The 60,948-nt window shown below is 46.7% G+C and overlaps 1 protein-coding gene across 1 annotated transcript; it reads right to left on the bottom strand.

The window, feature by feature from the left end:
* Window positions 1–4,208: 4,208 nt before the first annotated feature.
* On the bottom strand, window positions 4,209–52,099 carry PPAT (phosphoribosyl pyrophosphate amidotransferase). The gene is made up of 11 exons (XM_063920872.1): window positions 51,649–52,099; window positions 44,205–44,271; window positions 43,072–43,278; window positions 23,582–23,694; window positions 21,661–21,803; window positions 13,353–13,425; window positions 7,102–7,256; window positions 6,421–6,548; window positions 6,113–6,334; window positions 5,332–5,452; window positions 4,209–5,199 (listed from the first exon to the last, which is right to left on the bottom strand). Exons 1-11 carry the CDS (start codon window positions 51,774–51,776, stop codon window positions 5,024–5,026), a joined length of 1,533 nt encoding a protein of 510 aa, XP_063776942.1. The 5' UTR covers window positions 51,777–52,099; the 3' UTR covers window positions 4,209–5,023.
* Between the last annotated feature and the right edge of the window lie 8,849 nt (window positions 52,100–60,948).

The following is a 60,948-nucleotide window of genomic DNA, read 5'->3' as shown; positions in this document are numbered from 1 at the left end:
TTGCCATTGCCATTGAACCGCTAGCTAGTTGCATACGTATGTCCCCGGACATTGTAGGCATTAAGGTTGGGAGCCATGTTGTTACTATCGCACTATATGCTGACGACATGCTTTTATTTCTTAATGATTCTGAGAATTCGTTACTCACTATGTTGCAGTTAGTTAATCATTTTGGAACTTATTCTGGTTTACAGATAAATTGGAACAAGTCCAATATCTACCCCATATCTGGTGTTCTCCCTGATGTGACGGACTCCTCTTGCCCGCTGCAGTGGACCCTCCAGTTTAAATATTTGGGGATTTGGATCTCTCCTTGTCCGCAGGACTATGTTGCGTTAAATGTGGAGCCTGTGACACGTAATTTTAAAAAGAAGGCTCACCTGTGGAAGAAGCTTCCTCTCACTGTGATGGGCCGTATTAATTTATTTAAAATGTCTATCCAACCCAGGTATCTGTATGTGCTGCAACATTCTCCTGTGTACATACCTAAAAAAGTTTTTTCCTCTATTGACGGCGTATTGAACTCTTTTGTTTGGGGAGGCGGGGCGCCTAGGGTGGCTATGAAGGCCCTGGTTAAGTCCAAATTAGATGGAGGTCTTGGCCTCTCTAATTTGAGACTATACTACTTGGCCTCTCAGCTGGTTTACCTTTCTTGTTGGCTCCTGGATGCAGGTGGGGACACATTGTTGGGGTTCTATGCCGAGTGGGTGGAGTCTCCTCTCTCTCTACTTCATTTTTTGCTATCTGGCTCTACTCTCTCTGGTCTTCCCCCTATTCTTAGACAGGCTCTTCTGGTCTGGCGATTGGCGCACATCTTTTTTGACTGGCAAGACATTGATACTGATACACCAGTGTGGTTTAATGCCTCTTATAGGGAGCTACTGCCCCTATCCTCGGATACTTTATGGCGGCGGATGGGAGTTACAACATTTGCTCAGCTTTATGATAATGGTATTCTTAAATCATTTGAGCGGCTACGTGGCGACTATGCTGTTGCTAATACTGCTTTTTTTCACTACCTCCAGCTGCGTCATGCACTGCAGGCGCAGCTGGGTACGGCCCCCTTAACTATATCGGTGTCTCCAGTCGAGAAATTGCTCCTTTCGTTGGGGTCCAGGGGAAAATTCTCTTGTGAATCTGCCACCTTTTGTCAGGCGACTCCCAAGCCTTTTCACAAAGCGCATTCATTTCATGAGAGGGGGGAAACTTCACCTCAGGCCTTTTCCCTTTAAATAAGCAAACCCCTGTGTCAGGAACAGCAGGTTCCTCAGAGATATGTAAAACATCTTTGATAGCTACAATCATGTACTGAATACTCCTAACAACCCTCGGATGTAAGGAAGCCTCATTGAAATCGACATCAGAATCAGAGTCCGTGACGGTATCTGTATCTGCCATCTGGGTAAATGAACACTTTTGTGATCCTGAGGTGGTCTGTACCTGAGATAAAGCGTCCTCCATGGATTTTCTCCATGTTTGTGTCTGAGAATCAGATTTATCCAGCCTCAATAAAGCCACATTTGCATTCAGTGTACTCAGCATATTTACCCAATCAGCAGTCGGCTGTGCCGACAGTCCTTCCCAAATCCCTCTGCGCCCCCAGTAACAACCTCCAGGGAGGAACACTCAACCTCAGACATGTCGACACGTAGTACCGACACACCCACACCAGCCAAAAACAAGGGGACAGACCCACAGCTCACACCCCAGCGACCATATACTACCATAAAATATATGTGTCTAGCGCTGCAATATATTATAAAAAGCACCAAAATTCATGTTTTGCTCCCCTGTTACTTGAAGGAGCTTGGAGGTCTGGGCAAGCATCTCTGCAGCGGCTGTGGAGAGAAAATGGCGGTGGTGAGCTGTGCGGCTAAGCCCCGCCCCTTCCCGGCACGCTGTAGTCCCGCTCAATTTTAAATTTTTTATACTGGCTGGGGTATGGGATTCTACGTTCTGCCAGTCCAGTGAGCCTCAGTAACTGCTGCCCAGGGCACACTCTCCTCCACTCTCCTCCCCCCCCCCCCCCCCCCAGCGCCCTGTGAGTGCCGTTGGTAAAGTGTGTGGGAGCATGGGGCGCAGCATGACCACTGCGCTGTACCGTTACTGAAGTATTCTGCCGTCTGAAGTCTTCGGTTCTTCTAATACTCACCTGGCTTCGGTCTTCTGTGAGGGGGGTGACGGCGCGGCTCTGGGAACAAGCAGCTAGGCGAACCAAGTGATCGAACCCTCTGGAGCTAATGGTGCCCAGTAGCCTAAGAAGCAGAGCCTTTAACTAAGAAGAAGTAGGTCTCACTTCTCTCCCCTCAGTCCCACGATGCAGGGAGCCTGTAACCAGCAGGTCTCCCTGAAAATTAAAAAACCTAACAAAAGTCTTTCTAGAGAAACTCAGTAGAGCTCCCCTAGTGTGTGTCCAGTCACTCCTGGGCCCAAAGTCTAACTGAGGTCTGGGGGAGGGGCATAGAGGGAGGAGCCAGTTCACACCCAGTAAAAGTATTTTTAGTGTGCCCATGTCTCCTGCGGATCCGTCTATACCCCATGGTCCTTTTGGAGTCCCCAGCATCCTCTAGGACAGGCTTTTTCAACCAGTGTGCCGCGACCAGTTGCAAGGTGTGCCGCGGAGCCAGAGTAGCTTCCTGCACCTTCAGAGTGAACTGTTGGCCCAGGCTCTTCTTAGAGGATCAGTCGTGCTCTGGCTGTGACGTATGCCTTGAAGACGCGGCGGTATAATATCATAGGTCACGGCAGCCACGTCTCACCACCCAGCCAACCCACCCGCATACACATCTTCCAGTTCCTGCCTGCATACACCGCTTTCCTTGCCCACCCACATCCACACCTGCCCACCCGTTGCTCAGTATTCGCAGCGCTCCACTATCAACCCCTGCCACTGAGGGCCAGGAAGGAGGACAGCTAACCGGTAGGGGAACAATAGGATTTATGTAGGGAGAATAAAGATTTATGGGGGGAACAATGTGAATAATTCATGTGGGGAGTAATAGGATTTATGTGGGGAGCAATGTGATTGTTTTTAATGTGTAGGCCAATGTATGTGTGGATTTTTTTTTACTATGAAGGCCAATGTGTGTTTTTTGTTTTTTTCTGTGGGGAACCGATGGTGCGCCTTGGCAATTTGAAAATATTGTTCAGTGTGCCGCGAGTAAAAAAAAAAAAAAAAAAAAAAAAAAAAAGGAGGTTGAAAATCACTGCTCTAGTACGTAAAAGAAATATAATTTTCCGTCTGGACAAAGGGCAGGTACTGTAGCTGCCGTAAAGCTTCTGGGAGGAGGGGTTGGCTAATCATTTAGCACAAATTTTCACACTTTTCATTTATTTGGGCTACAGCTGAAGAAATTAAGAAAGCAACCCATACATGCAGGATGCGTTTAGGATGGCAGTGGTCATGTGACTGACACCAGAATCCCAACACCAGGGATTAGGCCTGGGATAATTTGCCCTCAAGGCACCCAAACAGTCCAGGTTTTAGGTATATCCATGGCTCAGCACAGATAGCTAAATCAAATTGACTGAGGTGATAACTAAGTCACCTGTGGCCAAGAGTGGGTAAAGTTAAATCTGGACTGTTGGGGTGCCTGGTGGACCGCCTTTGAGAACCTCTAGGTTATGCCCATGTTTGGATTAAGGGGGGTGGGGTGAATTACGCCAAGCACCACTCTCAAGGGGCCACCAACACCTTTAATCAATGCTCTCAGTGCAAGCCAAGCCAGGCCTAGATGGCTGTGCACTGCTAGCCGTGTTGGAACTTAACAAACCCCCCCCCCCCCCCATAAAAATAAAGGGTATGCTTAGTTTACCACAGGCTCCTGCTGTATCGCTTACAGCATCTACAGAATCCCCATTGCAATATGGGACCAGCAGCAGCCTTTCTGCCTCATTCAATGCTTGGGTCTAACTGTCCCTGCCACTGCCAGGTCATATCAACTATTCAAATCCCATTTTATCTAAGTATATGTATTTGTGCCATAATTCCTAAAGTTTGATCCCTAGAAGTGTTTGCTGACCACCTGCTCTAGTTATACCTTCTATTTAGGCTGTGTGACTTAGTGAAAGCAGTCAGATGCACGCAGAGACAAGAGGGTGTATATAGGAAAGCCTTTGTATGACGTATTACAGGAGCAATATTGGTCCATAACGGCATGTGCGCACAGGTGATATTTGTAAGAAAAGCAAATGCAGTCGAGCACGAGTGGTGTTTACATGTTTATAAAATGCTCTATTTTACAGTTGTATTTTACAGAATAATCATTTGCAGCAATAACACACCCTCCATGGGCCTTGCCTACAGGTAATGCACCCGATAAAATGAAGGAACGGTCAGACCCTGATTTTGCCATGTCACCCACCAATACATCTTCATCAAGTAGCTTTGTTTTTCTAATAAACTAATATAACTAACCTACAAAACAAATGCTCTGTCAGGACCCTCACCTCACTTCCGTTGAGAAGAGCAGCTGCAGCAAGACATGAGCAAAAGCTCAAGACATCGTTGTGTGAATAAATGAGAGCACTACAAAAATATAAAGGGAACCGGTTTTCTTGTCATACCAGAAAGTTCTGATTTACAAACCTATTGTGAGCACTTAAACAGTCTTGTCAGGCAACAGAATAAAAACCATTATAAGACATTAAATGCACTACATTAAAAAAAAAAAAAAAAAATATAGATCCAAAGACCAAAAAAAAAAAAAAAAAAAGAATGAAGTGGTTTGTCACCAGATCTGACTTCAAACTAAACTAATCTAAAATGGTAGAACAGACACGCTGTGGAGACAACATACTGTACAAGTGATTTGTTTTTACAGTCTAGTAAAGATAAATCATAATCTCAAATGTTCTCTTGGTAACCATTTTCTGTTCACGTATCAGCTCGGATTGGTGTTTGAGTAAGCAATGCTTTTGGTAGCAGCTGTCCATCAGTTAAAACCAATAAATAATAAAAACAAAACAAAACACCACAGTCCTGTTGGAGCAGCAGGAGCCGTATCACACAAAAAGGTAGGAGTCACCACTCCAGGTCCACTGGGTACTCTCCCGTGAGGCACGCGGTACAGTGGCCATGGGAAGAGCTGTGCGTCGTTTTGCCATTTATCCCATTTGGCTGTTCTTTCAAGGATTTAATGCCCTCCCGAACTGCAGACGTCAGTCCTTCCACGGAGAGGTAGACCACACTGTCTGCACCTGCCATGCATAAAGGAAATAAACTAGAATCAGATACTTCTTACGACACAATTACTTGTAAAAAAACAAATTCTCATGAGACAGAACATTATATGCAACACAATTAGACTGTTATGAGCAAGGCTTACTCACCGATGTGACCTGCCAGGTCACTGAATTCTGGACGGTTTGCAATCAGCTCTTCTTTTGTAGGAATATTAATCCCCATGTAACAGGGATATTTTATTGGTGGGGAAGCCACACGTATGTGAACCTAAAAAAATATAGCCAATTAATAGAATATAGAGACCATGGAAAAAATAAATAAAAAAAAATACATAGAAGAAATGCCACAATTTACAAACAGACAAGAGACAAGTTTGGGTCCAGAGTGTGCAAGTAGTTTTCTAAAAGTATATTTGTAATGGAAGTATTTGCTAATCAGTTTACTTCAGGTAAGACTTTAGTTGGTATCTTCAGAACTACAAATACATAAATCCATCTTCATACATTTCAGTGTTCGTTGGAACATGTCACGAGGACTGGTTTAGTGGTTACACAAATGTAATCATTCTGATGGATTCTGAGGCTGCATTTTACAGTGACATCCAAAGTTCTAATTTAGCTGTACACCCCATTGGTCACTGAAGAGCCACATAGAGTAAGCCAATGAGCTCAAACATAAGACTTTATGGAAAACAGCAAACTAAACCTTACCCACAATCACACATTCATGTGCTGCTCATGGATTATATGTCACATACAGTATCTCAAACAATACTGCATTATAGCAGCCCACACTCATGAACATGTGCAGGACTAATGTTTCTCATGTAGATGTACTTAGGTCTATATATCAGGTCTGACACTTCCAGAAACAGATAATTGTTAGTATAATTATTTTGTCTTCCATAGAGTTCCAGCAAGCTCTCACCTCTTTTGCGCCAGAATCCCTCAGCAGTTTAATGATGGGAGAGATGGTGTTTCCCCTCACAATGGAATCGTCTATTAACACGACTCTTTTCCCCACAAAGTTATCGGAGAGGACTCCAAATTTTTTCGCTACGCCAAGCTGCCGTAACCTCATATTTGGCTGAATAAAGGTACGTCCTACGTAACGATTTTTGCAAAGTACTTCTACATATTTAATGCCACACTATGAATGAAACCAAATGATTCAGTCAGTCGATTACATAGAGAAAAAAACAAACAAAAAAAAAACCTTGAGGCGACCTAGATTACCTTCTCGGCATAGCCAAGAGCTGCAGGCGTGGCAGATTCGGGTACAGTGCTAACCAGGTCAGCCTCAACTGGGGCTTCAATAGCCAGCTGCTGACCACACCTCCGTCGGACTGAATACACCATTTGTCCTGCGAGAGAATGCAGATTAAGTTTCAACAGTATATCATCGCTACAGAGAAGAAACTTAAAATCAATACGAATGCTCTAATTTTATACTCGCAGAATATATGACCCGCTTTTCCAGCTGTTTCGCGGCAGAGCTCATAAATTAGGTTTGCGAAGTCTACAACATACAAAGCGAGGCATCCACATAGACCAGAGGTTTAAAGAACCAAATCAAGCCAAGAAGATACCTTATGGATTCTCAGGTTGAGAGGCTTTATAATCTGTTAGTCAAAACCAATTAAATCAGGGAGCTATGGCGATGTTAAAAACCATAATGTTCTTTTGAAGAATGCATTCCTGTATGAATAATGTACAATTATAGCTATTGATATTAAGCTATAACAAATTATAAACAGAAGCGAAGGTTACTTTGCACAAGTATTCATCAGACCACATAGATCCAGTTCATCAGAAAACATACACATTATGACACTTTTTTGCCAATGAGCCATATAATATAATATGTTAAGGACCCCTGTTCTAGTGGGAAAAAAAGGAGGGGGGAGAGAATCCTACCTTCAAATAGAGAGTCTGGCCGTGCAAAATATACATATTCAAAAATACAGAATGCAGATGGGTCTCTCTCTCTAGGTCTGGGTACAATGTCTAGAGTCTGCACTCCATCCCGAGCAATCTTCACTATTTCTCCCGGCAGGACTTCCCGGTAATACCTACAGGTGTGCAAGGAGAGGTGAATAAGTACTTTTCCACACAACTGGCACAAATTACAGAGGAATTTGGTAATCTACTATCATTAGCCTCCTTGTTTTTTTTAGCAACACAAAAAATAAGATTTTACTCACGGTAAATCTATTTCTCGTAGTCCGTAGTGGATGCTGGGTACTCCGTAAGGACCATGGGGAATAGACGGGCTCCGCAGGAGACTGGGCACTCTTTAAAGAAAGATTAGGTACTACATCTGGTGTGCACCGACTCCTCCCTCTATGCCCCTCCTCCAGACCTCAGTTAGGGAAACTGTGCCCGGAAGAGCTGACATTACTAGGAAAGGATTTGGAATCCAGGGTAAGACTCATACCAGCCACACCGTACAACTCGTGATAACTATACCCAGTTAACAGTATGAACAACAATTGAGCCTCATTAAACAGATGGCTCAGAACAAAAAACCCTATAGTTAAGCAATAACTATATACAAGTATTGCAGAAGTCCGCACTTGGGACAGGCTCCCAGCATCCACTACGGACTACGAGAAATAGATTTACCGGTGAGTAAAATCTTATTTTCTCTGACGTCCTAGTGGATGCTGGGTACTCCGTAAGGACCATGGGGATTATACCAAAGCTCCCAAACGGGCGGGAGAGTGCGGATGACTCTGCAGCACCGAATGAGCAAACTCAAGGTCCTCCTCAGCCAGTGTATCAAACTTGTAGAATTTTGCAAACGTGTTTGATCCCGACCAGGTAGCAGTTCGGCAAAGTTGTAAAGCCGAGACCCCTCGGGTAGCCGCCCAAGAAGAGCCCACCTTCCTCGTGGAATGGGCTTTGACTGATTTAGGATGCGGCAGTCCAGCCGCAGAATGTGCAAGTTGAATGGTGCTACAGATCCAGCGAGCAATAGTCTGCTTAGAAGCAGGAGCACCCAGCTTGTTGGGTGCATGCAGGATAAACAGCGAGTCAGTTTTTCTGACTCTAGCCGTCCTGGAAACATAGATTTTCAGGGCCCGGACTACATCCAGCAACTTGGAAGCCTCCAAGTCCAGAGTAGCCGCAGGCACCACAATAGGTTGGTTCAAATGAAACGCTGATACCACCTTAGGGAGAAATTGGGGACGAGTCCTCAATTCTGCCCTGTCCATATGGAAGATCAGGTAGGGGCTTTTACATGACAAAGTCGCCAATTCTGACACACGCCTAGCCGAAGCCAAGGCCAAAAGCATGACCACATTCCACGTGAGATATTTCAACTCCACGGTCTGAAGTGGCTCAAACCAATGTGATTTTAGGAAATCCAACACAACGTTGAGATCCCAAGGTGCCACTGGAGGCACAAAAGGGGGCTGAATATGCAGCACTCCCTTAACAAACGTCTGAACTTCACGCAGTGAAGCCAGTTCTTTTTGAAAGAAAATAGACAGGGCCGAAATCTGGACTTTAATGGATCCCAATTTTAGGCCCATAGTCACTCCTGACTGTAGGAAGTGCAGAAATCGACCCAGCTGAAATTCTTCTGTTGGGGCCTTCATAGCCTCACACCAAGCAACATATTTTCGCCATATGCGGTGATAATGTTTTGCTGTCACATCCTTCCTAGCTTTTATCAGCGTAGGAATGACTTCAACCGGAATGCCCTTTTCCATCAGGATCCGGCGTTCAACCGCCATGCCGTCAAACGCAGCCGCGGTAAGTCTTGGAACAGACAGGGACCCTGCTGTAGCAGGTCCTGTCGGAGCGGCAGAGGCCAAGGGTCCTCTGAGATCATTTCTTGTAGTTCCGGGTACCAAGTTCTTCTTGGCCAATCCGGAACGATGAGTATAGTTCTTACTCCTCTCTTTTTTATTATTCTCAGTACCTTTGGTATGAGAGGAAGAGGAGGGAACACATAAACCGACTGGTACACCCACGGTGTCACTAGAGCGTCCACAGCTATCGCCTGAGGGTCCCTTGACCTGGCGCAATATCTTTTTAGCTTTTTGTTGAGGCGGGACGCCATCATGTCCACCTGAGGCCTTTCCCAACGATTTACAATCAGCTGGAAGACTTCTGGAGTCTCCACTCTCCCGGGTGGAGGTCGTGCCTGCTGAGGAAGTCTGCTTCCCAGTTGTCCACTCCCGGAATGAACACTGCTGACAGTGCTATCACGTGATTTTCCGCCCATCGGAGAATCCTTGTGGCTTCTGCCATCGCCATCCTGCTTCTTGTGCTGCCCTGTCGGTTTACATGGGCGACCGCCGTGATGTTGTCTGACTGAATCAGCACCGGCTGGTTTTGAAGCAGGGGTTTTGCCTGACTTAGGGCATTGTAAATGGCCCTTAGTTCCAGAATATTTATGTGTAGGGAAGCCTCCTGACTCGAACATTGTCCTTGGAAGTTTCTTCCCTGAGTGACTGCCCCCCAACCTCGGGAGGCTTGCATCCATGGTCACCAGGACCCAGTCCTGTATGCAGAATCTGCGGCCCTCGAGAAGATGAGCACTCTGCAGCCACCACAGCAGAGACACCCTGGCCCTCGGAGACAGGGTGATCAGCCGATGCATCTGAAGATGCGATCCGTACCACTTGTCTAACAGATCCCACTGAAAGATCCTTGCATGGAACCTGCCGAAGGGAATTGCTTCGGAAGAAGCTACCATCTTTCCCAGGACTCGCGTGCAGTGATGCACCGACACCTGTTTTGGTTTCAGGAGGTCTCTGACCAGAGAGGACAACTCCTTGGCCTTCTCCTCCGGGAGAAACACCTTCTTCTGTTCTGTGTCCAGAATCATACCCAGGAACAGCAGACGCGTCGTAGGAACCAGCTGCGACTTTGGGATATTCAGAATCCAGCCGTGCTGTTGTAGCACTTCCTGAGATAGTGCTACTCCGACCAACAACTGCTCCATGGACCTCGCCTTTATAAGGAGATCGTCCAAGTACGGGATAATTATAACTCCCTTCTTTCGAAGGAGTATCATCATTTCGGCCATTACTTTGGTAAATACCCTCGGTGCCGTGGACAGACCAAACGGCAACGTCTGGAATTGGTAATGGCAGTCCTGTACCACAAAACGGAGGTACACCTGGTGAGGTGGGTAAATGGGGACATGTAGGTAAGCATCCTTGATGTCCAGTGATACCATATAATCCCCCTCTTCCAGGCTTGCAATAACCGCCCTGAGCGATTCCATTTTGAACTTGAACTTCCTTATGTAAGTGTTCAAGGATTTCAAATTTAGAATGGGTCTCACCGAACCGTCTGGTTTCGGTACCACAAACATTGTGGAATAGTAACCCCGTCCCTGTTGAAGGAGGGGAACTTTGATTATCACCTGCTGGAGGTACAGCTTGTGAATTGCCGCCAGTACTACCTCCCTGTCCTGGGGAGTAGCTGGCAAGGCTGATTTGAGGTAACGGCGAGGGGGAGACGTCTCGAACTCCAGCTTGTATCCCTGAGATACCACTTGTAGAACCCAGAGATCCACCTGTGAGCGAACCCACCGGTCGCTGAAGTTCCGGAGACGGGCCCCCACCGCACCTGGCTCCACATGTGGAGCCCCAGCGTCATGCGGTGGACTTAGTGGAAGCAGGGGAGGATTTTTGTTCCTGGGAACTGGCTGTATGGTGCAGCTTTTTCCCTCTACCCCTGCCTCTGGGCAGAAAGGACGCGCCTCTAACCCGCTTGCCTTTCTGAGGCCAAAAGGACTGTACTTGATAATACGGTGCTTTCTTAGGCTGTGAGGGAACCTGAGGTGAAAAAGTCAACTTCCCTGCTGTTGCTGTGGATACGAGGTTCAAGAGACCTTCCCCAAACAATTCCTCACCCTTATAAGGCAAAATTTCCATGTGCCTTTTAGAATCGGCATCACCTGTCCACTGCCGAGTCCATAATACTCTCCTGGCAGAAATGGACATTGCATTAATTCTAGATGCCAGCTGGCAAATGTCCCTCTGTGCATCTCTCATATATAAGACTACGTCTTTAATATGCTCTATGGTTAGCAATATAGTGTCCCTGTCAAGGGAATCAATGTTATCAGACAGGGAATCAGACCACGCTGTTGCAGCACTACACATCCATGCTGAAGCAATAGCAGGTCTCAGTATAGTACCTGAGTGTGTATACACAGACTTCAGGATAGCCTCCTGCTTTCTATCTGCAGGCTCCTTTAAGGCGGCCGTATCCTGAGAAGGCAGTGCCACCTTTTTTGATAAGCGTGTGAGCGCCTTGTCCACCTTAGGGGATGTCTCCCAGCGTAACCTATCTGTTGGCGGGAAAGGGTACGCCATTAGTAACCGCTTAGAAATTACTAGTTTCTTATCTGGGGAACCCCACGCTTCTTCACACAATTCATTTAACTCATCAGATGGGGGAAAAGTCACTGGCTGCTTTTTCTCCCCAAACATAATACCCTTTTTTGTGGTAACCGGGTTAATGTCAGAAATGTGCAACACATTCTTCATTGCCGTAATCATGCATCGGATGGCCCTGGTGGATTGTACATTTGTCTCATCCTCGTCGACACTGGAGTCAGACTCCGTGTCGACATCTGTGTCTGCCATCTGAGGTAGCGGGCGTTTTTGAGCCCCTGATGGCCTCTGAGATGCCTGGGCAGGCGCGGGCTGAGATGCCGGCTGTCCCAAAGCTGCGTCATCGAACCTTTTATGCAAGGAGTTGACACTGTCGGTTAATACCTTCCACATATCCATCCACTCAGGTGTCGGCCCCGCAGGGGGTGACATCACACTTATCGGCACCTGCTCCGCCTCCACGTAAGCGTCCTCATCAAACATGTCGACACAGCCGTACCGACACACCGCACACACACACACAGGGAATGCTCTGACTGAGGACAGGACCCCACAAAGTCCTTTGGGGAGACAGAGAGAGAGTATGCCAGCACACACCAGAGCGCTATATAACAGAGGGATATACACTATACACAAAGTGAATTTTCCCCCTATAGCTGCTTATATCACAATTTTGCGCCTAAATTTATGTGCCCACCCTCTCTTTTTTACCCTTTCTGTAGTGTATACTGCAGGGGAGAGCCTGGGGAGCGTCCTTCCAGCGGAGCTGTGAAGAAAAAATGGCGCTGGCTGTGCTGAGGAAGATAGCCCCGCCCCTTCAGCGGTGGGCTTCTCCCGCTTTTTTAATGAAAATTATGGCGGGGGATTAGGCACATATACAGTTTAAAACTGTATTATGTGCAGTTTGCCATTAAGGTATACTAATTGCAGCCCAGGGCGCCCCCCCCCCAGCGCCCTGCACCCACCAGTGACCGGAGCATGTGGTGTGCTGTGGGAGCAATGGCACACAGCTGCAGTGCTGTGCGCTACCTTATTGAAGACCGGAGTCTTCAGCCGCCGATTTTCTCCGGTTTCTTCCGTCTTCCGGCTCTGCAAGGGGGACGGCGGCGCAGCTCCGGGAACGGACGATCGAGGTCGGGCCCTGTGTTCGATCCCTCTGGAGCTAATGGTGTCCAGTAGCCTTAGAAGCACAAGCTAGCTGCAAGCAGGTAGGTTTGCTTCTCTCCCCTAAGTCCCACGTAGCAGTGAGTCTGTTGCCGGCAGATCTCACTGAAAATAAAAAAACCTAACAAATACTTTCTTTATAGTGAACTCAGGAGAGCCCACTAAGTGCATCCAGCTCAGGCCGGGCACAGATTCTAACTGAGGTCTGGAGGAGAGGCATAGAGGGAGGAGCCAGTGCACACCAGATGTAGTACCTAATCTTTCTTTAAAGAGTGCCCAGTCTCCTGCGGAGCCTGTCTATTCCCCATGGTCCTTACGGAGTACCCAGCATCCACTAGGAAGTCAGAGAAATTAGAGTTAACGAATAAACAAGGGGAGGTCTTGTGCGGAATTTTCTCAACCCTGCCTTTCTCTCCAAATCCAGAGGACACAGTTGTATAATATCACAAGTTAGGTCTGTACAGCAAACTTGCATAAGTGGAGAGAATGCATCTTGTGTAAGCAGTTGTAAAACTGTGCTGATTAGGTTTAAGCGAAAGCCGCAGAGAGACTTCTAAGACCTCATTCAAGTCTTGTCTACAGTTTTGCACTTTTTAGCAAATAAGCCACATATACATATGGGGATACATCAATACTTACTCTGCACCAATTGACAAATAACTGCAAGACTCCGAGGAGACCACCCAGCCCTCTGTCTCCGATCGTTTCTTTTCTAGAAATAAAACACAAATACATTTTATTTTTGTAGTTGTAGTAGTAGATCCTCGTCTCTCATCCACACTCATTACTCGCTCCCGTGCACGATTGCAGGACTTTCTTCGGGCTGCACCCACTCTGCGGAATGCCATACCACGCACAATAAGACTATCCCCTAGTCTCCAAACCTTGAAGCATTCCCTGAAAAAACTCACGTCTTCGGACAAGATTATCACATTCCAGAACCGCTCACTCAACCTTCATAAGCTTTCCTATCCAATTATATCCCCACTGTACAGTCCGCACATATTCACCACATATTCCCTCTTTCTTCCCTTTCCCTTCTTTCTGACCAGGGTTCATCACTGCTGTGATATCATGAAACCCACATAGAACCTTCGCAATCCGGTGGACAAATATGCAATAGATAGCACCTATCCTTGTGTATCCATGTCTATTTTCCTATAGATTGTAAGCTTGCGAGCAGGGCCTTCCTACCGCTATGACTATGTTTATTACCCAGTTTTGTTTTATCATTGTGTCCAATGATAAAGCGAAACGGAATTTGCTGCGCTATATAAGAAACTGTTAATAAATAAAAATATATAAATGGCTATTGTTCGGACAGACTAGAAGCACTGTGACAAAGGTGAAAGTCCTGGCACAGTAGGCACTGAAGCCTGTGTGTTAATCTCACTAGTGACCAAAGCACAGACAGTTTTAGACACGACAACTTGCAGTTTGTAGAAATGCTACACAGTATAAAAATAAAATGTTTAAAATGAGCCAAGCACTACTTCATGTAGCAGACCTGGGACTTAAAAATAATAAGAATTTACTTACCGATAATTCTATTTCTCGGAGTCCGTAGTGGATGCTGGGGTTCCTGAAAGGACCATGGGGAATAGCGGCTCCGCAGGAGACAGGGCACAAAAAGTAAAGCTTTAGGATCAGGTGGTGTGCACTGGCTCCTCCCCCTATGACCCTCCTCCAAGCCTCAGTTAGGTACTGTGCCCGGACGAGCGTACACAATAAGGAAGGATTTATGAATCCCGGGTAAGACTCATACCAGCCACACCAATCACACTGTACAACCTGTGATCTGAACCCAGTTAACAGTATGATAACAGCGGAGCCTCTGAAAAGATGGCTCACAACAATAATAACCCGATTTTTGTAACTATGTACAAGTAATGCAGATAATCCGCACTTGGGATGGGCGCCCAGCATCCACTACGGACTCCGAGAAATAGAATTATCGGTAAGTAAATTCTTATTTTCTCTATCGTCCTAGTGGATGCTGGGGTTCCTGAAAGGACCATGGGGATAATACCAAAGCTCCCAAACGGGCGGGAGAGTGCGGATGACTCTGCAGCACCGAATGAGAGAACTCCAGGTCCTCCTTAGCCAGGGTATCAAATTTGTAGGATTTTACAAACGTGTTTGCCCCTGACTAAATAGCCGCTCGGCAAAGTTGTAAAGCCGAGACCCCTCGGGCAGCCGCCCAAGATGAGCCCACCTTCCTTGTGGAATGGGCATTTACATATTTTGGCTGTGGCAGGCCTGCCACAGAATGTGCAAGCTGAATTGTATTACACATCCAACTAGCAATAGTCTGCTTAGAAGCAAGAGCACCCAGTTTTTCGGGTGCATACAGGATAACAGCAAGTCAGTTTTCCTGACTCCAGCCGTCCTGGAAACATATTTTCAGGGCCCTGACAACATCTAGCAACTTGGAGTCCTCCAAGTCCCTAGTAGGTGCAAGGCACCACAATAAGCTGGTTCAGGTGAAACACTGACACCACCTTAGGGAGAGAACTGGGGACGAGTCCGCAGCTCTGCCCTGTCCGAATGGACAAACAGATATGGCTTTTTTGAGAAAAAACCACCAATTTGACACTCGCCTGGTCCAGGCCAGGGCCAAGAGCATGGTCACTTTTCATGTGAGATGCTTCAAATCCACAGATTTGACTGGTTTTAAACCAATGTGTTTTGAGGAATCCCAGAACTACGTTGAGATCCCACAGTGCCACTGGAGGCACAAAAGGGGGTTGTATATGCAATACTCCCTTGACAAACTTCTGGACTTCAGGAACTGAAGCCAATTCTTTCTGGAAGAAAAATCGACAGGGCCGAAATTTGAACCTTAATGGACCCCAATTTGAGGCCCATAGACACTCCTGTTTGCAAGAAATGCAGGAATCGACCGAGTTGAAATTTCTTCGTGGGGCCTTCCTGGCCTCACACCACGCAACATATTTTCGCCACATGTGGTGATAATGTTGTGCGGTCACCTCCTTTCTGGCTTTGACCAGGGTAGGAATGACCTCTTCCTGAATGCCTTTTCCCTTAGGATCCGGCGTTCCACCGCCATGCCGTCAAACGCAGCTGCGGTAAGTCTTGGAACAGACATGGTACTTGCTGAAACAAGTCCCTTCTTAGCGGCAGAGACCATAAGTCCTCTGTGAGCATCTCTTGAAGTTCCGGGTACCAAGTCCTTCTTGGCCAATCCGGAGCCATGAGTATAGTTCTTACTCCTCTACGTCTTATAATTCTCAGTACCTTAGGTATGAAAAGCAGAGGATGGAACACATACACCGACTGGTACACCCACGGTGTTACCAGAACGTCCACAGCTATTGCCTGAGGGTCTCTTAACCTGGCGCAATACCTGTCCCGTTTTTTGTTCAGACGGGACGCCATCATGTCCACCTTTGGTAATTCCCAACGGTTTACAATTATGTGGAAAACTTCCCCATGAAGTTCCCACTCTGCCGGGTGGAGGTCGTGCCTACTGAGGAAGTCTGCTTCCCAGTTTCCATTCCCGGAATGAAACACTGCTGACAGTGCTATCACATGATTTTCCGCCCAGCGAAAAGTCCTTGCAGTTTTTGCCACTGCCCTCCTGCTTCTTGTGCCGCCCTGTCTATTTACGTGGGCGACTGCCGTGATGTTTTATCCCACTGGATCAATACCGGCTGACCTTGAAGCAGAGGTCTTGCTAAGCTTAGAGCATTATAAATTTACCCTTAGCTATATTTATGTGGAGAAAAATCTCCAGACTTGATCACACTCCCTGGAAATTTTTTCCTTGTGCGACTGCTCCCCAGCCTCTCGGGCTGGCCTCCGTGGTCACCAACATCCAAAACTGAATGCCGAATCTGCGGCCCTCTAGAAGATGAGCACTCTGTAACCACCACAGGAGAGACACCCTTGTCCTTGGATATAGGGTTACCCGCTGATGCATCTGAAGATGCGATCCGGACCATTTGTCCAGCAGATCCCACTGAAAAGTTCTTGCATGAAATCTGCCGACTGGAATTGCTTCGAAGGAAGTCACCATTTTTTTACCATGGCCCTTGTGCAATGATGCACTGATTTTAGGAGGTTCCTGACTAGCTCGGATAACTCCCTGGCTTTCTCTTCCGGGAGAAACACCTTTTTCTGGACTGTGTCCAGAATCATCCCTAAGCACAGGAGACTTGTTGTCGGGATCAGCTGCGATTTTGGAATATTTAGAATCCACCCCTGCTGTTGTAACAGTATCCGAGATAGTGCTACTCCGACCTCCAACTGTTTCCTGGACTTTGCCCTTATCAGGAGATCGTCCAAGTAAGGGATAATTAAGACGCCTTTTCTTCGAAGAAGAACCATCATTTCGGCCATTACCTTGGTAAAGACCCGGGGTGCCGTAGACAATCCAAACGGCAGCGTCAGAAACTGATAGTGACAGTTCTGTATCACGAACCTGAGGTACCCTTAGTGATAAGGGCAAATTTGGGACATGGAGGTAAGCATCCCTGATGTCTCGGGACACCAGATAGTCCCCTTCTTCCCGGTTCGTTATCACTGCTCTGAGTGACTCCATCTTGATTTGAACCTTTGTAAGTGTTCAAAATTTTTTTAGATTTAGAATAGGTCTCACCTAGCCTTCTGGCTTCAGTACCACAATATAGTGTGGAATAATACCCCTTTTCTTGTTGTAGGAGGGGTAATTTAATTATCACCTGCTGGGAATACAGCTCGTGAATTTTTTCCCATACTGCCTCCTTGTCGGAGGGAGACCTTGGTAAAGCAGACTTCAGGAGCCTGCACAGGGGAAACGTCTCGACATTCCAAACTGTACCCCTGGGATACTACTTGTAGGATCCAGGGGTCCTGTACGGTCTCAGCGTCATGCTGAGAGCTTGTCAGAAGCGGTGGAACGCTTCTGTTCCTGGGAATGGGCTGCCTGCTGCAGTCTTCTTCCCTTTCCTCTATCCCTGGGCAGATATGACTCTTATAGGGACGAAAGGACTGAGGCTGAAAAGACGGTGTCTTTTTCTGCAGAGATGTGACTTAGGGTAAAAACGGTGGATTTTCCAGCAGTTGCCCTGGCCACCAGGTCCGATGGACCGACCCCAAATAACTCCTCTTCCTTTATACGGCAATACACCTTTGTGCCGTTTGGAATCTGCATCACCTGACCACTGTCGTGTCCATAAACATCTTCTGGCAGATATGGACATCGCACTTACTCTTGATGCCAGAGTGCAAATATCCCTCTGTGCATCTCGCATATATAGAAATACATCCTTTAAATGCTCTATAGTCAATAAAATACTGTCCCTGTCAAGGGTATCAATATTTTTAGTCAGGGAATCCGACCAAGCCACCCCAGCTCTGCACATCCAGGCTGAGGCGATCGCTGGTCGCAGTATAACACCAGTATGTGTGTATATACTTTTTATGATATTTTTCCAGCCTCCTGTCAGCTGGCTCCTTGAGGACGGCCCTATCTATAGACGGTACCGCCACTTGTTCTGATAAGCGTGTGAGCGCCTTATCCACCCTAAGGGGCGTTTCCCAACGCGCCCTAACTTCTGGCGGGAAAGGGTATACCGCCCATATTTTCTATCGGGGGGAACCCACGCATCATCACACACTTCATTTAATTTATCTGATTCAGGAAAAACTACGGTAGTTTTTTCACATCCCACATAATACCCTCTTTTGTGGTACTTGTAGTATCAGAAATATGTAACACCTCCTTCATTGCCCTTAACGTGTGGCCCTAATAAGGAATACGTTTGTTTATTCACCGTCGACACTGGATTCAGTGTCTGTGTCTGTGTCGACCGACTAAAGTAAACGGGCGTTTTAAAACCCCTGACGGTGTTTCTGAGACGTCTGGACCGGTACTAATTGTTTGTCGGCCGTCTCATGTCGTCAACCGACCTTGCAGCGTGTTGACATTATCACGTAATTCCCTAAATAAGCCATCCATTCCGGTGTCGACTCCCTAGAGAGTGACATCACCATTACAGGCAATTGCTCCGCCTCCTCACCAACATCGTCCTCATACATGTCGACACACACGTACCGACACACAGCACACACACAGGGAATGCTCTGATAGAGGACAGGACCCACTAGCCCTTTGGAGAGACAGAGGGAGAGTTTGCCAGCACACACCAAAAACGCTATAATTATATAGGGACAACCTTATATAAGTGTTTTCCCTTATAGCATCTTTTATATATTTCTAACGCCAAATTAGTGCCCCCCCTCTCTGTTTTAACCCTGTTTCTGTAGTGCAGTGCAGGGGAGAGCCTGGGAGCCTTCCCTCCAGCCTTTCTGTGAGGGAAAATGGCGCTGTGTGCTGAGGAGATAGGCCCCGCCCCTTTTTCGGCGGCCTCGTCTCCCGCTCTTAACGGATTCTGGCAGGGGTTAAATATCTCCACATAGCCCCCGGAGGCTATATGTGAGGTATTTTTAGCCAAAAAAGGTTTTCATTTGCCTCCCAGGGCGCCCCCCTCCCAGCGCCCTGCACCCTCAGTGACTGCCGTGTGAAGTGTGCTGAGAGGAAAATGGCGCACAGCTGCAGTGCTGTGCGCTACCTTAAGAAGACTGAGGAGTCTTCTGCCGCCGATTCTGGACCTCTTCTCGTTTCAGCATCTGCAAGGGGGCCGGCGGCGAGGCTCCGGTGACCATCCAGGCTGTACCTGTGATCGTCCCTCTGGAGCTAATGTCCAGTAGCCAAGAAGCCAATCCATCCTGCACGCAGGTGAGTTCACTTCTTCTCCCCTAAGTCCCTCGTTGCAGTGATCCTGTTGCCAGCAGGACTCACTGTAAAATAAAAAAACTAAGCTAAACTTTTCTAAGCAGCTCTTTAGGAGAGCCACCTAGATTGCACCCTTCTCGGCCGGGCACAAAAATCTAACTGAGGCTTGGAGGAGGGTCATAGGGGGAGGAGCCAGTGCACACCACCTGATCCTAAAGCTTTACTTTTTGTGCCCTGTCTCCTGCGGAGCCGCTATTCCCCATGGTCCTTTCAGGAACCCCAGCATCCACTAGGACGATAGAGAAAAATGTATACAATCACTCTCCGAGGGTTGTTTGCACCAAACAGCGTTACGTAGGCAATAACAACTCCATACCCTAGCCAGAGACTGATTGAGGTAGTTAGAATGGTCGTCCAGCAAACTTCCCCCAGCTACATCACCAGCATGGGGTTGGTGGTCCCCAACACCTTAGTGTTACGGTCCCACCAGATGAGGTCACCTGGTTGCCGTGGTGGGCCTATATTTTTGCCCCAACATTATCCTAAGCACCTAATTTTTTCTCTAAGATAGGAATAATAATAAACTCTGCAATCTATTAGCAGTGCTTAGTACTATAGTGTGCATCTGCATTTTCTCTTTTTTTTTCTACTGTGTAGAACTACATGTCTCAGCATGGTAGTACAGCTTATATTTAGAATTACGGTGTGCATTCCAAAAAAGCCTCCCCCCTCCATATGGACTGTGGCATATGTAAACCGAGATTTCTTTGTGGCATAATGGGAACTGGGGCACTACAGCGTGTTTAATACATCTATGGTGCTGGGAGTATTTACACAGTATACTTTTTAATTACAGTGCCAGAATATCTTTTGGTTTACATTTTTATTGGTAGGGGCCCCATAAACTTTAATTCGGCCCTGCCCTTAGCTGCATTGGCTACACCCTGTGGGATCAAAATCAGGAAACTCCCAGGGTGACAAATTTGGACAGGATCAATTGCGAATTAATAAACATGTGCAACAGGTAGTAGGCTGTATAACTGGTAGACAGTAATTGAGAAGTAACAGAATTGGGAGATTATGGGGACTGGTGCAGAGATGCTTTGTGGACAGATCTGGCGTATTTTTGCAAAGTGGTGCTATGTAACAGAGCACACACTCGTGGCAGACTTGTGTGCGCAACTAGGCAGTAGCAGGTGGTTTGCATCTAGGCTAATTTAAATGAGGACATGCCAAAGGAAATACATGCTGTGCAGAGCTGTGTATATGCTCTCAGAGGGATCTCTTGCAGCAAGAACAGGCCAGGTGTAAGTGTGCACTGATCATGACAACGGCCATCACACAATCTAAGCGTATGGATAGGAGCGGTCACGTAGAAGCAATACCACTCTGCATATAAACAAATATCTGCATCTTCTTACACACACACACACACACACACACACACACACACACACACACACACACACACACCAACTCTGCCTCAACCTATGTTTGAATACATCTATATTTGTCTTCAGGAAAGTTGGTGCATTGTGCAGCTGTCCAGTAGTCTTCCCACTGAAACTGAATATGTAGATGGCACTATCCTGCTGAGAGAATGGGCAGCCTATACATACATGGACAATAAGACGTGTTCAGAGCAGACTAGGCAGCTTTTCAAGGTTACAATCGCAATTTCACACAAACAAGCCTGGAGCAGTGGACTTTGTTATTGGTACATGGAGGTTTAGTTTACAGACATGTCTTCACAAGATGCGCGTGTTGTTGGCAGGAGATTAGATTATACTGTGGGAATGGAGGGCACTAAATGGTGGTTTAGAAAAAGAACAGTTTGCTTATATGACAGTTTTACACCATTAACTCTCCAACAAATATACCAGGCACTCATTTCACTGTAACAATTGGGAGTCCCTAATAAGAGGGGAGCATGGCTTCATGCAGGGCTGCCGAGAGCATTCTTGCAGTGCTCCAGGGGTGGATCCAGGGATGGAGGAGATGCTGCAGCAGCAGCCCCCGAGCCTGGACCTTCTGCAGCCCAGCACACAAACCTCTGCTGGGCCAGGGAGAGAAGCTGCGACCACTGAGTAGCAGCAGCACTCTCTCCCCCAACCCGGCCCCTCTATAAAACCTTGGCAGACGGCAAGTTTGTACAACACCGTTTCTATTGTAGGTATAAATGACAACACTCCATTTTGTAAAAAGTACCTTTTTCTTCACAATTCACAGGGATAAGGCGCCCGATGCAGAGAGGCCGATTTCCATAGGGATCGCGCACCGCATAGATGACATCATTGTGCATGATGACCAGGGAGTATGATGTTGGAGTCTCATTCATCAAATTCTTAATTCTGGAACAGTAGTAAAAATAGCATTGTAGAAGGGTTCTAAAATCACACCACTTACAATGGAGGATACGGATGTATGCATGTTAAAGTAACCACTCAAAATTAAACAAGCACATTCACTGATGGACAGTGTATACCATTTAATGCTGTAAAGGAAAAGGACATGTTATAATATACTATATGCTGTACATTGTTCAACTGTAGAAGTATTTTATTTTTTATTCCAATAGGATCACTAGAGACTTCTGCACAAGTACACATCATTCCACAGGCCAGAACAACTTTGTAGACACTTTGTAAAAGGACCAAAGATCAGCCGGTGGGGGAACAGAGAAAGACTCCAATTCTGAAAAGGCAATGGTCATTCTGCTACGACTAAATTCCAAGCCGCACATCACGCTGATGTTCCGGTGTCTGAAGCAACATGGGCCACATAGTACATTACCCTGCGGATCTTATGAGTCACATGACACAATGGGGGGGGGATTCAATTATCTGAAAAGTCAGTTGGGTGTCTGTTTTTTCCAAACAATTAAATATCCCCCAATAAGACTACCCACTTTTACATAGGCGAGTACATACAAAAGTCACTTTCTAGTTGAAATAATAAAAAAATAAAATAAATAAATCACAGTCTCTATAGCAGACTAAAGCTAGCTTCTGACTAAAGGGTCTGCTGCCATTATTTTAATGTGGAAAATTGATCCAGGAAAAAATAAATAAATATATATATATATATGAAAACCTTGCCTTATCTTATACAGGACATACACACTGTACCCTAAATATGTGTCACCGATTGAGTACAGCACTCCATTTCACACGCAACATCCATGGTGGGCTGTATCACATCCCATCCCTATCGCAAGCATACTGGTGCATTATGAATGAATAATTCTGCAAGGCTTCCAATAATAGCCGTCCCTTGCTAAGAGGTCTTCTCTGTTTATAACCCAGGAGTCCATTTACATGTGTGGCTGATGGCCAGCACGTGTGCAAGCCACGTTGTGAATTAAAATATCATTTGGATACCTCTCCTAGGAGTACTACTGTAAGAAGCCTATAGCCTTCTACAGATGAAATGGTCTCTCAGAAACAAACTCAGGAAAGCTTCACATTCTGGAGCTTTGTGCATAACACATAGCAGCCCTCTACAAGTCTATCAGGATTGCAGTGGCAGCAGGACACAGATAACATATATACATTGTGGACCACTTTAATAAATATGGGATAACAGTAAGCCCCCAGAAAACTGCAGGTTTCGTAGAGTTGACCACATTTTGGTGCTCGTAAATCCTGCCTCAATGACCAAATTCTTAGTGATAACAGAACTTCCATTTAATAAACCTGAAATAAGATTAAAAAAACAAAACAAAACTCAATTTATGAAGTTTGGATACTAGGGATTAAAGGTCCTAAATATAGCAGCGATATATGGAAGTACAAACTACACACAGGAAGTTCTCTGGTCAGAATTAACCCCATGGACCCAATCATACCAGCAATGTTTGCCATTGTGCAAGTAAACATGCATGTCTTTGTGACAAAACAAATTTGAACACAATATGACACACACCATAAGAAGCAGGCATGGGAATCATAAGCAAATTTGATCAGAAAAAAAAAAAATCCAGGTGGTCATGTAAATAAATGGCAAAATACAGGTGAATATGCTTGCGACAACATATTAAAATCAAAATTAATACGAAGCCCTTCTCAGTTTTTTGTTGCAGACTAGACTTATGGCGTGCAAAGGAAAAAAATATATAATAATGTCTTACCGTGCTATCCAATCGGGAGTGTGATCTTGCTCAAGAGGAGGAGTGAAAGCTAGAAGTTGTGTGATCAGCTCACTATCAGAACTCGTGGATAAACCAATACCATGACGCATCAACTGTATAAATACACAAAGCATTACTTATTTACTTCACATCATTCCACAAAACACACCAACTTTCGAACAGAGTTCCCTACTCTCACAAGCAAAACAATTTAAAAAAAAGACTAAAGTGTGTTAAAAAAAAAAAAAAAAAAAGGAAGAAGACAGTAGCAGCTTTAAGAATGTGTGTGTAATAAATCATTTGTTCACACAATTGATACACTGTATTTAGACAAAATGACGCTAACATATTTAATGCACAGTTTTAAAAACTGTAATAAAAGGTCTACTTGAGCAGGTATAAAATAGGAATTTAGTTACCTACCGGTAATTCCTTCTCTTGTAGTCCAGAGTGGATAATGGGGAATCCTAGTACTGTGGGTATAGAGCAGTCCGCAGGAGCATCTGGCACATGTAAAACGCTGTTGTGTGCCGACTCCTCCCTCTATGCCCCTCCCCATGACCCTAGGAGACGGAACATACTTCGAAGAAGGCATACATCATAACAGGTGTGGTAATATAGCAACACAACACCACATAACCAACAGGTAATGATATCAACAAAACTATTCAAGAAAATGTTGATGTAAACCGGTAACTTAGCCACTGAAAACGAGAGACTGCAACAAGCAGCCCTACCAACATACAAACCGGTAAGCAGGAACGAAAACCGCCTGATCAAACTGAAGGTCATCCTCCGCCAGGGTATCGAACTTATAAAACTGAACAAAAAGGTGTTCGAACCAGACCAAGTAGCTGCTCGGCACAATTGTAAGACAGAGGCCCCCTGGGCAGCCGCCCAGGATGAACCCACTGATTTTGTCGAGTGGGCATGAACTGACTTTGGAACCGGCAAAGGCCCCAGAATAAAAGGCCTGTTGAATAGTCAACCGAAGCCAACTAGCAATGGACTGTTTAGAAGCAGGTCGACCAATCTTGGTCGCATCATACAAAACAAACAGCGAGTCTGTTGTCCTGTGACAAGCAATCCTATGAACATAAATTTTGAGCACCCTGGCCACATCCAAACAACGGGAGGCAGCAGGTGTCACCTAACACAGGAACCACTATTGGCTGATTGACGTGAAAAGCTGACCCCACCTTAGGCAAAAACTGCGGGCGAGTCCCAAACTCCGCCCTGTTCTCATGAAATACCAAATAAGGGCTCCTACAAGATACAGCCCCCCAACTCCGAGACACATCTAGCCGAAGCCAACAACGTGACTGTCTTCCATGTAAGGTATTTCAACTACACCTTTTGTAAAAGGTTCAAACCAATCAGATTGGAGAAAGGACAACACCACGTTCAGATCCCACGGAGCCGTGGGAACAACAAATGGTGTTTGTATACGCAGAACTCCCTGTAAAAAGGTCTGCACCTCAGGCAACAACGCCAGTTGTTTCTGAAAGAAAATCGAGAGAGCAGAGATTTGAACCTTGATGGAACCCAAACGGAGACACAGGTCTACTCCTGCTTGCAGGAAGAGGAGAAAAATACTAAGGCTGAACTCCACTGGAGTATAACCCTTATTTTCGCACCACTCCACATACTTTTTCTAAAGACGGTGGTAGTGCTTTGACGTTACCCCTTTTCGGGCTTGAAGCAAGGTAGCAATCACCGGGGGAATCAAACCCCTTCTTCCTCCTCAATATTGCCCTCTCAACTTCCACGCCGTCAAACGCAGCCGCTGTAAGTCTGGATAAACGAAAGGACCTTGCTGTAGCAGATCCCTGTTTAGAGGGAGCAGCCACGGATCCTCCAGAGACAGGTCTAGGAGGTCCGCATACCAGGCCCTTCTGGGCCAATCCGGAGCAATTAGAATTGCTTGAACTCTCTCCTTTTTTTAGTCTTAAGTACTCTTGGAATGAGAGGTAACAGGGGGGGTACGGATATGCGAACTTGTACGGCCACGGAGCCGTGAGAGCGTCCACTGCCGCAGCTTGCGTCTCCCTTGTTCTGGAGCAATACCGGCTGAGCTTCCCGTTGAGGCGTGACACCACCAGGTCTATCTGTGGACTGACCCACTTATGAATTACTTGCCAAAACACCTGAGGGTGAAGACCCCACTCTCCTGGGTGAAGGTAGTGTCTGCTTAGGAAGTCCGCTTCCCAATTGTCCACGCCCGGAATGAAAATTGCCGAGATTGCTCTTGCATGAAGCTCCGCCCAACGGAGAATCCTTGACACTTCCCGCATGGCAGGTCTGTTTCTTGTTCCTCCTTGTCGGTTTATGTAGGCCACTGCTGTGGCGTTGTCCGACTGTACTTGAATTGTGCGGTTTTGAAGCAATGGAAAGTCCTGAACGAGAGCATTGTACATCATTCTGAGTTCTAGGATGTTGATCGGGAGATTCGCCTCTTGAAGAGACCACTTCCCTTGGAACTGGGCCCCCTGGGTCACAGACCCCCAGCCCCGGAGGCTGGCATCCGTCGTGAGCAAAGTCCAGGGATGGACTCTGAAACTCTGGCCCTCCAGTAAGTGTGGCATCTGAAGCCACCACAGCAAAGCAATTTTTGCTCTCAGAGATAAATGTTATCCGCTGATGCATCCTCAGATGCGATCCTGACCACTTGTCCAGCTGAAACGGCCCGGCATGAAACTTACCGTATTGAATCGCCTCGTATGAGGCCACCATCTTGCCCAGCAACTTGATGCACAGGTGGATGGTCACTTTCCTTGGTCTCAGGAGTGAGCGGACCATACTCTGGATGGCCAATGCCTTGTCCCTCGGAAGGAATACCTTTTGTTGTACCGTGTCCAGAATCATTCCCAGAAACAGGATTCTCTGAAACAGGATCAGATAATATTTCTGGAGATTCAGAATCCATCCGTGACTCGCAAGCAATTGTCCCGTTATCTCTATGCTGTGTAACAACCTTTATCAGCAGGTCGTCCAGATAAGGTACAATGTTGACTCCCTTCAGGCGCAGCTGAAGCATCATTTTTGCCATGACCTTCGTGAACACCCTCTGTGCCGTTGAAAGGCCAAATGGCAGGGCCTTGTTCAGCACTGCAAAGAGCAAAAACACCTGATGAGGTGGCCAAATTGGGATATGCAGGTGATATCCTCCAGATTGGATATCACCGACCTGAGGAATTCCATCTTGAACTTGAATACCCTTAAAAAAGGATTCAGATTTTTTTAAATTTAGAATGGGTTACACCGAATCGTCCGGTTTGGGCACCACAAACAGGCTTGAGTAAAACCCCTGCATTTGTAGGGGGTACCGGTAAAATTACTTCTGATGACAGAAGTCGTTGAATGGCTTCTTGCAAGGTACTTCTTGCAGCAGGTAAAGCTGGAAAGCCTGACCTGAAGAAACTGCAAGGAAGAAGTTCTTTAAATTCCAGGCGATACCCGTGTGAGACAAGATCCCTCACCCAAGGATCTACAGACGTCCGAGCCCACACTTGAGCGAAGCGGAGCAACCGGGCACCCACCTGGATTTCGTCCCCCAAAGGAGGCCGCCAGTCATGCGGTGGTAAAGCTTGCAGGCTGTGCTGCACTGGCAGCTGCTGCTGTTTTTCTGAACCTTCCACGATTTCCTCTGGTTGCCGTGGAAGCCCCTCTGCCTTTACCTCTGTATTTGGTACGAAAGGACTGCAGAGCAGGCCCCGAATAGGTAAGTCTATTAGTAGTAAGGGACAACGAAGGCAAAATAAGTGGACCTTCCCGCGGTGGCCTGAGAAATCCACTTATTAAGCTCCTCCCCAAATAAGGCCTCCCTAGTGAAAGGGAGGTTCTCCACTCCCTTCTTAGAATCCGCATCTGCCGACCACTGTCTCAGCCATAAAGCTCTACGAGCCGAGACCGCCAAGGCAATCGTACGAACGTGAAGGAGACCGAGCTCTTTAACAGCCTCACACAAATTGCGCTGCATCCTGAATTGCAGTGCATTAGCATAAGGATATCTTCCTGAGGAAGAGTCAAAACTATTGATGGCAGAGTGCGACCATTTTACAATTGCTCTCGCTATAAATCCACAGACCACCATGGGGCGTTGCGCAATGCCACCTGCAGAATACAAAGATTTGAGGGTAGTTGATTCTTTTAAAGAAATGGCCCCAGGTACAGGGAGTACAAATTTTCTGGATAGTCTGGAGACAGACGTATCTACCAAAGGCGGATTCTCCCACACCGTCCTATTCTCTGCTGGGAAAGGAAAGGTATTTAACACCCTCTTGGATATGAGGAGTTTTTTTTATTAGTGTTAACCCATGTCTGTTTAGCTAGGGTTTCCAATTCTTTTGACTCTGGGAATGTGGCGGAGGTTTAAGGCAACACATTAAAAATAAGAATTTACTCACCGGTAATTCTATTTCTCATAGTCCGTAGTGGATGCTGGGGACTCCGTAAGGACCATGGGGATTAGCGGCTCCGCAGGAGACTGGGCACAACTATAAAGAAAGCTTTTAGACTACTGGTGTGCACTGGCTCCTCCCACTAAGACCCTCCTCCAGACTTCAGTTAGGATACTGTGCCCGGAAGAGCTGACACAATAAGGAAGGATTTTGAATCCCGGGTAAGACTCCTACCAGCCACACCGTATAACTCGTGATACAATACCCAGTTAACAGTATGATAACAACTGAGCCTCTCAACAGATGGCTCAACAATAACCCTTTAGTTAAACAATAACTATATACAAGTATTGCAGACAATCCGCACTTGGGATGGGCGCCCAGCATCCACTACGGACTATGAGAAATAGAATTACCGGTGAGTAAATTCTTATTTTCTCTAACGTCCTAAGTGGATGCTGGGGACTCCGTAAGGACCATGGGGATTATACCAAAGCTCCCAAACGGGCGGGAGAGTGCGGATGACTCTGCAGCACCGAATGAGCAAACTCAAGGTCCTCCTCAGCCAGGGTGTCAAACTTGTAGAATTTAGCAAACGTGTTTGACCCCGACCAAGTAGCTGCTCGGCAAAGTTGAAGAGCCGAGACCCCTCGGGCAGCCGCCCAAGAAGAGCCCACCTTCCTCGTGGAATGGGCTTTTACTGATTTAGGATGCGGCAGTCCAGCCGCAGAATGTGCAAGCTGAACCGTACTACAGATCCAGCGAGCAATAGTCTGCTTTGAAGCAGGTGCACCCAACTTGTTGGGCGCATACAGGATAAAGAGCGAGTCAGTCTTTCTGACTCCAGCTGTCCTGGAAACATAGATTTTTAGGGCCCTGACTACATCCAACAACTTGGAAGCCTCCAAGTCATTTGTAGCCGCAGGCACCACGATAGGTTGGTTCAGATGAAAAGCTGATACCACTTTAGGGAGAAACTGGGGACGAGTCCTCAATTCTGCCCTATCCATATGGAAAATCAGATAAGGGCTTTTACATGACAAAGCCGCCAATTCTGATACACGCCTGGCCGAAGCCAATGCCAACAACATGACCACTTTCCACGTGAGATATTTCAAATCCACGGTTTTCAGTGGCTCAAACCAATGTGACTTTAGGAAATCCAACACCACGTTGAGATCCCAAGGTGCCACTGGAGGCACAAAAGGGGGCTGAATATGCAGCACTCCCTTAACAAAAGTCTGAACTTCAGGTAGTGAAGCCAGTTCTCTATGGAAGAAAATCGAGAGCCGAAATCTGGACCTTAATGGAACCCAATTTAAGGCCCATAGTCACCCCTGACTGTAGGAAGTGCAGGAAACGGCCCAGCTGAAATTCCTCCGTTGGGGCCTTCCTGGCCTCACACCACGCAACATATTTTCGCCATATGCGGTGATAATGGTTTGCGGTTACTTCTTTCCTAGCTTTAATCAGCGTAGGAATGACTTCCTCCGGAATGCCCTTTTCCTTCAGGATCCGGTGTTCAACCGCCATGCCGTCAAACGCAGCCGCGGTAAGTCTTGGAACAGACAGGGCCCCTGCTGCAGCAGGTCTTGTCTGAGCGGTAGAGGCCATGGGTCCTCTGAGATCATTTCTTGAAGTTCCGGGTACCAAGCTCTTCTTGGCCAATCCGGAACAATGAGTATAGTTCTTACTCCTCTTCTCCTTATTATCCTCAGTACCTTTGGTATGAGAGGAAGAGGAGGGAACACAAACCGATCGGTACACCCACGGTGTCACTAGAGCGTCCACAGCTATCGCCTGCGGGTCTCTCGACCTGGCGCAATATTTTTCTAGCTTTTTGTTTAGGCGGGACGCCATCATGTCCACCTGTGGCTTTTTCCACCGGTTTACAATCATTTGAAAGACTTCTGGATGAAGTCCCCACTCTCCCGGGTGGAGGTCGTGCCTGCCGAGGAAGTCTGCTTCCCAGTTGTCCACTCCGGGAATGAACACTGCTGACAGTGCTAACACGTGATTTTCCGCCCATCGGAGAATCCTTGTGGCTTCTGCCATTGCCGTCCTGCTTCTCGTGCCGCCCTGTCGATTTACATGGGCGACCGCCGTGATGTTGTCTGACTGGATCAGTACCGGCTGGTTTTGAAGCAGGGGTTTTGCCTGACTTAGGGCATTGTAAATGGCCCTCAGTTCCAGAATATTTATGTGCAGGGAAGTCTCCTGACTTGACCATAGTCCTTGGAAGTTTCTTCCCTGTGTGACTGCTCCCCAGCCTCGAAGGCTGGCATCCGTGGTCACCAGGACCCAGTCCTGTATGCCGAATCTGCGGCCCTCTTGAAGATGAGCACTCTGCAGCCACCACAGCAGAGACACCCTTGTCCTTGGAGACAGGGTTATCAGACAATGCATCTGAAGATGCGATCCGGACCACTTGTCCAACAGGTCCCACTGAAAGGTTCTTGCATGAAACCTGCCGAATGGAATCGCTTCGTAGGAAGCTACCATTTTTCCCAGGATCCGCGTGCAGTGATGCACCGACACCTGTTTTGGCTTTAGGTGGCCTCTGACTAGAGAGGACAGCTCCTTGGCCTTCTCCTCCGGGAGAAACACTTTTCTCTGTTCTGTGTCCAGAACCATCCCTAGGAACAGCAGACGTGTCGTAGGGACCAGCTGTGACTTTGGAATGTTTAGAATCCAGCCGTGCTGTTATAGCACTTCCCGAGATAGTGCTACCCCTACCAACAACTGCTCTCTGGACCTCGCCTTTATCAGGAGATCGTCCAAGTACGGGATAATTAAAACTCCCTTCTTTCGAAGGAGTATCATCATTTCGGCCATTACCTTGGTAAAGACCCTCGGAGCCGTGGATAGACCGAACGGCAACGTCTGGAATTGGTAATGACAATCTTGTACCACAAATCTGAGGTACTCCTGGTGAGGATGGTAAATGGGGACATGTAGGTAAGCATCCTTGATGTCCAGTGATACCATGTAATCCCCCTCGTCCAGGCTTGCAATAACCGCCCTGAGCGATTCCATCTTGAACTTGAATTTTTTTATATATGTGTTCAAGGATTTCAAATTTAAAATGGGTCTCACCGAACCGTCCGGTTTCGGTACCACAAACATTGTGGAATAGTAACCCCTTCCTTGTTGAAGTAGGGGCACCTTCACTATCACTTGTTGTGAATACAGCTTGTGAATTGCCTGTAACACTGCCTCCCTGCCTGAAGGAGTGGTTGGCAAGGCAGATTTGAGGAAACGGCGGGGAGGGGGGGGGAAGACGTCTCGTATTCCAGCTTGTACCCCCGAGATACTACTTGAAGGATCCAGGGATCCACCCGTGAGCGAGCCCACTGATTGCTGAAGTTTTTGAGACGGGCCCCCACCGTACCTGGCTCCGCCTGTGAAGCCCCAGCGTCATGCTGTGGACTTAGAGGAAGCGGGGGAGGACTTTTGCTCCTGGGAACTGGCTGTATGCTGCAGCTTCTTTCCCCTACCTCTGCCTCTGGGCAGAAAGGACGCGCCTTTAACCCGCTTGCCCCTATTGGGCCGAAAGGACTGTACCTGATAATACGGTGCTTTCTTTGGTTGTGAGGGAACATGGGGTAAAAATGTAGACTTCCCAGCTGTTGCTGTGGAAACGAGGTCCGAGAGACCATCCCCGAACAACTCCTCACCCTTATAAGGCAGAACTTCCATGTGTCTTTTGGAATCTGCATCTCCTGTCCACTGCCGAGTCCATAACCCTCTCCTGGCAGAAATGGACATTGCACTAATTTTGGATGCCAGCCGGCAAATATCCCTCTGTGCATCCCTCATGTATAAAAGTGCGTCTTTTATATGCTCTACGTTTAGCAATATAGTGTCCCTGTCTAGGGTATCTATATTTTCTGACAGGGAATCTGACCACGCAGCAGCAGCACTGCACATCCAGGCTGAAGCAATAGCCGGTCTCAGTATAACACCTGTGTGTGTATATATAGATTTCAGGATAGCCTCCTGCTTTCTATCAGCAGATTCCTTCAGGGCGGCCGTATCCGGAGACGGTAGTGCCACCTTCTTTGACAAGCGTGTGAGCGCTTTATCCACCCTAGGGGATGTTTCCCAGCGTGACCTATCCTCTGGCGGGAAAGGGTACGCCATTAGTAACCTCTTAGAAATTACCAGCTTTTTATCAGGGGAAGCCCACGCTTCTTCACACACTTCATTTAACTCTTCAGACGGAGGAAAAGCTACTGGTAGTTTTTTCTCTCCAAACATTATACCCTTTTTTGTGGTACCGGGGGTAACATCAGAAATGTGCAACACATTTTTCATTGCCTCAATCATGTAACGTGTGGCCCTACTGGAAGTTACATTAGTCTCATCGTCGTCGACACTGGAGTCAGTATCAGTGTCGACATCTGTGTCAGCCATCTGAGGTAGCGGGCGTTTTAGAGCCCCTGATGGCTTTTGAGACGCCTGGGCAGGCACAGGCTGAGAAGCCGGCTGTCCCACAATAGGTATGTCGTCAAACCTTTTATGCAAGGAGTCGACACTGTCGCGTAAGTCCTTCCACAGCACCATCCACTCAGGTGTCGACCCCGCAGGGGGTGACATCACATTTACAGGCATTTGCTCCGCCTCCACATAAGCCTCCTCATCAAACATGTCGACACAGCCGTACCGACACACCGCAAACACACAGGGAATGCTCTGACAGAGGACAGGACCCCACAAAGCCCTTTGGGGAGACATAGAGAGAGTATGCCAGCACACACCAGAGCGCTATATAACACAGGGATCCCACTATCAATGAGTGTTTTCCCTTATAGCTGCGTGTATATATATATATATATATATATATATATATATATATATATATATATATATATATTTTATCTATACTGCGCCTAAATTTAGTGCCCCCCCTCTCTTTTTTACTCTTCTGTAGTGTTCAGACTGCAGGGGAGAGCCAGGGAGCTTCCTTCCAGCGGAACTGTGAGGGAAAAATGGCGCCAGTGTGCTGAGGGAGAAGCCCCGCCCCCTTTTCGGCAGACTTTCTCCCGCTTTTTCTGGAATACTGGCAGGGGTAACTTTACATCTATATAGCCTCTAGGACTATATAAGATGTATATTTGCCAGCCAAGGTGTCATATATTGCCCTCAGGGCGCCCCCCCCCAGCGCCCTGCACCCATCAGTGACCGGAGTGTGAGGTGTACATGAGGAGCAATGGCGCACAGCTGCAGTGCTGTGCGCTACCTTGGTGAAGACCGAAGTCTTCTGCCGCCGATTTTCCGGACCTCTTCGTTGCTTCTGGCTCTGTAAGGGGGCCGGCGGCGCGGCTCCGGGAACGAACACCAAGGTCGGGTCCTGCGGTCGATCCCTCTGGAGCTAATGGTGTCCAGTAGCCTAAGAAGCCCAAACTACCACCTGTTAGGTAGGTTCGCTTCTTCTCCCCTTAGTCCCTCGATGCAGTGAGTCTGTTGCCAGCAGATCTCACTGTAAAATAAAAAACCTAAATATACTTTCTTTCTAGGTGCTCAGGAGAGCCCCTAGTGTGCATCCAGCTCAGCCGGGCACAAGAATCTAACTGAAGTCTGGAGGAGGGTCTTAGTGGGAGGAGCCAGTGCACACCAGTAGTCTAAAAGCTTTCTTTATAGTTGTGCCCAGTCTTCTGCGGAGCCGCTAATCCCCATGGTCCTTACGGAGTCCCCAGCATCCACTTAGGACGTTAGAGAAATGCAATTCCTCCTGAGTGTCTGTTTCCTTATCCGGCCTGTTAAGCATGTCACGTATAGCGTAAATAAGGGCCTCAACCCCTGGAATTAGGGAACCTTTCTGTTCCATTTCCACCTCTCCCTCCTCCCATTCCTGGGACTCTGAATCAGAGTCAGATTGCACAAGAGGAAGAGTACGCTTGTGGGGGATCCTCAGAGGAGCCTGAGTGGGCTGTCTGAGATCGCTAGGAGCAGACCTTCCAACGCCAAAAGACTGTCTAAGGGCTTGACGTTCCTGCCTTGCAGTGGCTAATTCAGTCTTAATATCAAATATTGCTTTAAAAGACTCCACCCAATCAGGCCCACTATTTATACGCTGTGAGGGCATTGAACACTGGGTACACCACAGAGAATCTGGTGATGATGGTAGCACGTTGCATACATTACACAGAGGCTTGCTGACAGACATGTTGCTAAGTACCACACTTTAAACAATCAAAATACAATTACAGTATTCACGAATATATATATATATATATATATATATATATATATATATATATATATATATATATATATATATATAAAAATAAAAAAAAGTTTATTATTTTCAAAAAAGACACTAAAAAAAAAACAAAAAAAAAAAACACATAGCTCATTTGGTATATAGGACTTGTTCCCAGAGAGGTGTGTGTGGATGGCAGTGGCAACGGGGTGATCTGTGCTTGGATGCAGGAGTCTTTGACGGTCACTAGATGACCGAGGTCGACAACGGATAAGTTTTGACTTTCTATCATATACTTCTAAAGTGCTGCATTGATGTTGAAAATCTCTTGGATTGGAGAGAAGCATTTGCTCTTTTGGCTTAAAAATTTATGGATATATAAGCATTTTTCCTTCACCATTGCCATTTGTTATGGTTTTTTTAAAAAGTGTCTTTTTTGGAAATAATAAGAATTTACTTACCGATAATTCTATTTCTCGGAGACCGTAGTGGATGCTGGGGTTCCTGAAAGGACCATGGGGAATAGAGGCTCCGCAGGAGACAGGGCACAAAAGTAAAGCTTTCCGATCAGGTGGTGTGCACTGGCTCCTCCCCCTATGACCCTCCTCCAAGCCAGTTAGGTACTGTGCCCGGACGAGCGTACACAATAAGGGAGGAATTTTGAATCCCGGGTAAGACTCATACCAGCCACACCAATCACACCGTACAACTTGTGATCTAAACCCAGTTAACAGTATGATAACAGCGGAGCCTCTGAAAAGATGGCTCACAACAATAATAACCCGATTTTTGTAACTATGTACAAGTATTGCAGATAATCCGCACTTGGGATGGGCGCCCAGCATCCACTACGGACTCCGAGAAATAGAATTATCGGTAAGTAAATTCTTATTTTCTCTATCGTCCTAGTGGATGCTGGGGTTCCTGAAAGGACCATGGGGATTATACCAAAGCTCCCAAACGGGCGGGAGAGTGCGGATGACTCTGCAGCACCGAATGAGAGAACTCCAGGTCCTCCTTAGCCAGGGTATCAAATTTGTAGAATTTAGCAAACGTGTTTGCCCCTGACCAAGTAGCTGCTCGGCAAAGTTGTAAAGCCGAGACCCCTCGGGCAGCCGCCCAAGATGAGCCCACCTTCCTTGTGGAATGGGCATTTACATATTTTGGCTGTGGCAGGCCTGCCACAGAATGTGCAAGCTGAATTGTATTACACATCCAACTAGCAATAGTCTGCTTAGAAGCAAGAGCACCCAGTTTGTTGGGTGCATACAGGATAACAGCAAGTCAGTTTTCCTGACTCCAGCCGTCCTGGAACATATTTTCAGGGCCCTGACAACATCTAGCAACTTGGAGTCCTCCAAGTCCCTAGTAGGTGCAAGGCACCACAATAAGCTGGTTCAGGTGAAACACTGACACCACCTTAGGGAGAGAACTGGGGACGAGTCCGCAGCTCTGCCCTGTCCGAATGGACAAACAGATATGGGCTTTTTTTGAGAAAAAACCACCAATTTGACACTCGCCTGGTCCAGGCCAGGGCCAAGAGCATGGTCACTTTTCATGTGAGATGCTTCAAATCCACAGATTTGACTGGTTTTAAACCAATGTGATTTGAGGAATCCCAGAACTACGTTGAGATCCCACAGTGCCACTGGAGGCACAAAAGGGGGTTGTATATGCAATACTCCCTTGACAAACTTCTGGACTTCAGGAACTGAAGCCAATTCTTTCTGGAAGAAAATCGACAGGGCCGAAATTTGAACCTTAATGGACCCCAATTTGAGGCCCATAGACACTCCTGTTTGCAGGAAATGCAGGAAACGACCGAGTTGAAATTTCTTTTTGTGGGGCCTTCCTGGCCTCACACCACGCAACATATTTTCGCCACATGCGGTGATAATGTTGTGCGGTCACCTCCTTTCTGGCTTTGACCAGGGTAGGAATGACCTCTTCCGGAATGCCTTTTTCCCTTAGGATCCGGCTTTCCACCGCCATGCCGACAAACGCAGCTGCGGTAAGTCTTGGAACAGACATGGTACTTGCTGAAGCAAGTCCCTTCTTAGCGGCAGAGGCCATAAGACCTCTGTAAGCATCTCTTGAAGTTCCGGGTACCAAGTCCTTCTTGGCCAATCCGGAGCCATGAGTATAGTTCTTACTCCTCTACGTCTTATAATTCTCAGCACCTTAGGTATGAGAAGCAGAGGAGGGAACACATACACCGACTGGTACACCCACGGTGTTACCAGAACGTCCACAGCTATTGCCTGAGGGTCTCTAGACCTGGCGCAATACCTGTCCCGTTTTTTGTTCAGACGGGACGCCATCATGTCCACCTTTGGTATTTCCCAACGGTTTACAATCATGTGGAAAAAACTTCCCGATGAAGTTTCCACTCTCCCGGGTGGAGGTCGTGCCTGCTGAGGAAGTCTGCTTCCCAGTTTCCATTCCCGGGATGAAACACTGCTGACAGTGCTATCACATGATTTTCCGCCCAGCGAAAAGTCCTTGCAGTTTTTGCCATTGCCCTCCTGCTTCTTGTGTCGCCCTGTCTGTTTACGTGGGCGACTGCCGTGATGTTTTTCCCACTGGATCAATACCGGCTGACCTTGAAGCAGAGGTCTTGCTAAGCTTAGAGCATTATAAATTTACCCTTAGCTCCAGTATATTTATGTGGAGAAAAGTCTCCAGACTTGATCACACTCCCTGGAAATTTTTTCCTTGTGTGACTGCTCCCCAGCCTCTCGGGCTGGGCTCCGTGGTCACCAGCATCCAAACCTGAATGCCGAATCTGCGGCCTTCTAGAAGATGAGCACTCTGTAACCACCACAGGAGAGACACCCTTGTCCTTGGATATAGGGTTATCCGCTGATGCATCTGAAGATGCGATCCGGACCATTTGTCCAGCAGATCCCACTGAAAAGTTCTTGCGTGAAATCTGCCGAATGGAATTGCTTCGTAGGAAGCCACCATTTTTACCAGGACCCTTGTGCAATGATGCACTGTTTTTAGGAGGTTCCTGACTAGCTCGGATAACTCCCTGGCTTTCTCTTCCGGGAGAAACACCTTTTTCTGGACTGTGTCCAGAATCATCCCTAGGCACAGCAGACGTGTCGTCGGGATCAGCTGCGATTTTGGAATATTTAGAATCCACCCGTGCTGTTGTAGCAGTATCCGAGATAGTGCTACTCCGACCTCCAACTTTTCCCTGGACTATGCCCTTATCAGGAGATCGTCCAAGTAAGGGATAATTAAGACGCCTTTTCTTCGAAGAAGAATCATCATTTCGGCCATTACCTTGGTAAAGACCCGGGGTGCCGTGGACAATCCAAACGGCAGCGTCTGAAACTGATAGTGACAGTTCTGCACCACGAACCTGAGGTACCCTTAGTGAGAAGGGCAAATTTGGGACATAGAGGTAAGCATCCCTGATGTCCCGGGACACTATATAGTCCCCTTCTTCCTGGTTCGTTATCACTGCTCTGAGTGACTCCATCTTGATTTGAACCTTTGTAAGTGTTCAAAAATTTTTTTAGAATAAGTCTCACCTAGCCTTCTGGCTTCAGTACCACAATATAGTGTGGAATAATACCCCTTTTCTTGTAGTAGGAGGGGTAATTTAATTATCACCTGCTGGGAATACAGCTTGTGAATTTTTTCCCATACTGCCTCCTTGTCGGAGGGAGACCTTGGTAAAGCAGACTTCAGGAGCCTGCGAAGGGGAAACGTCTCGACATTCCAATCTGTACCCCTGGGATACTACTTGTAGGATCCAGGGGTCCTGTACGGTCTCAGCGCCATGCTGAGAACTTGTCAGAAGCGGTGGAACGCTTCTGTTCCTGGGAATGGGCTGCCTGCTGCAGTCTTCTTCCCTTTCCTCTATCCCTGGGCAGATATGATCTTATAGGGACGAAAGGACTGAGGCTGAAAAGACGGTGTCTTTTTCTGCAGAGATGTGACTTAGGGTAAAAACGGCGGATTTTCCAGCAGTTGCCGTGGCCACCAGGTCCGATGGACCGACCCCAAATAACTCCTCTTCCTTTATACGGCAATACACCTTTGTGCCGTTTGGAATCTGCATCACCTGACCACTGTCGTGTCCATAACATCTTCTGGCAGATATGGACATCGCATTTACTCTTGATGCCAGAGTGCAAATATCCCTCTGTGCATCTCGCATATATAGAAATGCATCCTTTAAATGCTCTATAGTCAATAAAATACTGTCCCTGTCAAGGGTATCAATATTTTTAGTCAGGGAATCCGACCAAGCCACCCCAGCTCTGCACATCCAGGCTGAGGCGATCGCTGGTCGCAGTATAACACCAGTATGTGTGTATATACTTTTTATGATATTTTCCAGCCTCCTGTCAGCTGGTCCTTGAGGACGGCCCTATCTATAGACGGTACCGCCACTTGTTTTGATAAGCGTGTGAGCGCCTTATCCACCCTAAGGGGTGTTTCCCAACGCGCCCTAACTTCTGGCGGGAAAGGGTATACCGCCCATAATTTTCTATCGGGGGGAACCCACGCATCATCACACACTTTATTTAATTTATCTGATTCAGGAAAAACTACGGTAGTTTTTTCACATCCCACATAATACCCTCTTTTGTGGTACTTGTAGTATCAGAAATATGAAACACCTCCTTCATTGCCTTTAACGTGTGGCCCTAATAAGGAATACGTTTGTTTATTCACCGTCGACACTGGATTCAGTGTCCGTGTCTGTGTCGACCGACTAAGGTAAACGGGCGGTTTAAAACCCCTGACGGTGTTTTTGAGACGTCTGGACCGGTACTAATTGTTTGTCGGCCGTCTCATGTCGTCAACCGACCTTGCAGCGTGTTGACATTATCACGTAATTCCCTAAATAAGCCATCCATTCCGGTGTCGACTCCCTAGAGAGTGACATCACCATTACAGGCAATTGCTCCGCCTCCTCACCAACATCGTCCTCATACATGTCGACACACACGTACCGACACACAGCACACACACAGGGAATGCTCTGATAGAGGACAGGACCCACTAGCCCTTTGGAGAGACAGAGGGAGAGTTTACCAGCACACACCAAAAACGCTATAATTATATAGGGACAACCTTATATAAGTGTTTTCCCTTATAGCATCTTTTTTATATATTTCTAACGCCAATTTAGTACCCCCCCTCTCTGTTTTAACCCTGTTTCTGTAGTGCAGTGCAGGGGAGAGCCTGGGAGCCTTCCCTCCAGCCTTTCTGTGAGGGAAAATGGCGCTGTGTGCTGAGGAGATAGGCCCCGCCCCTTTTTCGGCGGCCTCGTCTCCCGCTCTTAACGGATTCTGGCAGGGGTTAAATATCTCCATATAGCCTCCGGAGGCTATATGTGAGGTATTTTTAGCCAAAATAGGTATTCATTTGCCTCCCAGGGCGCCCCCCTCCCAGCGCCCTGCACCCTCAGTGACTGCCGTGTGAAGTGTGCTGAGAGGAAAATGGCGCACAGCTGCAGTGCTGTGCGCTACCTTTAGAAGACTGAGGAGTCTTCTGCCGCCGATTCTGGACCTCTTCTTACTTCAGCATCTGCAAGGGGGCCGGCGGCAAGGCTCCGGTGACCATCCAGGCTGTACCTGTGATCGTCCCTCTGGAGCTGATGTCCAGTAGCCAAGAAGCCAATCCATCCTGCACGCAGGTGAGTTCACTTCTTCTCCCCTAAGTCCCTCGTTGCAGTGATCCTGTTGCCAGCAGGACTCACTGTAAAATAAAAAACCTAAGCTAAACTTTTCTAAGCAGCTCTTTAGGAGAGCCACCTAGATTGCACCCTTCTCGGCCGGGCACAAAAATCTAACTGGCTTGGAGGAGGGTCATAGGGGGAGGAGCCAGTGCACACCACCTGATCGGAAAGCTTTACTTTTGTGCCCTGTCTCCTGCGGAGCCGCTATTCCCCATGGTCCTTTCAGGAACCCCAGCATCCACTAGGACGATAGAGAAAATAAACTTTCACATATTAATTAAGAAGTTTGAGTGCCCTTTGACTACAAAGTTTAAATATCCTGGACCTGTGAAGGAACGGACTTAAGGGAGCACCACCTGAGAATTGCTGGGGAGTGTGCATTTGTTTGAAGTCTCTCTCTCTATATCTATATATATATTTTTGTACCCGGCTACAGCCTATTCCAGCCCCCTATAGCAGTGACCCGGACCTGGTATTGGGGAGAGTCAGGAGAGAAATGGAACCAGCACACTGACTCAGGGAGTCTATTTATAATATTAACACACTAAAGGTGCAGCTATATGCTGCTATACAGCTCCGCAGTCGGTTTACAACTCACAGCCTTGACCCTAGCAACAGCGATGGCGAAGCAGGAGCATGTGCGTGTTAGCAGCCCTGCAGCTCTAAAATGGCGCGTCCCGCTGCCTCTTGTCCTGCTCTCCGGGAAGCCCCGCCCCCAATATGGCACGCGGTCCCTCACTGTATTATACTGGCCTTGAAATGCAGTTTCTGCTGCTTAAAATCACCCTGAGGGCCCCAGAAAGCACCTGGGGACCTCTATATGGCCAGTTATGTCAGGGCTCGGCGGGCGCCGCTGCCAGAGCTGGGGACCGCCGTACTCATGCCGCCAAAATTACCGGGGGACCCGCTAACCGGGACGCCCGGTTTGTACTCCCCACACCTTGGAAATGACTGTCTGCTTCAGCAATGTGTCTCAGAGCGGCGGCTTGTGCTGCTGGTGTGGGCTCACACTGCCATTAGTGAAAGATCAGCACCTCAGGAGCTCCGTGTCCTGTCAGCAGGGAAACAAACCATTAATTCTTCATTAAGTTGGTTTGTTTCCCTCTCTGAGTCTCACGAAGCAGGTACACTGAATTGCCAGTCAGTGTACCTTTAAAATAAACTAAAATAAAGACTGAAAAAAACTTCTTGCAGCTCTGAGGAAAGTGCACCCGGCTCCTTGGGCACATTTTCAAAGACTGAGTCATGGAGAGGGGCATAGAGGGAGGAGTCAGCACACAGTTTTACATGTGCCAGATGCTCCTGCGGACCGCTCTATACCCACAGTACTAAGATACCCCAGTATCCACGAAGGATGTTAGAGAAATCTCTGTATAGATTGAACAGAAAATGTCTACGTCCATATACAACATAAGCTCTTTATGTTTTAAGTGAAGACTGAGACATTGATAAGGCTCGTGTTTGCTTAATATTGCCTGCACTATCAATGTACCACCACTATGAAGCAGTTTTATATGTTCATGTTTTCTAGAGTTTATTACACATACAAAGATGGACTACACATCTTGGGACAGTCTCATACTGTATATACAGTGAAGAGCTTAAATGGTTTGGAGTCTGTATGTTAGGTCAGCTGGCAAGACAGAAGTTGTAGTAGTGCAGGCAGAACATTACATATGGATCACTGGCTATTAACTCCTAACAAGCAGATAGCAAGTCATGCTAAACCAATTAGGTCTTATGCAAGTCACATTTCTGCCCGAGGACAGGATAACTGCTAATCAAGCTTCCAATTTGGCAAGCAGAAGAAGGCACTGCACAGCGCTATGCCAAAAAGGAAGCGAGCACATTAGAAATAAACCCAGATTATGTTAATAGGAAAGAACAACTCTTCATCTCAGTTATACTGTATGTCCCTGCTCATTTTTACATAATACTTTAACAATACAGCCATCAGGTACAGCTAACAGATGGCTAACACAAGGTCAGTGACCATGATGAAATGTTATTTAGGGTCCACTCTTGTTAGACTAGGATTCTGATACCCCTTTTCCACCTGCGAGCACGGGTCGCAGCCGGGAGCCTGACACGGGAGCTGCCCTGCTGCGACCCGTGCTCAGCCCCTTTCCCATCAGCAGTCACCAACCCGGCATATTGCCGGGTTGGTGATGCTTCTAGTGACGCGGCAGGGGCGGCGCTGGGAGATCACATGATCTCCCAGCGCCGCCCTTCCATACAATGTAAACGGGAGCCGTGTCGCATCGATCATCGGGATCATTCCCGTGTCCTACCCAGGTAGCTACCCGGGTAGGATTCACGGGTCACTTGATCCGGGTTTTTGCGGGGGGACCCTTTTCCACTTGCAAAAAACACAGGTAAATGCGCGCCTCCGTGCATTTACCCGTATTTTTTGAGCTAGTGGAAAAGGGGTATGATAGGCTCTCTAATGCAAAAAAAAAAAAGGAAGTTTTCATACACTGCTAAATGCCATATTGCCCTTTTATTAGCAAGTCTCCGTGTCTGTCTATGGGTGTCCTCTCTATATTAGAAGTCCTCAAAAAATGTAATCCTTTTTAAACATGCCAGACCTTCTGAAGTTATGGTCAGCTTTGGAAGTGTTGGAATAGGGCAATCTAATGTAACCAGGCACTTACTGGGTCAGTTCCATAACTTGATCTGATCTTTTCTAATAAAGGTTTTTAGATTTAGTAGGAGATGTTCAGACTACAGTCTGATTTCTCAGAATAAAACACAATCACAGCAGGACTGGCCCTTATCACAGCAGAAAGGAAGAATTGTGGGCTGTGGAAAAACGATTATTTTCAAGGACTGCAAAAGCAAGCTCTCCATGATTTAGGTACACGTTACTAACACAGGAAAGACCCACAGGGTTACACACAAAATGTTCCAATTGGAAAGGATTGCCCATTCTACAGCCAACAGTGCACTGTATATACTGTATCCACATCACACAAAGCATTACATTTTACGGCCATATATTGAATATCTACACAGTTCCCCCTAGACGAAACACACAAGATAGGACCGTGAAACATTCCATTAGGAACTGCTGAAGACAGGGAAATTTTGAACTGCGATTGAATAAAACGTCAGATCACATAAAAAAAATAAAAAAATAAAATAAAAAATATAACACAAAAACATAGCTTTATGTATTTACCTTTCGTTTGAGCCGAGCAGCATTTATGAGCTCCCCGTTATGTGCCACAGCAATCTTCCCATGCAGAGTTTCAACCACAAATGGCTGGCAGTTTTCTAGTGCCGAATTCCCTGATGTAGAATATCTTGTGTGGCCAATGCCCAGGTTGCTCCAATTCAGCTTCTTCATACTCTCCTCAGAAAACACATGATTCACAAGACCCATCCCCTTAAAAGAAACAAAGAATTAAAAAAATAAACACACAAAAGTAGGTTTACCTATAGTTTAGTGTGTTCAAAGGACATTAGGTGGAGGGGAATCTTTTAAAAACCATTTTGAATAGTCTCAAAGCTGAAAAACACAGAAGTTACAAACATTCATTTTTCACCATTTTATCAGCTAACCCATTGGCCATGCCACTAGGAATGAAGCCGTTGATGTATTGAAATTATATTGATTATTCTAATGAACACTGGTACAGTTTACAAAATGGCTGCCCCCACTACAGCTAAGCATCAGGTGCACTTTAGCCCCATCTCAAAAAAATATGTTCAACGAAAATGAGAAATTCTGCATAAAAAGTAGCACTTGGAAATATTTTGTGCATTTCAGATTAAATGTGCAATCTATTTTTATACATTCCAAATGAAAAGAATTCCATATTTCTATTTATTGGGGGATATTAAATTACCTGCGAAGTAGCATCGGGAGCGAAAAACTGAAGTTTTTAGCGATTTTTCTTCGATTTAAAAAACAACAACATTTTTGCGTATCCAATTAGGTCACCAGAATAAAAAAAGAGATTATTTTTTTTTAAATACATCCTTCTCACTCAAAAACACACAGATTCAGTGAAACGTGTGTGTTTGGTAGAAACAGCCCCATTTTCGGATTAAAACGGGGCCGTTTTCAGAGATTTAGCTTTACCGGCCTGAGGCAGGCGGAAAAAAAAATCCCTGCTAAGCCGCATCTCGCGCCGATTTATCAGGGCTAACTGAACAGCCCCCGGTGAGACAATTACCACTTGAAAACCTACCATTATAAAAATAAAAAAGTAAAAAAAAATAAAAAAAAATTATATTTTCATTAAGTTCGACACGATACAGGAGTTAAAGATTATTGACTACAGAATAAGCATAACAATGAATATTTACCTTGTGCATTTTGTATGTTGGCACATCACCACCATCGCTAGTCACAATGCCAGCACTTTCCTGTCCCCTGTACAGAAAAAAAATAAATACAAAATAAAATAAAAACACATTAACAAATTGTGCTTCCAGATACAGACATTTAACCAAATGTGTTGCTAAAGGCATTCAAAAGCAATAAAATGCAGTGCTAGCCAGACTCTCTTCTGAGAGGAGTTGTAGAGACTTCGGTTTTTTTGCCACAGGCAAGGTAAGGAAATGCCTTACAAAACTTTATTAAAAATTGTATAATGATCATCTTTCATTTATAAAAGATTACACAGCCCACATACATTGATACATACAAGTGATACACAATGACATGAAACAGATTACCATGTAGGGTGTGGGAAACTATCTACAGAAGAATTATAGCTGCTGGCTAGAAGAGGGAATGGCTCGTTTGGAAACACAGAACACGGAGAAGGGGTGGGATGTATAAAACATTGCATCCTCGATAAGATACATTCCAATACATACATACATACATACATACATACATACATACATACATACATACATACATACATACATACATACATACACACACATATACATATATAACAAATGAAGAATAGCGCCTGGACCAGTCCTAAGTATGACACTCTAACAAATTGTTATGGAATTAATTAGAGATATTTGTAACACACCCCATAAATCAATGGGTGGCAGCTCATGCCCAGTACAGAGTAAATAGATAAAAAAATAGAGTGCAATAGAGCGCCTGATAGTGTTTATATGTTAAAATATTATTGTATAGCCAGTTCACCCTGTGAGGTGTGTAAAGTACAATTTTTAAAAAAAGAACAACTTAGCTCCTTGGAGGCAGCTTCGATCAGATGACGCTTTAGAACATGTAAGTTAAAAAACAAAAGAAGAACATAGTGTGTACTGTTTTTACAGAGTTAAAAATGCATATAAAACTCTGAAAGTAGGAACCTTGCTGGTCCCAATAGCCATACAGAAGTTTGTCAGAATACAAATAAAAACACAATTTATTATAACAATCCTGACGCAAAGGCAGGTAGCAAACGTACAAGATAAAAACAATTAGGTAGCTTATCTATCCATGATTGGAAATGTCGTATAAACAGCAATTTCGTAACCAGAGATTCAATTTAAAATCCTGTAGCAAATGCAGGTATCATACGTACGAGATAAAAACGGCTTATCTGTCCAATGTTAGAAGTATCGGGTGAGCAGCAAATCCCAAAACCAACGCGTTTCGTCCTTTAGCAGAGGACTTCTTCAAGGACTTGAAGAAGTCCTCTGCTAAAGGACGAAACGCGTTGGGATTGGGATTTGCTGCTCACCCGATACTTCTAACATTGGACAGATAAGCCGTTTTTATGTTTTTATCTCGTACGTATGATACCTGCATTTGCTACAGGATTTTAAATTGAATCTCTGGTTACGAAATTGCTGTTTATACGACATTTCCAATCATGGATAGATAAGCTACCTAATTGTTTTTATCTTGTACGTTTGCTACCTGCCTTTGCGTCAGGATTGTTATAATAAATTGTGTTTTTATTTGTATTCTGACAAACTTCTGTATGGCTATTGGGACCAGCAAGGTTCCTACTTTCAGAGTTTTATATGCATTTTTAACTCTGTAAAAACAGTACACACTATGTTCTTCTTTTGTTTTTTAACTTACATGTTCTAAAGCGTCATCTGATCGAAGCTGCCTCCAAGGAGCTAAGTTGTTCTTTTTTAAAAAATTGTACTTTACACACCTCACAGGGTGAACTGGCTATACAATAATATTTTAACATATAAACACTATCAGGCGCTCTATTGCACTATAATATATATATATATATATATATATATATATATATATATATATATATATATACATACATACATACATACATATACAGGAGTTAATAAATTCAAGTCTCAAAGGACAGCTCTCCCGATAAAAGCAGTTCTTAATGATAGGAGGACTTCCAAGTTTAGGACCCTGTAGTGCTTCTGCGCATGTGCAGAGGGATACGGCTGCCGCAGGAAATGCTGGGAGACCTGATTGGATCCCTCTCAGGGGAAAATACGAAAAGTAGCCCATAGGTTTCTATAGGGTAACACCACATGGACTTGGTGGGTATTGCCCTCTTCAAGCTCCAAAACATATTACATTACGGAGCTTGGTACATACAGAAATGTGGACAAAACTCAGAAAACTGGATTTTCTGAGTTTTGGCTGCATTTTCAACTTTAGTACATCCCACGAAGAGGAGTTATACTAGGGGTTCTCAACACTAGTCCTCAAGTACCACAAGTAGGTCATGTCTTGTGTATTTTGCTGGCTCAGTAATTATCCTCAAAACATGACCTGCTGGAAATACTTGAGGGATAACATTAAGAACCACTGGGTTATAGGGACCTTTTAAATATTTTCATGTTTGAGGAGCGTAAAGAGGACTTGTCGAGGAAGTTAGTGCGCCTTGTAGGTTAGGCTCTAGACTTCATTAATCCCTTGTGAAGCAAACCAATATGATTTCAAACAGGAAAAGCAATAAGGAACATTAGAGGACAGGGATGGGTCAAGAGTGATTCTATTAAAGGGAAATTACAGAAAGCTTAAAGAGCAGAGGAAAAATTACAAAAAGATTTCTTCAGTGTGGTAGACGACACATGAAAAATACATAGTTAGGGGTCTATTCGTGAAGCAGTGAATTGAGCCAGTGGAGAAGTTGCCGATGGCAACCAGTGTTAAGGTAACATTTATAAAGTGCATTCTATAAAATTATATGTAGCAACTGATTGGTTGCCATGGGCAACTTGTCCATTTTTTCACTACTTCATGAATACACCCCAAAATTCTTATAAACTCCAGTAAGCAATATTCAGGTAAACTATTTCCTCTGGTGTCAAACAGCTCAGTGCTCACCAAGAAAATGTTATATACACACACACACACACACACACACACACACACACACACACACACACATCACCCCCCCCGACTGTAACTACACACGATAGCTGGGTACACACTATGCAATATATGGTTTGTACAAACAATATATCGCTAGTGCATTGTAGAGCAGATCTGACTGTACATTGTTCACAGACCTATCAGGTTGGCCCTACAGTAACACCCAATGCATGATACAAACATATCGGTACGTCTACCTGTATGTACAGGCAACACAGACAACCGATCTGATATGCAGCCACAGGAACAGCCGGCAATGATATCGCAACATGGCAGGTCACCCAGTTGTGACATCTATCCAGACTTATCGAGGGGCAGCTTGGTAAGTGTATATAGCTTACCTTACGATTCACTCGGTCGGCCAAGTGTGTACCCAGCACAAGATACAGCCTTTGATTTCCATGACTTCTACGAAACCATTTGGTCTGCATGCCTTCATATGTCCGCATGACTTCCCAGGGCACAATCCAATTCTGAGAGTTGAATAGAGCCGGGAATTAGGTCCCGGGGCTATTCAATACAGCGCCATTGTGACACCTGGAGTGGTGGATCAGAAATGCTACAGAAGTGCCGGCACGTTGCTGATTTCTGCTCTTATCGCGGCAGAAACAGCATTGTGCCGGGCTCTTAAATTGGAGAATGCCGGTTCTCCTGACAAAACACCCTGTCTGGTCCGGGAGAACGGGAATTCTTCGATTTACGTTGCCCTGTATTGAATAGCTAATTCCCAGCGCTATTCAGCTCTCAGTATTGAGTTGTGCCCCTACTATTGTATCTGCTGCACTATACTGTCCTGTTAACCACCTTTGTTTGTGCTCTGCACCAGCAACACCAGTGGTAGCCAGAATAGCAGGTGCACGACACATGGGTCTCACTTAACCATCAATATTGGCCCCTTGATAAACTCGTACAGGTTGAGTATCCCTTATCCAAAATGCTTGGGACCAGAGGTATTTTGGATATCGGATTTTTCCGTATTTTGGAATAATTGCATACCATAATGAGATATCATGGTGATGGGACCTAAATCTAAACACAGAATGCATTTATGTTACATATACACCTTATATACACAGCCTGAAGGTCATTTAATACAATATTATTAATAACTTTGTGTATTAAACAAAGTTTGTGTACATTGAGCCATCAAAAAACAAAGGTTTCACTATCTCACTCTCACTCAAAAAAGTCCGTATTTCGGAATATTCCGTATTTCGGAATATTTGGATATGGGATACTCAACCTGTATAACTTGTATCCCAACCAAAATGGTTCAGAAGACATAAAATCAGCACCATCTCAAATAACACATATCCCCATTAATCAGGGAAGTGTTGTCACTTTTTTTTTTTTTTTTACTACTACTGAAGACTGCAACACCATGATGACAACGACAACACTCGCTTCCTCTACACAATGGGACAGTCAAAAACTGTTTTTCTATTAGCAATTGCCATTTGACAGAATGACTCACACTTGCTACAGATTGCCCCCATATCATTCTGGTGGGACACCCATCTGTACTCTGAAATGCGTGCGCCAAAATGTTCTCTTAATAAAAAGGTAAAGTCAGCAACTATTTACAGGCAAACACCCCATGAGAAACAAACACAATGGGGTCGATTCAATTAGGCAACTTATGAATAGCGCCGGGAATTAGCTCCCGACGCTATTCAATTCAGCTCCAGTTAAGTCGGCGATGGCCCGTTCTCGCCGACTAAACAGGTTGAATTGTCGGGAGAACGGGCATTCTCCGACTTAACTCCCCGGCGCGAGGCTGATTCCCGACAGAATCAGCCTTGCGCCGGCCGCGAGGCAGCACTTTTGTCGGGTTTCTTCTCTCATCCCCGGGGATGAGAGAAGAATTCCCGACAATTGCGGGTAACTAGCAGCTGAATTGAATAGTGTCGGGAGCTAATTCCCGGCGCTATTCATATGTTGCCGAATTGAATCGACCCCAATGACTGGGCAATACAGAGTCTCAGTGGATAGGTGGGAACTGCATTTTAGTATTTATTTCTATAGTTCCAGCATACTCTGATACATTTTACAACTAGGAACAAATATTAAGAGCAAGAGGGTGTATGTTGTTCAATAATGCTTAGCATGTTTTCATAGACCGTTTTTATACGCTTGAATGGCTAACACTATGCATGCATTACATTTTGTTTATTCATATTAAGATAATTGCATGCACAATATTAATACCAAACATGCATGGAACTGTGCAGAATTATTTGACCTCATTGTTTTTAACATTTATAGCGAATTTTCTCTAAATTGTGTTTGCTAATTTGTATGAGAAGTTACATAAAGGAACACATCTGTGCCTTTACATACATGCCTGAATCCTCAGACATGTATGTAATGCTGCTTTCACATCGCAAACCCTGCTTTTGAAACGGTTCTTTAAACGGTTCTTAAAACGGGTCTGAGTAGTTAAACCCCCTTCACATCGCATGTTGTAACTGGTATATTACCGTTTCATTACCGTTTTGGTACCTTTCACACTGAACCCGTTTCTCCTATAGAAAACAGTGGTTGTCATTTTAAATGCACTTTTCTGGCCCACCCATTATTAATAATTTGGCTAGTCGTACGATGGAACCCAGCAGCTTCAAGCATCTTTACCATGTTTTTGTAGATTACTGCATCCTACACTGTCCCAGTGATTTGTCTACATATTTCTTCATCCCCTCTGATCCTAAGCAGCTCCCTAACCTCCTCATCACTCCAATTTGCCATTTTAAACTGTATTCTGTGTAATGAAATGCTTCTTCACTCTCATGTGTTTCCTCCAGTTTATTTCCTGCTTCTGCCTGGTGACATCACGCATGGAGAGAGCCTATCACCTTCTGTGGTTTGGAAATACCGTTTCAGAGCCTTTTCACATTGCACAATGAAACGGGTGTGAACCGTGTAGGACCCTGCTTTTTAACAGTTTTAAAATACCATTAATCTGTAACCAGTAAATTCAAAGTGGCCCTTTCACACCGCAGCTAGAACCGTTTTGGAAGGCTTAAAAAACGGCAATTTACCGGGTTATAGCTGCGGTGTGAAAGGGGTATAAGTGGCCCAGGAGGCCACATGTCGGGGGCTGGGCTAGGGATTTAATAGTAGACCTGACCCTAGACTTTGATACCTGCTCTAGTCTAGACAGGCCATGTGGTCTGTAGAGTCAGCACCATTTTGTTTACCACAGGAGACGGTTGCCAACATATTGGAGGCTCCATCCACCACACCTAGTGCATACCAAATTATGTTTGGCCATGTATTAACATGTTAGCACATCGCTGTGTGTGTACGGGCGGTCAGCTGACTGCCCGTACACAAGCTGCAGCAGCCGGCGGTGATTGACAGCTGAACTGGGCAGGTGTGTATAAATGCCTTCCCAGATCATAACATCAGTCCTGACGGATCAGGCAGTGTGTATGCTCAACACACTGACTGGGCCATCCATAGATATACTGTATCTGCAGATATATCTGTTAGTGTCTACCCGGCATTAGTGTGGGTACACACTTAAACTACATTGGCCCGATTAGTCATTTTCTGGCAAATTGGAATGACAAATCTGGCATACGTGTGTATGCTTGATTGTGCGCGCCTGCAAGCCGTACGAGTCATGGCCAATCAAAAGATATTTTGTATGCACTGCATGAAGCAGGGTCCACTCACCTGTCGGATCGGTTAGTAGTAATGCCTCACAGCTGAGGTTGTGGGTTCCGAGCATGACCTTAACTGTGTGGAGTTTGTATATTCTCCCCATCATTGCACAGGTTTCCTTCATACTAGGTTAAGTGGTTCCTGACACCCCTCCCCCAATAATAACGCTTGTGTGTGCATGTACATGTGTTTAGGGCAGACTAGATGGGCCAAGTGGTTCTTATCTGCCATCAACATATATGTTTAAAATGTTTTTTATGTGGGAAAAATAACATTACCTGCTGACATCATGGCATGCATAGACATGTTAATTAGAACAATACAAACATTGCAGTCACTCAGTACTCCCATAGGAGCTTGCATAAACAGCCAAGTGTACGGTAAAGCATTGGACAGCACACAGATTCACTTTGGTTATGGAATTGTGTAATGGAAACACCTAGCAGCAGCGTAACTGAGAACTGGACAGACAGAGCACGCCGCCTCTCTGACAGTTTCTGCAAGAAGCAGCAGAACCTTTCACCCTGGAAGCGACACCAGCAGCTATCCATACCAGGGAGCCAGTAATAGCCTGACCCTGTGACCGGGAGCTACAGGTGTGAGGGGAGGCTGCAATGTAGTGGTGGGCAGCAGACGGTAAATGCATGGCTCTCCCTGCACACTGGCCACACACGGCTGCGACCACCAGCTACCCGCACTACACCTATTTGGAGGTTCTGCAGCGGCTGAGCGCTATACACCCAGAACATGTGACATCAGTAGCAGCATCACAGCGTGTTACGGTGTCAGAGACATTACCTGTGCTGCAAGCCCACCAGCCCCAGGGTGATGACATGGGGCACATCCAGCTGCGTGGGCCAGCTCCCCGAGGCGACGCAGCCGAACACCCCGCACTCCTCCCGGATGCCCAGCTCCTCCAGCTCCATGCTGCAGACACGTGGGGATCAAGCGGCTCAGCAGAAGCACTTCCTGGGCGAGGGGAGGACCACCAGGCCTGGCTCAGCGTAGATAGCTATCCGGCCAGCGGCAAGCTCCACCCTGAAGCTGAGGGGGTGAGCCGGTGCTCCGGCCCGGGGATGGAACTGAATGGAGCGCGGATGATGCAGAGGCTGCGAGTAACGAGGATAAAGTTCTACGGGGGAGAGGCCGGGAGGCGGAGCTGCGGCTGCAGGCAGGGTGGGGGGAGGACCTGGTGCTGCTGTTGTCGCCTCTGTGTTTATGGTGGTGACCCGGCGGCGGGGAGAGCAGCATGGAGGGAACACAAAGCCTGGACATATTGGGGCTGTAACCTAACCTTTAAAGTCCACAGTGACCGGAGGAGGGAGCACAGCAACTATCAGCTTCCAATTCCAGCCACAGGAATACATAGTGCTGCACATGTATGTATGTGCTCTGCTGCTGCAGCACATCTGATAGGATCTTCCCTAGTAACCATCTACAGTCACATCTGCTTCACTCTGCCTATAATCTGTCCTGAGACTCTCACTTCATCCCTACAGCCTTATATGTGCACACCTATTATTGTAAGGGTACATCAGTGTTATGTGTTACTATAGGTGAAGACAGTGGCGGAACTAGCGAGCGGTGGGCCCAGGTGCGACAAAATGCTTTGGGCCCCCCATCCCATCCAAGTCCACCCCCTCACCCCTGGAGAGGATCTGGTGAGGGGGACCTGCTCAGAGCCAGAGAAATGGATACCTAGCAACAGTGCCGTAACTAGACATTTTAGCACTGTGTGCAAGAAATGGCATCGGAGCCCCACCCCTGCATGTAAAACAGGGGCAGTGCGCACCTTAGGCGCGCGCAAAAATACATAGTGGCGTGGCTTCGTGGGGAAGGGGTGTGGCCACAAAATAATACCAATTCATAAAATGGTGCACAGTAGTCTCCATTATTCAAATTACGCCGCACAGTAGCACCACTACACCAGGTAGAGACCCTTTTACACCTTACGGCGGACAGATTCCTCTCTTTATACATTACAACAGACAGCGTCCCTTTTTACACATTACGGCAGACAGCGTCCCCCTTTTTACACATAACGGCAGACAGCGTGCCCTTTTTACACATAGCGGCAGACAGCGTGCACTTTTTACACATAATGGCAGACAGTGTGCCCTTTTTACACATAACGGCAGACAGCGTGCCCTTGTTACACATTATGGCAGACAGCGTCCCCTTTTCTCTGACGTCCTAGTGGATGCTGGGAACTCCGTAAGGACCATGGGGAATAGCGGCTCCGCAGGAGTCTGGGCACAACTAAAAGAAAGCTTTTAGACTACCTGGTGTGCACTGGCTCCTCCCACTATGACCCTCCTCCAAGCCTCAGTTAGATTTTTGTGCCCGGCCGAGCTGGATGCACACTAGGGACTAGCTCTCCTGAGCTCTTAGAAAGAAAGTATAATTTAGGTTTTTTATTTTACAGTGAGACCTGCTGGCAACAGGCTCACTGCAACGAGGGACTAAGGGGAGAAGAAGCGAACCTACCTGCTTGCAGCTAGCTTGGGCTTCTTAGGCTACTGGACACCATTAGCTCCAGAGGGATCGACCGCATGGAACTGGCCTTGGTGTTCGGTCCCGGAGCCGCCCCGCCGTCCCCCTTACAGAGCCAGAAGCAAGAAGAAGTCCTGAAAATCGGCGGCATGAAGACTTCTGTCTTCACCAAGGTAGCGCACAGCACTGCAGCTGTGCGCCATTGCTCCTCATACACACTTCACACTCCGGTCACTGAGGGTGCAGGGCGCTGGGGGGGGCGCCCTGAGCAGCAATAAAAACACCTTGGCTGGCAAAACAATCACAATATATAGCCCCAGAGGCTATATATGTGATAATTACCCCTGCCAGAATCCTTAAAAAAGCGGGAGAAAAGTCTGCGAAAAAGGGGCGGAGCTATCTCCCTCAGCACACTGGCGCCATTTCTCCCTCACAGTTCCGCTGGAAGGAAGCTCCCTGGCTCTCCCCTGCAGTCTACACTACAGAAAAGGGTAAAAAAGAGAGGGGGGGCACTAAATTTAGGCGCAGTAAATATTATAGCAGCTATAGGGGACATAATTCAGTTAGTCCCTGCATTATATAGCGCTCTGGTGTGTGCTGGCATACTCTCTCTCTGTCTCCCCAAAGGGCTTCTGTGGGGTCCTGTCCTCTGTTAGAGCATTCCCGGTGTGTGTGCGGTGTGTCGGTACGGCTGTGTCGACATGTTTGATGAGGAAAATTATGTGGAGGCGGAGCAGATGCCTATAGAAGTGATGTCACCCCCTGCGGGGCAGACACCTGAGTGGATGGTTTTATGGAAGGAATTACGTGCAAGTGTCGACTCCTTACACAAAAAATTTGACGACATGCCAAATGCGGGACAGCCGGCTTCTCAGCTCGTGCCTGCCCAGGTGTCTCAAAGGCCATCAGGGGCTCTAAAACGCCCGCTACCTCAGATGGCAGACGCAGATGTCGACACGGATACTGATACCAGTGTCGACGACGATGAGTCAAATCTAATGTCCACTAGGGCCATTCGTTGCATGATTGAGGCAATAAAGGAGGTATTACACATTTCGGATATAAACCCAAGTACCACTAAAAAGGGTATTATGTTTGGGGAGAAAAAACTACCCGTAGTTTTTCCCCCATCTGAAGAATTAAATGAAGTGTGTGAAGAAGCGTGGGCTTTCCCCGATAAAAGATTGGTAATCCCTAAAAAGTTACTAATGGTGTTCCCTTTCCCGCCAGAGGATAGGGCACATTGGGAAACACCTCCTAGGGTGGATAAAGCGCTCACACGTTTGTCTAAAAAGGTGGCACTTCCGTCTCCGGATACGGCCGCCCTAAAGGAGCCTGCGGATAGAAAGCAGGAGGCGATCCTGAAGTCTGTATATACACACTCGGGCATTATACTTAGACCAGCTATTGCGTCAGCATGGATGTGCAGTGCTGCCGCTGCATGGTCAGATTCCCTGTCAGAAAATATTGACACCCTAGACAGGGACACTATTCTCCTAACCATAGAGCATATAAAAGACTCAGTCTTATACATGAGAGATGCACAGAGGGAGATCTGCCGGCTGGCATCTAAAATAAGTGCATTGTCCATTTCTGCTAGAAGAGGCTTATGGACTCGGCAGTGGACAGGGGATGCAGATTCCAAAAGGCACATGGAAGTTTTGCCTTATAAGGGTGAGGAGTTATTCGGGGATGGTCTCTCAGACCTAGTTTCCACAGCGACAGCTGGGAAATCAGCATTTTTACCCCAGGTTCCCTCACAGCCTAAAAAAGCGCTGTTTTATCAAGTACAGTCCTTTCGGACCCAGAGAAACAGGCGAGGAAAAGGCGGGTCCTTTCTGTCCAGAGGCAGAGGTAGGGGAAAAAGGATGCAACAAACAGCAGGTTCCCAGGAGCAAAAGTCCTCCCCCGCTTCTTCCAAGTCCGCCGCATGACGGTGGGGCTCCACAGGCGGAGCCAGGTACGGTGGGGGGCCGCCTCAAAAATTTCAGCGATCAGTGGGCTCGCTCACAGGTGGATCCCTGGATCTTGCAAGTAGTATCTCAGGGGTACAAACTGGAATTCGAGGTGTCTCCCCCCCGCCGTTTCCTCAAATCTGCCTTGCCAACGACTCCCTCAGGCAGGGAGGCTGTGCTAGAGGCAATTCACAAGCTGTATTCCCAGCAGGTGATAGTCAAGGTGCCCCTACTTCAACAAGGACGGGGTTACTATTCCACACTGTTTGTGGTACCGAAACCGGACGGTTCGGTGAGACCCATTTTAAATTTGAAATCCTTGAACACATACATAAAAAAGTTCAAGTTCAAGATGGAATCGCTCAGGGCGGTTATTGCAAGCCTGGACGAGGGGGATTACATGGTATCCCTGGACATCAAGGATGCTTACCTGCATGTCCCCATTTATCATCCTCACCAGGAGTACCTCAGATTTGTGGTACAAAATTGCCATTACCAATTCCAGACGCTGCCGTTTGGACTGTCCACGGCACCGAGGGTGTTTACCAAGGTAATGGCGGAAATGATGATACTCCTTCGAAAAAAGGGAGTTTTAATTATCCCGTACTTGGACGATCTCCTAATAAAGGCGAGATCCAGGGAGCAGTTGTTGGTAGGAGTAGCACTATCTCAGGAGGTGCTACACCAGCACGGTTGGATTCTGAATATTCCAAAGTCACAGCTGGTTCCGACGACACGTCTACTGTTCCTGGGAATGATTTTGGACACAGTCCAGAAAAAAGTGTTTCTCCCGGAGGAGAAAGCCCAGGAGCTGTTATCTCTAGTCAGAGACCTCCTGAAACCAAAACAGGTGCACGCGAGTCCTGGGAAAGATGGTGGCTTCTTACGAAGCAATTCCTTTCGGCAGGTTCCATGCCAGAATCTTTCAGTGGGACCTGTTGGACCAATGGTCTGGATCGCATCTTCAGATGCATCGGCTAATAACCCTGTCTCCAAGAACCAGGGTGTCTCTGTTGTGGTGGCTGCAGAGTGCTCATCTCCTAGAGGGCCGCAGATTCGGCATACAGGACTGGGTCCTGGTGACCACGGATGCCAGCCTTCGAGGCTGGGGGGCAGTCACACAGGGAAGAAACTTCCAAGGACTATGGTCGAGTCAGGAGGCTTCCTTGCACATAAATATTCTAGAACTAAGGGCCATTTACAATGCCCTAAGTCAGGCAAAACCCCTGCTTCTACACCAGCCGGTACTGATCCAGTCAGACAACATCACGGCGGTCGCCCATGTAAACCGACAGGGCGGCACAAGAAGCAGGACGGCAATGGCAGAAGCCACAAGGATTCTCCGATGGGCGGAAAATCACGTGCTAGCACTGTCAGCAGTGTTCATTCCGGGAGTGGACAACTGGGAAGCAGACTTCCTCAGCAGGCACGACCTCCACCCGGGAGAGTGGGGACTTCATCCAGAAGTCTTCACACTGATTGTAAATCGTTGGGAACGGCCACAGGTGGACATGATAGCGTCCCGCCTAAACAAAAAACTGGAGAGATATTGCGCCAGGTCAAGGGACCTTCAGGCGATAGCGGTGGACGCTCTCGTGACACCGTGGGTGTACCAGTCAGTTTATGTGTTCCCTCCTCTGCCTCTCATACCAAAGGTACTGAGAATAATAAGAAAACGAGGAGTAAGGACAATACTCGTGGTTCCGGATTGGCCAAGAAGAGCTTGGTACCCGGAACTTCAAGAGATGATCTCAGAGGAACCATGGCCTCTGCCGCTCAGACAGGACCTGCTGCAGCAGGGGCCCTGTCTGTTCCAAGACTTACCGCGGCTGCGTTTGACAGCATGGCGGTTGAACGCCGGATCCTAAAGGAAAAGGTCATTCCTACGCTGATTAAAGCCAGGAAAGATGTAACGGTAAAACATTATCACCGCATATGGCGGAAATATGTTGCTTGGTGTGAGGCCAATAAGGCCCCAACAGAGGAATTTCAGCTGGGTCGATTTCTGCACTTCCTACAGGCAGGAGTGACTATGGGCCTAAAATTAGGCTCCATTAAGGTACAGATATCGGCTCTGTCGATTTTTTTCCAAAAAGAACTAGCTTCACTACCTGAAGTTCAGACATTTGTAAAAGGAGTGCTGCATATTCAGCCCCCCTTTGTGCCTCCAGTGGCACCCTGGGATCTCAACGTGGTGTTGAATTTCCTAAAATCACATTGGTTTGAGCCACTAAAGACCGTGGATCTAAAATATCTCACGTGGAAAGTGGTCATGTTATTGGCCTTGGCTTCGGCCAGGCGTGTATCAGAATTGGCGGCTTTGTCATTTAAAAGTCCTTATCTGATTTTCCATATGGATAGGGCAGAATTGAGGACTCGTCAGTTTCTCCCTAAGGTGGTATCTGCTTTTCACTTGAACCAACCTATTGTAGTGCCTGCGGCTACTAGCGACTTGGAGGATTCCAAGTTACTGGACGTAGTCAGGGCCTTGAAAATTTATGTTTCCAGGACGGCTGGAGTCAGGAAAACTGACTCGCTATTTCTCTATCGTCCTAGTGGATGCTGGGGTTCCTGAAAGGACCAGGGGGAATAGCGGCTCCGCAGGAGACAGGGCACAAAAAGTAAAGCTTTAGGATCAGGTGGTGTGCACTGGCTCCTCCCCCCATGACCCTCCTCCAAGCCTCAGTTAGATTTTTGTGCCCGGCCGAGAAGGGTGCAATCTAGGTGGCTCTCCTAAAGAGCTGCTTAGAAAAGTTTAGCTTAGGTTTTTTATTTTACAGTGAGTCCTGCTGGCAACAGGATCACTGCAACGAGGGACTTAGGGGAGAAGAAGTGAACTCACCTGCGTGCAGGATGGATTGGCTTCTTTGGCTACTGGACATTAGCTCCAGAGGGACGATCACAGGTACAGCCTGGATGGTCACCGGAGCCTCGCCGCCGGCCCCCTTGCAGATGCTGAAACGAGAAGAGGTCCAGAATCGGCGGCAGAAGACTCCTCAGTCTTCTTAAGGTAGCGCACAGCACTGCAGCTGTGCGCCATTTCCTCTCAGCACACTTCACACGGCAGTCACTGAGGGTGCAGGGCGCTGGGAGGGGGGCGCCCTGGGAGGCAAATGTAAACCTATTTTTGGCAAAAAATACCTCACATATAGCCTCCGGGGGCTATATGGAGATATTTAACCCCTGCCAGAATCCGTTAAAGAGCGGGAGACGAGGCCGCCGAAAAAGGGGCGGGGCCTATCTCCTCAGCACACAGCGCCATTTTCCCTCACAGAAAGGCTGGAGGGAAGGCTCCCAGGCTCTCCCCTGCACTGCACTACAGAAACAGGGTTAAAACAGAGAGGGGGGGCACTAATTTGGCGTTAGAAATATATAAAAAAGATGCTATAAGGGAAAACACTTATATAAGGTTGTCCCTATATAATTATAGCGTTTTTGGTGTGTGCTGGCAAACTCTCCCTCTGTCTCTCCAAAGGGCTAGTGGGTCCTGTCCTCTATCAGAGCATTCCCTGTGTGTGTGCTGTGTGTCGGTACGTGTGTGTCGACATGTATGAGGACGATGTTGGTGAGGAGGCGGAGCAATTGCCTGTAATGGTGATGTCACTCTCTAGGGAGTCGACACCGGAATGGATGGCTTATTTAGGGAATTACGTGATAATGTCAACACGCTGCAAGGTCGGTTGACGACATGAGACGGCCGACAAACAATTAGTACCGGTCCAGACGTCTCAAAAACACCGTCAGGGGTTTTAAAAACGCCCGTTTACTTTAGTCGGTCGACACAGACACGGACACTGAATCCAGTGTCGACGGTGAATAAACAAACGTATTCCTTATTAGGGCCACACGTTAAGGGCAATGAAGGAGGTGTTACATATTTCTGATACTACAAGTACCACAAAGGAGGGTATTATGTGGGATGTGAAAAAACTACCGTAGTTTTTCCTGAATCAGATAAATTAAATGAAGTGTGTGATGATGCGTGGGTTCCCCCCGATAGAAAATTATTGGCGGTATACCCTTTCCCGCCAGAAGTTAGGGCGCGTTGGGAAACACCCCTTAGGGTGGATATGGCGCTCACACGCTTATCAAAACAAGTGGCGGTACCGTCTATAGATAGGGCCGTCCTCAAGGAGCCAGCTGACAGGAGGCTGGAAAATATCATAAAAAGTATATACACACATACTGGTGTTATACTGCGACCAGCGATCGCCTCAGCCTGGATGTGCAGAGCTGGGGTGGCTTGGTCGGATTCCCTGACTAAAAATATTGATACCCTTGACAGGGACAGTATTTTATTGACTATAGAGCATTTAAGATTCCAAACGGCACAAAGGTGTATTGCCGTATAAAGGAAGAGGAGTTATTTGGGGTCGGTCCATCGGACCTGGTGGCCACGGCAACTGCTGGAAAATCCACCGTTTTTACCCTAAGTCACATCTCTGCAGAAAAAGACACCGTCTTTTCAGCCTCAGTCCTTTCGTCCCTATAAGAGTCATATCTGCCCAGGGATAGAGGAAAGGGAAGAAGACTGCAGCAGGCAGCCCATTCCCAGGAACAGAAGCATTCCACCGCTTCTGACAAGCTCTCAGCATGACGCTGAGACCGTACAGGACCCCTGGATCCTACAAGTAGTATCCCAGGGGTACAGATTGGAATGTCGAGACGTTTCCCCTTCGCAGGCTCCTGAAGTCTGCTTTACCAAGGTCTCCCTCCGACAAGGAGGCAGTATGGGAAACAATTCACAAGCTGTATTCCCAGCAGGTGATAATTAAATTACCCCTCCTACAACAAGAAAAGGGGTATTATTCCACACTATATTGTGGTACTGAAGCCAGAAGGCTAGGTGAGACCTATTCTAAATCTAAAAAAATTTGAACACTTACAAAGGTTCAAATCAAGATGGAGTCACTCAGAGCAGTGATAACGAACCAGGAAGAAGGGGACTATATGGTGTCCCGAGACATCAGGGATGCTTACCTCCATGTCCCAAAATTTGCCCTTCTCACTAAGGGTACCTCAGGTTCGTGGTACAGAACTGTCACTATCAGTTTCAGACGCTGCCGTTTGGATTGTCCACGGCACCCCGGGTCTTTACCAAGGTAATGGCCGAAATGATGATTCTTCTTCGAAGAAAAGGCGTCTTAATTATCCCTTACTTGGACGATCTCCTGATAAGGGCAAAGTCCAGGGAACAGTTGGAGGTCGGAGTAGCACTATCTCGGATACTGCTACAACAGCACGGGTGGATTCTAAATATTCCAAAATCGCAGCTGATCCCGACGACAAGTCTCCTGTGCTTAGGGATGATTCTGGACACAGTCCAGAAAAAGGTTTTTCTCCCGGAAGAGAAAGCCAGGGAGTTATCCGAGCTAGTCAGGAACCTCCTAAAATCAGTGCATCATTGCACAAGGGTCCTGGTAAAAATGGTGACTTCCTACGAAGCAATTCCATTCGGCAGATTTCACGCAAGAACTTTTCAGTGGGATCTGCTGGACAAATGGTCCGGATCGCATCTTCAGATGCATCAGCGGATAACCCTATATCCAAGGACAAGGGTGTCTCTCCTGTGGTGGTTACAGAGTGCTCATCTTCTAGAGGGCCGCAGATTCGGCATTCAGGATTGGATGCTGGTGACCACGGAGGCCAG

This window comes from Pseudophryne corroboree, chromosome 1 (assembly GCF_028390025.1).
Source record: "Pseudophryne corroboree isolate aPseCor3 chromosome 1, aPseCor3.hap2, whole genome shotgun sequence".
Lineage (NCBI taxonomy): Eukaryota > Metazoa > Chordata > Amphibia > Anura > Myobatrachidae > Pseudophryne > Pseudophryne corroboree.
The sequence above is the reverse complement of the archived record's forward strand: the minus strand, read 5'-3'. Positions and strand labels throughout refer to the sequence as shown.

Excerpts from the sequence above, each read along its gene's own strand:
- PPAT (XM_063920872.1), bottom strand. The coding sequence starts at position 51,776 with ATGGAGCTGGAGGAGCTGGGCATCCGGGAGGAGTGCGGGGTGTTCGGC. Across the intron at positions 44,272-51,648 it reads CTGGTGGGCTTGCAGCACAG|GGGACAGGAAAGTGCTGGCA; the intron begins GTAATGTCTCTG and ends TTTTCTGTACAG. Across the intron at positions 6,549-7,101 it reads GCCAGACTCTCTATTTGAAG|GACAAATGGTGTATTCAGTC; the intron begins GTAGGATTCTCT and ends ATTCTCTCGCAG.